This window comes from Haematobia irritans, chromosome 1 (assembly GCF_050003625.1).
Source record: "Haematobia irritans isolate KBUSLIRL chromosome 1, ASM5000362v1, whole genome shotgun sequence".
Lineage (NCBI taxonomy): Eukaryota > Metazoa > Arthropoda > Insecta > Diptera > Muscidae > Haematobia > Haematobia irritans.
The window spans coordinates 274,884,598-274,948,493 of NC_134397.1; the positions used below are offsets into that span (position 1 = coordinate 274,884,598).

At 32.0% G+C, this 63,896-nt stretch overlaps 6 protein-coding genes across 6 annotated transcripts in view; 5 read left to right on the top strand and 1 right to left on the bottom strand.

Moving 5' to 3' along the window:
• Window positions 1–21, top strand: part of LOC142225176 (protein roadkill-like) — a 1,510-nt gene extending 1,489 nt beyond the window's left edge. Inside the window, exon 2 of the mRNA XM_075294958.1 lies at window positions 1–21. This exon is cut by the window's left edge and continues 1,095 nt beyond it. The gene's annotated coding sequence lies outside the window, so the exon portion shown is untranslated.
• Window positions 22–6,781: 6,760 nt separating this feature from the next.
• On the top strand, window positions 6,782–8,235 carry LOC142219783 (lipase 3-like). Its single transcript, XM_075288605.1, has 3 exons — window positions 6,782–6,908; window positions 6,986–7,708; window positions 7,768–8,235. Exons 1-3 carry the CDS (start codon window positions 6,789–6,791, stop codon window positions 8,167–8,169), a joined length of 1,245 nt encoding a protein of 414 aa, XP_075144720.1. The 5' UTR covers window positions 6,782–6,788; the 3' UTR covers window positions 8,170–8,235.
• Window positions 8,236–10,759: 2,524 nt separating this feature from the next.
• On the top strand, window positions 10,760–13,791 carry LOC142225185 (lipase 3-like). Its single transcript, XM_075294965.1, has 4 exons — window positions 10,760–10,923; window positions 11,063–11,653; window positions 13,085–13,216; window positions 13,315–13,791. Exons 1-4 carry the CDS (start codon window positions 10,813–10,815, stop codon window positions 13,708–13,710), a joined length of 1,230 nt encoding a protein of 409 aa, XP_075151080.1. The 5' UTR covers window positions 10,760–10,812; the 3' UTR covers window positions 13,711–13,791.
• A 6,558-nt stretch (window positions 13,792–20,349) lies between these two features.
• LOC142219784 (lipase 3-like) lies at window positions 20,350–21,760 on the top strand. The gene is made up of 2 exons (XM_075288606.1): window positions 20,350–20,461; window positions 20,526–21,760. Exons 1-2 carry the CDS (start codon window positions 20,351–20,353, stop codon window positions 21,639–21,641), a joined length of 1,227 nt encoding a protein of 408 aa, XP_075144721.1. The 5' UTR covers window position 20,350; the 3' UTR covers window positions 21,642–21,760.
• Window positions 21,761–26,751: 4,991 nt separating this feature from the next.
• On the top strand, window positions 26,752–28,089 carry LOC142236624 (lipase 3-like). Its single transcript, XM_075307862.1, has 2 exons — window positions 26,752–26,889; window positions 26,956–28,089. Exons 1-2 carry the CDS (start codon window positions 26,752–26,754, stop codon window positions 28,087–28,089), a joined length of 1,272 nt encoding a protein of 423 aa, XP_075163977.1.
• A 1,225-nt stretch (window positions 28,090–29,314) lies between these two features.
• Window positions 29,315–38,713, bottom strand: LOC142219785 (lipase 3). Its single transcript, XM_075288608.1, has 3 exons — window positions 37,684–38,713; window positions 30,524–31,252; window positions 29,315–29,902 (listed from the first exon to the last, which is right to left on the bottom strand). Exons 1-3 carry the CDS (start codon window positions 37,867–37,869, stop codon window positions 29,516–29,518), a joined length of 1,302 nt encoding a protein of 433 aa, XP_075144723.1. The 5' UTR covers window positions 37,870–38,713; the 3' UTR covers window positions 29,315–29,515.
• Between the last annotated feature and the right edge of the window lie 25,183 nt (window positions 38,714–63,896).

The window sequence follows — 63,896 nt, forward strand, 5'->3', positions numbered from 1 at the left end:
TAAAATTTTGTTTTTTTTTAAGTATGTCTCAAACATTTTATGAACTAAACGTGGACCGATACACACCATATTCGGCACACTTATTTGTGAACCCAAGATACCGCTTGATTTTGAATTTCAGGCAGATCGGAGAGAAAGTGCTATATGGAGGCTAAACTAAACCTTTTACCAATACACACCATATTCCGCACACCATTTTATGTACCCAAAATACCTCTAGATTTTTAATCGGGTAAAATTGCTGTGCCCAAGAAGTAAAATCTGGAGATCGGGCTATATGGGGCTATAACAAAACATGGACCTAAGCACACCATTTTCGACACACCTATTTGTGGTCCTAAAATACCTCTAGATTTCCAATTTAAGGCAAATCGAATAGAAAATACGGTTTCTAGAAGCCCAAAAGTAAACTGGGAGTTCGGTCTATATAGGGACTATACCAAAACATAGACCGATACACACCATTTTTGACACACCTATTTGTGGTGCTAAAATACCTCATGATTTCCAATTTCAGATAAATCGGATAAAAACTACGGTTTCTACAAGGCCAAGAAGTAAACACGGGAGATCGGTCTATAGGGGTCTATAACAAAACATGTACCGGTACACACCATTTTCGACACACATATTTGTGGTCCTAAAATACCTCTAGATTTCCAGAGATGTTGTCTTTGCACATCTACGTACAATATTTGAATGATTTCTCCTAGACTAGTCATCCTTCGTCAAAATGACGACGCTTAATTTTATTTTCGATCTATGTTCGATTAGGAATTGACAAATTTAAGTTATTCTAATTCAAAGATTTTATTCATTTTTGTTTAATATTAATTAAAAATGAACTGAATAAAAATATTAAACTTACTTTAGGTTCTCATTTTTGCTCATGATGTAATTTAAAGCGCCTTGACACAGACCGTAGTCAAAATGACGAAGGATGACGTTAGCGTACAAAACATAAGGATGACTTTCCAGGGTTAAATATTCACATAAAATTAATTCCGTACAACTTTACTTATCACGCCATTTTTTTTATTAATTTTTTTCAGTCGAACATTTCAAAACTTCCTAGCTCCGCCAAGGTCTGGATAGTCCTGTTTTAACTTTTGACTTTTGTCAAGTTCAAATTTATCTATTCAGAAGTAAACAATTATCTAAATAATATTTTTAATGTATTATTTAGCTAATTTTTTACTTCTGAATAGATTTGAAGTTGAAAATTTGAATTTGAAAAACAATGTTTTGGAATTTCTAGACCATTTCGTGAATTAAGGTAGGGATAACTCGGCGAATGAAGGATTGTGTTATTGTCTCCCCAATAAACAAAAGTAAAACGCAATTAAAACAAGTAAGGAAAGTCTAAAGTCGGGCGGGGCCGACTATATTATACCCTGCACCACTTTGTAGATCAAAATTTTCGATACCATATCACATCCGTCAAATGTGTTGAGGGCTATATATAAAGGTTTGTCCCAAATACATACATTTAAATATCACTCGATTTGGACAGAATTTATAGACTTTTACAAAATCTATAGACTCAAAATTTAAGTTGGCTAATGCACTAGGGTGGAACACAATTTTAGTACAAAAATATGAGAAACATTTAAATCTGAAGCAATTTTAAGGAAACATCGCAAAAGTTTATTTATGATTTATCGCTCGATATATATGTATTAGAAGTTTAGGAAAATTAGAGTAATTTTTACAATTTTTCGACTAAGCAGTGGCGATATAACAGGAAAATAATGGTATTTTGTCCATTTTTGTCGAAATCATAAAAACATATATATGGGAGCTATATCTAAATCTGAACCGATTTCAATCAAATTTGGCACACATGACTATATTACTAATTGTAATCCTAGTGCAAAATTTCAAACAAATTGGGCCAAAACTCTGGCTTCTGGGGTCATATAAGTCCATATCGGGCGAAAAATATATATGGAAGCTATATCTAAATCTGAACCGATTTCAATCAAATTTGGCACACATAGCTACAATGCTAAATCTACTCCCTGTGCCAAATTTCAACCAAATTGGGAGCTATATCTAAATCTGAACCGATTTCAATCAAATTTTACAAACTTGACTATACTACTAATTGTACTCCTAGTGCAAAATTTCAACCAAATTCGGCCAAAAATCTGGCTTCTGGGGCCATATAAGTCCATATCGGGCGAAAGATATATATGGGAGCTATATGTAAATCTGAACCGATTTCAATCAAATTTTGCACACCTGACTATACGACTACGTGTTATGTTTGTACAACATTTCAAGCCAATCGGTATAAAACTCTGGCTGCTGGGTCCATATTAGTGCATATCGGGCGAAAGATATATATGGGAGCTATATCTAAATCTGAACCGATTTCTTCCAAAATCAATAGGGTTCTATTCTGACCCATATTAGGAACATGTGCCAAATTTGAAGGCGATTGGACTTAAATTGCGACCTAGACTTTGATCACAAAAATGTGTTCACAGACAGACGGACGGACAGACGGATATGGTTATATCGACTCAGGGAGCCACCCTGAGCATTCTTGCCAAAGACACCATGTGTCTATCTAGTCTCCTTCTGGGTGTTACAAACATATGCACTAACTTATAATACCCTGTTCCACAGTGTGGCGCAGGGTATAAAAATTAGCAACAATTTCTCAAATTGAAATTCATTCTAACCTTTCTACTATCGAATTAAATCTAGTGTTAACAAGTAAGGAAAGTCTAAAGTCGGCCGGGGCCGACTATATTATACCCTGCACCACTTGGTAGATCTAAATTTTCGATACCATATCACATCCGTCAAATGTGTTGGGTGCTATATATAAAGGTTTGTCCCAAATACATACATTTAAATATCACTCGATTTGGACAGAATTTGATAGACTTTTACAAAATCTATAGACTCAAAATTTAAGTTGGCCAATGCACTAGGGTGGAACACAATTTTAGTAAAAAAATATGGGAAACATTTAAATCTGAAGCAATTTTAAGGAAACTTCGCAAAAGTTTATTTATGATTTATTGCTCGATATATACACCCTCAAAAAAAATCGCTTCTTTAACATATGTTCCAAACATATTTTGCAGGAAGCACATATATTATTGGATACTGCCGAAACATTAATATGTTTGTTTTATGTGAACATATTATATGTTTGGAAGCATTTTGAGCCCAAAAATATTATATGCTTGGAAGAATTTTTCCCAAAGACGATTGTGCTCATACCCTAACATACTCGTAATTTTCACTTCCACGAAATATTTTAGTTCTTGGCACCTTTTTCTGTAATACAAATAATGTTGAAGAAATTATTCACTTATATAATTTTTTTAAATTTTACCTTTCGCCTGCTCGGAGAATCGAACCGAGTACCATACACACACACTATCCACTGGGCTACGTAGCTGTTATAGTGACCAGTAGATAATTATCGTTATAAGTTACATTTATATAGCATAGTTTGCAGCGCCCACGAGCCCATGCAAACATAACATTATTTAACAGAAACATACATTTGTTTGCCACGTGGAGCAGTGGTTAGCATGTCTGCCTTGCATGCAAAGGGTCGTGGATTCAATCCCTGCTCCGACCGAACACTTTTTTTTTTTTAATTTACACATTTATATTTATACTATATTAAATTTTTATAATGAAACTTTGAAATGTGGGTTATTAAAGATTTATAGTCAGTAACAGTGCTTGATATAAACGTAATTGACTGATTTTTGGATAAAATATTATTTTTTATTGCAAAAATAACAATTTTGTAACAAAAAACTGTTTTTGGTACAAAACTTTAAAATTTGGAAAGAATTCAAAAACTAACAAAAGAAGAACGTGGAGTCGAGTATAAACATACATAAATAATTTTATAATATAAACATAAATTTATTTAGGCGTGAACAGTTTTTTACTAGCATTGAACACCATCGCTCTAAAATGTCTCTTATTTTTCGTTAATAATTTATTTTAAAGAAAATAAACTTTTTCAATTGTTTTAGCTGCAAAACTCGAACTTAATGCCCGCTTTTATATTTGTAGGTGTCCGTCAACTCCTCGTGGACTACTTATTAATAAAGAGGGACTAAACTTTGTTTTTATACATTTTACTGTGTAATTTTTCACTATTTCCTCCTTATTTCATTTTACTGTCCCAACTCTAAAAAGAGTATAGTACCCTTTCGTTATTTTTATGAAGACCCCTGATTTCTTTTAACGAACCAAGAAAAAAAATTGTGCCCATAATGCCAAAATGATAAACAAAACACATGTCCACACATACATAAAATGCTGCTCTCAGGCGAAAACATATGCTGGTTGGTTTTCAAATGTCTTGGTTCCGAATGTCTATTCTCTTTATTCAAATTAAATAATATTTAGACTTAAGCATATCAAATTTTTGGCCTTATCAAAAAACAGTTTTCCGAAACAACATACAAGCGGTTTCACAGAAATTTTTCTCTTTTGATTCTTTCGCTTTGTAATGTTGATATCTTTCGTCAACTCTCTCGGTTTCCATCTCTATTTCTTTCTCTATACTCTCTCTATCGCTTTGAATAAAATATCACAACATATGTATGTTTAGTCGAAATTTGTAAATTTATATATGTTTGCATTCACACATATGATTTTTATGAACATTCATGCCCCAAACATAATTTATTCTAACATATTAACATAGATGTCCCAAACATTTAGTGTTAGTTTAGGAACATCACATGTTTGCACTTAAATATATTGTGTTTTAAAATTTTGCCCGAAACACATTTTGCTTATATCGGAACATATGAAAAACATACTTTTCTAACAGTGTATATATTAGAAGTTTAGGAAAATTAGAGTCATTTTTACAACTTTTCGACTAAGCAGTGGAGAGTTAACAAGGAAAATGTTGGTATTTTGACCATTTTTGTCGAAATCAGAAAAACATATATATGGGAGCTTTATCTAATAGATGAATAGATTTCAATCAAATTTGTCACACATGACTATATTTCTAATTGTACTCCTAGTGCACAATTTCAACCAAATTGGGCAAAAACTCTGACTTCTGGGGCCATATAAGTCCATATCGGGCAAAAAATATATATGGAAGCTATATCTAAATCTGAACCGATTTCAATCAAATTTGGCACACATGACTATACTACCAATTGTACTCCTTGTGCAAAATTTCAAGCTAATCGGGATAAAACTCTGGCTTCTAGGTCCATATAGGTGCATATCGAGCGAAAGATATATATGGGAGCTATACCTAAATCTGAATCGATTTCAACCAAATTTGGCACGCATAGCTACAATGCTAAATCTACTCCCTGTGCAAAATTTCAACCAAATTGGGCCAAAACTCTGGCTTTTAGGACCATATTAGTCCATATCGGGCGAAAGATATATATGGAAGCTATATCTAAGTCTGAACCGATTTCAATCAAATTTGGCACACATGACTATATTACTAATTGTACTCCTAGTGCAAAATTTTAAGCAAATCGGTATAAAACTCTGGCTGCTGGGTCCATATTAGTGCATATCGGGCGAAAGATATATATGGGAGCTATATCTAAATCTGAACCGATTTCTTCCAAAATCAATAGGATTCTATTCTGACCCAAATTAGGGACATGTGCCAAATTTGAAGGCGATTGGACTTAAATTGCGGCCTAGACTTTGATCACAAAAATGTGTTCACAGACAGACGGACGGACGGACGGCCAGACGGACATGGTTATATCGACTCAGGGACCCACCCTGAGCATTATTGCCAAAGACACCATGTGTCTATCTCGTCTCCTTCTGGGTGTTACAAACATATGCACTAACTTATAATACCCTGTTCCACAGTGTGGCGCAGGGTATAAAAATGCAATTTTTCTTCTTTTTTATTAATTATACTAAAAGTATATAGAAAAAATTGTGATTTTGAGGACCTACCTCAATTAGTTAAAAAGCTATATGAGTTTGTTCTGAAAACTTGATTCTTGCTGGAACGTGAGAAAAAAATACAAAAAAGAATTTGAAATAATATCAGCTAAGCTTTTGTATGTATGCCGATTTACTAGAGACGTACAGCGGAAAAATGTCGTATTTTTCGTTGATTGTTAAAGAAGTTTATAAAAATGAATTTTAGTGCCGATCAATACAGAAAATATTTAAAGAGTATTTAGATTACAGCATCTACTTTAAAATAATATCGAGGAATCTATCGAAACAAGGTGGGAAGTTAGAGTTTGGTGTCGTTTTGGTATGTCCTTTGTAGTGGACATCGGTAGTCAAAGGGTTAACATTTCAAGAATATTTATTACAAAATGTATTCACGGCTAGCAACTTGATTTTGAGGATATAGTGTAGCATATGAAATATTGGAATAATTCGTATTTTGAAAAACCTTAGTCGATGTTCGTTAATTAGCGTAGTTTTTTTATCTAAATGCAAATATATTAAAAATTTCAAATGGTTAAGTTTGTTTTGGTATACATTTCTGCATGCGAATTATTTGCATGATTAGAATAAAAGATTATCATTATTAAAGTGTTAATGATATATGGAACACTTGATTTCCTTCTGATACTGTATGTTCACACTAATGTAAAAGGCAATGGAACGATAGTAGTGGTAAGAGGTGAAATTCATGATAAGATTATCTTTGCATAGAGGCTATTAAAAATAGTAAAGTATCCCCAAAATTCTATGTGAGTTCAATAGATTCAATAGAAGTGGTATTACTAGCTGCAATAGTATATAATTCCTCGTCGGCTTTTAGTATTCTTGCAGAGATGGAGTTGAAAACATTGATATTAGCGGCTTTCCTAGTGGGCACAGTAGCCATAACGGAGGGTTATACAGATGCGTATGAACCTTATTTGAATGTTCCATTGAAGCCAGTTAAAACTTCGGTATGTTTAAGAAACTAATACGCCTCCAAGGTAAAACAATAGCCAGCTTGAGAGTTTTTTTTTGTGAATTTACTTAGGCCGATCGTATCCGTGAACATGGTTACCCTGCCGAATCTCATTTGGTCGAGACTGAGGATGGCTACATTTTGAATTTGTTCCGCATTCCATATTCGCCAAAACTTCAAAATGAAAATGTTAAGAAGCCTGTTATATTCATCCAACATGGATTGTTCTCCTGCTCCGATTGCTTCCTTTTGAACGGTCCAGATAATGCACTAGCCTATAATTTGGCCGATGGTGGCTTCGACGTTTGGCTGGGTAATGCCCGTGGCAATATCTATTCACGTAACAATTCCAGAATATCGGTGAATCATCCATATTTCTGGCGATTCAGTTGGCATGAAATTGGAAACATTGATGTACCCACTATGATTGATTATATCATTGAAAAGACTGGAGAAAGTAAAATACATTATGCTGGCCATTCCCAAGGTACCACAGCATTCTTTGTGATGACTTCCACTCGACCAGAATACAATGATAAAATTAAGACAGCCCATATGCTGGCCCCGGCCATCTTTATGGGTAATTGTACGAATGCCCTGTTGGTGAATATGGCTCCTGTTGTTGGCAAACCTGGCACAGGGACCCTAATGTTGGAAGATCAAGAATTCATCTTTCACAATCGTTATGTGCAAAGATTATTGGACACTGCCTGTGGTGGTGATTCTCGTTATCCTCATTACTGTAAGACCTTGTTCCTCATTTGGGCTGGAACCGAGAATACAAATTTGAATCAAGTAAGTCACTACTTCCTTTTATGGGTTCTCCTTATGGGTTATCCTTTCGTTTTTCGTAGACTCTTCTTTCGCAAATAGCTGAAACCCATCCTGCTGGAACTTCATCCAATCAAGGTATCCACTATATTCAAGAATCCATAAGCAATGAATTCCGTCAATACGATTGGGGTACCGAGAGGAATATGCAGAAATATGGACAACCTGAACCTCCTAATTATGATTTGGAAAAAATTACTGCCGGCATTTACATTTACTATAGTTTGGCTGATGCATCGGCCGATTATAGAGATGTGGAACGTCTTCGTCCACATGTGAAAAATTTAAAACACTTTTTCTTGGTTGAAGATCCTACTTGGGATCACATCGATTTCATTTTTGCATTGAAAGTTAAAGAAACTATTAACGATCAGGTGGTACAATTTTGCCAGGACTACGAGAAGGAGCAGGCCAATCAAATGTGAATGTATTAAAAAATCAAAGGATAATTATGCAATAAAATATAAATCCTTAAAGTATTATCTTATCTACATATTTGTTATGAATACTCTTCTAAGGAAATGAGAGATCTCTACCATACAATCAAAGTAAACTGTTACCAATATCTATATTTTTTGGTTTTTCAGCAGGTCTGATAGAATCGAAAATGTCAGTAAGTAAAAAAAACATGGGGAATATATAAAGCTTAATCCAATTTTGTAATGCAATTTTGTAAATGAGTTATTTGTGTTTTATCGGTTGATATTGAATCTCGAGGCCAGCCATATTTCCACCATAGAGCAAACGTACAGTGTGCGACAAAATATATGCGCGAACTCATACAAAGAAGACTGGATTATGTTTTTTATTTATTTATTTATAATATTTATAACCATAATAAATTATGAATATAAATAATGGCAGAATGTGTTTTTTCTTTATTCATAAAAGTAATTATCTAAATTGAATCAAACAAAACAAATGTATATAATTTATTAATGTATTAAACATAGATTTATTAGATTCGCATCTTAATGACATGGAATCGATACAATATCCGCGAATATGGCATTCCATGTTATTTCCACTTGTCGGAAAAGTTCCTCCTTATTTCTGCAGTTATCGTGATTAACCTTACGATCTACAATATTCCATAGATTTTCTATGGGATTGAAATCTGGTGATTGGGATGGCTCCTACAAGACATTAACATCGTTATGCCTGAACCAGTCTTTTATACCAAAGACAATAAACTCTAGGAAGATAGGAAATTCGCTTGCGTCATACCAAATGTTGCATTTGCCATGTTAGTTCCATACATGTTTGTAATTTTGTTATTTGTTTTTCGTTTTTATTTTTTAAATGAAAAACTTAATTTTCTTAATGAACAATGTTAAATTTTAGGCAACAACAAAAAAATTACATTTCCCCCTTTATGGAAAATTATTTCGTGCACTTAACTTCTTTTTATTTGCATTTTAATGCTATGTCAATACTTGTCGTATACGCGTTTGGTTCGATAAACGAAAAGTATGAAACTAACACGGTAAATGGTCTCCTCAGTAGCCAATTTCCTATCTTCCTATCTTCCTATCTTCATTGGAGTTGCATTTCTTTCTCTGCGTGTGGCAAGATTATATTTTGCAAAATGCCTTTCGTACACGAAACGATTCAAAATACCACCAATTTTATTTTATGTAAATTTATTTATTTTATGTAAAGGTGAACGCCTTCAGGATAAAGGCGTTAACCTTTAGGTTTACTTACTAGCCTGAATCCATCTGAACTCTCAGATTGGACTTCGATTCATCAAAGAAGAAGGTCGTACACTATTAGGTTTTATTCAAGTAAAAATGCTCCTTCGCAAATTCGATCCAGACTTGCCTAAATCTGTTAAATTTAGCACACTTGACGATTGTACTCCTTGTGCAAAATTTGAAGCAAATTAGGCTAAAATCTGGCTTGTGTGGCCATATAAGTGCATATCGGGCGAAAGATATAGATATATGGTAATAGGTAAAATCAAATCCAGTATATCCACATATCAAAATCCGAAACAAAATCAATAGGATTCTATTCTGACCCAAATACTTGTGCCAAATTTTAAGTAGATTGGACTTAAACAGTGCCCTAGACTTTCATTACAAATAAGTGACCGGCCCTGAGCAATATTGCCAAAGACCTATATGTCCAGCAAAAAAAGCGTCGCCAAAAAAGTAATGAAAATGTTCTTTTTGGATCCGGAAGTGGTGCAAAATTGACGCAGAAGCGATGAAATTAACATGGGCTTGTCATAGGACGGAAGTCCTCCATTTCAACAGCCGGTGCTCTGAACTTGGATCACTTCTTTAGGTGTGATCCGAATTCAATGTTTTGGATGTAAATTAAAAAATTCTGTGATATTTTGTCAAATAAATAATTTTTATAATTTTTAATGGATTCTAACGCTTGTCTGAAACGTTTGACCTCAAATATTTTCAAAAATGCACAATTTTTTCAGATTGGATTTAGCATTTTTTCGACAAAATTTAAATGATTTGTTCCATTTTATGAATTCTTACTCTGTTTTTAACCAATTTGAAAAAAAAAGTTAAAATTACCCATTAAAAGTATGAAAAACCAAGTTATAAAAAATTGAATTAAAAGAACTTCCTGGGTAGTTAAAATAAAGAACATCATTGGGAGTACATCTTCTGGAAGTGCTTTTAAAGTTGTGCCTTTGGAAGAACTTCTACATTTTTTTGCTGGGTGGTGCCTATATGTGTGTTGCAAACGTATGCACTAACTTATTATAGACCGTGCCACAGTGTGGTACAGGGTATAAATAGCGATAGCGAATTATTGGAAATCAATTGCGATTAATAGAGCCATAATGAAAACATATTGTCCCGGTCAATGTCAACATTTGCGATCCTATAATAAGTGATCGAAATTGGGGAAAATTTAAGAGGTACAAAACAAATATTATCTTAAGATAAGATAATCCATGTTAAGTACCATTGTAGAACATTGATATAACATAAACTATTGATAACTTCGTGAACACTGCGAACCGTAGTTTAACTCACCACGAAAAACCAGTAGTTCGAGGTAGTGGGCAGTATCTATTGGACGGCATTGCGAAGAGGATGAAAACGTTTTTGGTTTTAGCATTGCTGGTAGCTATATCAGCCATTGAAGGGTATGAAGTGGAATATGGTCCCTATATAGATATACCGTTTAGGCAGATTAAAACATCAGTGAGTAATTGGAATAGTGGTATATATTAATTATTTTATTTGGTGTTGTTCTTATTATAACATTTTCTTAATTTTATAGTTTTACTTAGAATTCCTTTTTTTTAGAAAACTTGAACATTTATTGTCTTTCTATTTTTAGGCTGATCGTATTCGTGAACATGGTTACCCAGCAGAATCACATTATATCGAAACTTCAGATGGTTATGTCCTCAATGTATTCCGTATCCCATATTCTCCCAAATTGAATAATGCCAATGATAAGAAACCAGTGGTATTCATACAACATGGTCTTTTCTCCTGTTCTGATTGTTATCTCCTTAATGGTCCCGATAATGCTTTGGCCTATAACTTTGCCGATAATGGTTTCGATGTTTGGCTAGGTAATGCCAGAGGCAATATTTACTCTCGCAATAATACAAAAATTTCTCTGAATCATCCCTATTTTTGGGCCTTCAGTTGGCATGAAATTGGCAATATAGATATTCCTGAAACGATCGATTACATTTTGGAGAAAACGGGTGAATCGAAATTGCATTATGTTGGCCATTCGCAAGGGACCACGGTATTTTTTGTGATGACCAGCACCAGACCCGAATATAATGACAAAATTAAGACTGCTCATATGTTGGCTCCTCCGATTTTCATGGGTAATGTAACTGATGGTTTAGTTGTGGGTTTGGCTCCTTATGTTGGTACTCCTGGAACTGGGGCAAATATTTTAGGATATCAGGTGAGTGCGAAACCACCCAAAGGCCGGTTTCATAGATTTTGTCTTTAAACTATTAATTTTGTGCTAAATAAGTGAGGGAGGAACCATTTAAGATGCAATTCTCTAGATATGGCATATTTGATACTGGAAAAAATGTTGATTTAATAATTTTTTTTGCTATAAAAAGTCCTTTAAAGCCGTCTTAACCACACTTTATATTTCGAAATTCTGACTGACTTCAAGTATAAATTGTGCAACGTTTCAAGTAAAAAGCATCTTTAAAATAAAATCTTCAAAGACATCACCTATGCTGAAGAAACAAATGACTTAGAATAAAAGATTATGCGACCTAAATTTTAGGAAACGTAAAAGAAAGTTCACAATCATTGTTTTAAGAATTGTTTACTTTAAATTCAGGGCACGAATCCTTGAAATTTACGTCCCTCCGTTCAAGTCATATGTCTTTGAAGTAAAGCTAATTTCAATTGAAGAAAACATGTTGGCAAAAACAAAAAATTATATCAGAGACATGTGCCTGCTATGTTAAGCAAAACTTGCATTCGTATTTTAAATACAACAAATACGAATACAATATTTATTTCAGTGTATGCTTTATTCTTTCCTACACTGAAAAAATATTGTCGTGAGGCCAAAGATTTCATGCCCTTAAAATACGAATGCAAATTTAGTTTAGCATAGAAGAGGCATTTCTCTAATATAAAGTTTTTTTCCTTGTCCAAAAGTCGATAAACTTTTCAATGAAGTTGTGTTGTCCTTATAATTAAATGATTTGACTTAAAAATGGGTTTCATAACACTAAAGATAATTTTCTTGGGGTAAGGTCAACTTGACTTAAATAATTCGGAAAAAATCTTTAAAATTAATGAAATTGTCCTTAAGTTTTGGTGTCTTTTTGCATCTTGACTACAAAGCAAAAAATCGTTCAAAATGGGACATATTTTTCAACACTTTATTTTAAAGACGTTTTTTACTTGAAGGGAGCCACCGTGGTGCAATGGTTAGCATGCCCGTCTTGCATACACAAGGTCGTGGGTTCGATTCCTGCTTCGACCGAACACCAAAAAGTTTTTCAGCGGTGGATTATCCCACCTCAGTAATGCTGGTGACATTTCTGAGGGTTTCAAAGCTTCTCTAAGTGGTCTCACTGCAATGTGGAACGCCGTTCGGACTCGGCTATAAAAGGACTTCCATAGCATATGAAGAAAAAAGCTGAAAAAACGAAAAATTAAAATTTGCTTCCTACACAAAACCCAATTTTAAAAGAGAATTGTGTCTTAAAAGTATCCTTACTTGTATTCTCCGCTTCTTTGACTCGGAATCAGTACCAAAATTGTTAAAGTAAAGACAAAATCTTTTGAAATCTTTGGGCATGCTTTTTTTTCAGTGTATGAATTACGACAATCTTTGAACTTTTTTATTTTTTATTTGCAGGAATTTGTCCCCCATAATGTTTTTGTTCAACGCATTCTTGATACTGCTTGCGGTGGTAATCCCACATTTCCCAAATATTGTCAAACATTGTTCCTTATGTGGGCCGGCACTGACAATCCCAACTTGAATTATGTAAATATAATATATCACAAACCTTATGTAGTCCTATTAATTTTCTTCATTATATCACAAGACTTACGTGCGGTCCTATTAATTTTCTTCCTTTTCAGACTCTTCTACCTCAACTGGTTGAGACCCATCCTGCTGGCATTTCTACAAATCAAGGCATTCATTTCATTCAGGAATATATCAGCAATGAGTTCCGCCAATATGATCATGGACCCAAAAAGAATTTGAAAGTTTATCAACAGGAAGTACCACCATCATATCCCCTGGATAAGATTACTGCTGAAATGTACATCTATTATGGATTAGCTGATGGATCTGCAAATTACAAGGACATTCAACGTTTACCAGAACATTTGTCCAATTTGAAGCATTTCGAATTAATTGACGATCCAAAGTGGGGTCACTTGGATTTCATTTTTGCAATGAAAGTCAAAGAAACCATCAATGATCCAGTCATTGCATTCTGTAAAGACTATGAAGATAGAGAAAGTTCTTGAAAGTTGTTATAAACTATTGTATTATAAAATAAAATAAAACCAAATATAGATATATGGATATCAAGCAGAGAAAAAAAACAATGTTGCCTATATGTTTTATTTATATCAAAGATTCAATCTCGTTTAATTTATCAAAAATATAAAACGGATTTTTTCTTACCTTAAATAAAATTAGCCTTATCTCAAAAACACAAGTCTTTAATGGAGGGACGCAAATTGCAAAGATTAGCATCCTGAATTTAAAGAATTAAAGTTATAAGTAATGTTATAATTTGTTATTTGTTCTTCTTAATACTGTGTAAATATGTATATGTTTATAAAATTTAGTATGCATAATCTTTTGCAAAAGGTACTTTTTTTCATTCTTTTTAAATTTAAAGAATGAGCCATAAAAAAAGTTAACTTGGATCCAAAGATTGTAATTATGATTAAGGATTTTGGTATGGATTTTGAGCGAAATATGCCGCATCTTCAAAATAAATATACATTTTATAGGGAATCATTTATCTTTCACTGTAGGCTCTATAAAATTAAAATAAGGATACAGATATCTTTGTTATCAAATTTTCATGTTCGTTCAAACAGAAAAAACGGAAAAGTATCTCCAATTAAAAGGTTGTTTGAAGTTGAAAATTCATTCAATTAATAAATTAATTGATACAATTAACATTTTAATCAAGATTAACTTTTTAATCAAACTCGAAAGACAAAGTCAGTTAAAAAAAGGGAGAGATTTTTTTTTTAATTTTTAATTAAAATAAAATTTATTTCAACAATTAATTTTTTAATTAAACTAAAAAAACTAAGTCAGTTAAGAAAGTAATTGAAAATAGTTATGTTTTTAATGAAAAATTAATTGAGGTTTGCAATCTACATCAATTAAATTTTGTAATTGAATCAACTAAAAAATTAATTGAAATTTCCTAATGAAATCAATTAATTTTTAAATCAAGAATTGTTATGCCCTATTAGAACGATGATTGATACTATCATTTTAGTGATTGAAGACATTTCAATTAAAAAAATAATTGGATCAATTAATTTCGTGATTGAATCAGAATTTTTGTTGTGTGTATGATAAAAAAAAGTTTTCAAATTGAGAATAATGAGTTGTTCTTCATATATTTTATCATTTTTCATTTTCCCTGGAAGTGTAAACCCTTTATTATTATTATTTTAGTTTAAATGTGACTTTTTCCTAAAAAGGGTGTATTGACCAATATCAAAAGTCAATTTAAGTCGATTTCCAGAAACATAAAGAGGGTTATAGTCGCAATCTCAAAAAAAATCGCTTCTCTAAGATATGTTCCAAACATATTTTGCAGGAAGCACATATATTATTGAATGCTGCCGAAACATTAATATGTTTGTTTTATGTGAATATATTATATGTTTGGAAGCATTTTGAGCCCAAAAATATTATATGCTTGGAAGAATTTTTCCCAAAGAAGATTGTTGCTCATTCCCTCACATAATTTTCACTTCCACGAATTTTTTTAGGTCTTGGCACCTTTTTCTGTAATACAAATAATGTTGGAGAAATTATTCAATTTTTTAGATTTTTTAAATTTTGCCTTTCGCATGGACGGAGAATCGAACCGAGGACCATACAGTTTGTAAGCCTACACACTATCCACTGGGCTACGTAGCTGTTATAGTCACCAGTAGACAATTATCGTTACAAGTTACATTTATATAGCATAGTTTGCAGCGCCCACGAGCACATGCAAACATAACATTGTTTAACAGAAACATACATTTGTTGGCCACGTGGAGCAGTGGTTAGTATGTCTGCCTTGCATGCAAAGGGTCGTGGGTTCAATCCCTGCTCCGACCGAACAAATTTTTGTTTGTTTTAATTTACACATTTATATTTATACTATATTAAATTTTTATAATGAAGCTTCGAAATGTGGTTTATTAAAGATTTACAGCCAGAAACAGTGCTTGATATAAACGAAACTGACTGAGCTTTTGGATAAAATGTTATTTTTTTATGCAAAAATAACAATTTTGTAACAAAAAACTGTTTTTGGTATAAAAGTTTGAAATTTTGGAAGGAATTCAAAAACTCTAACAAAAGAAGAACGTGGAGTCGAGTATAAACACACATAAATAATTTTATTATATACACATAAATTTATTTAGGCGTGAACAGTTTTGTTACTAGCAATATTTCTATTACTATTTCCTCCTTTTTTCATTTTAATGTCCCAACTCTAAAAAGAGTATAGTGCCCTTTCATTATTTTTATGAAGATCCCTTTGTAATTTTTGTATATATTCCACCGTTTTCCTCTTACGTTCTGATTTCTTTTATTGAACCAAGAAAAAAATTGTGCCCATAATGCCAAAATGATAAACAAAACTCATGTCCACACATACATAAAATGCTGCTCTCAAGGCGAAAACAATGTCTATTCTATTTACTCCGAATACTCATTCTAATATTCAAATTATATAATATTTAGACTTAAGCATACCACATTTTTGGTCTTATAATAAAACAGTTTTCCGAAACAACATACAAGCGCACGTACGAAAAAGACTGTTTTTCATATGTTTGGGTATAAACATTATATGTTTGGAACTCAAATTTTTAAACACAATATTTTTGAGTGCAAACATATAATGTTCATAAACTAGCATAATATGTTTGGGACATATATGTTAATATGTTAGAACATATTATGTTTGGGACATAAAATGTTTGTAAATATAATATGCTTGGATGCAAACATATATTAATTTAGAAATAGCCCATGAACATATATGTGTTTACAAAGAGAGACAAAGTGTATGCTGGAAGAAAAATAATGAAAGTAACCAATTGGCGCATTACAAATATATATACACAAAGAAAATGTCATTAAATATAGGAAAAATACCATGTAAGAATATAAACAAGCACAAATTTACATATTATGAGTAAAAATATATATGTTGTGATATAAGACTTCGCCAAAAATTTTATATGCTTAAGTAAAATATTAAAATGAGTATTCGGAGAGAAAATTCATTCGGAACCAAGATAAAATTAAATTAAAATTAAATTTAAATTAAAATTAAAATTATTTCGTCAAAACAAATCGGAACGTAGGACGAGTAAGTCAAAATATTCAAACAAAGGTAATTAAAGGGATCTTCATAAAAACTAACGAAAGTGCACTATACACTGAACAAAAAGCATGTCCGGTTCCAAAGATTGTGTCTCCACTTTAACAATTTTGATATTGATTCCGAACCAAAGAAGCGGAGAATACAAGTAAGGATGCTTTTAAGACACAATTTTGTGTACTTGACTCTACGAAGCACATTTCAATTTTTCGCTTTTTCAGCTTTTTTTCATATGCTATAAAATGTCCGTTAAAAACAAGACTTCCAGTAGAAATTATGCTATGTTTCAAGTAAAAAATGTCTTTAAAATAAAGTATTGAAAAACATATCCTATTTTTGAATGATTTTTGCCTTGTAGTCAAGATGCAAAAATGCAACAAATTTAAAGACAGTTTCATTAATTTTAAAGAATTTTTTTGAATTATTAAAGTCAAGTTGACCTTAGTCCAAAATTTGTTCTTTCATGTTATGGTACCCATTTTTAAGTCAAATCACTTAATTATAACGACAACACGACTTCATTGAAAGTATCGACCTTTGAAGACCTATAAAAACAAAGATTAGTTCCTCTTTATTAATGAGTAGTAGGAGTTGACGGATTTTTTCGAAAATAAAGGTGGGCATTGAGTTCGAGTTTTGCCGCTAAAATTATTTCTCATTTTAGCGGCAAAACCAGAATAACATTACAACTTTTTCCGGTAAATTGTTTTATAACATGGTGAGGAAAGATCCAAAGCAACAATTGAATATGTTTATTTTCTTTAAAAGAAATTATTAAAGAAAAGTAAAAGGGTAAACATGGCCATTTTAACGTGATAATGCCTATTTATACCGGCCTTAAGAATTAAATTAAGTACAAAATTATTCGTTAATAAAAATTCATATTTATTTGTATTTCTAAATTAACAATTGTTCACACCAAAATAAATTTATGTGCTGTTTTAAAATTACTGTTTAGAATTTAAATATAATGTGCTTTTGAATGGTTATCGTTAACTTTAGGATTCGATGGAAAAATATTTATATATACTCGACTTCACGTTCTTCTTTTGTAAGAGTTTTTGAATTTCTTCGAAAATTTTAAACTTGTATACAAAAACCTTTATTTGTTACACAATTTTTATTGTTGCAATAAAAAAATAATATTTGATTTGAACTCAGTCCATTTCGTTTATTCTATTTCTTTTATAAAACACACTATACAATTTCGTAGTAAAAATTTAATATAATAGTATGTAATGCTGAACACCTTTTCAGGAACTTCCGAACATATCTGGAATATATGTTCAAAAATATATTTAAAAAAAAGAATGGTGTTGGTCGAAGTAGGGATCGAACCCAGGTCCCCTGTCATCCAAGGCGGACGACCAACCACTGCTCCACGCTGCCAATGTTATGTTGTTAAACAATGTTATGTTTGCATCGGCTCGTGGGCGCCGCAAGCTATGCTATATAAATATAACTTATAACGATAATTATCTCTTGATGACCATAACAGCTACGTAGGCCAGTGGTTAGTGTGCTGGCTTACAAACTGTGTGGGCCGCTGTTCGAATCCTCGTCCGGCAAAAGGTAAAATTAAAAAAAAAATATAAAATATAATAATTTTTTCTAAAATGTTTGTATTACAGAAAAAGGTGCTAAAAACTCGTGGACGTGAGAAAAATGTGAGGGGATATACAATTAGGCAGAAAAAAAAATTGAGCACAATCTTCTTTGGGAGAAAATTCTTCTAAGCATATAATATTTTTGGGTTCAAAATGTTTGCAAACATATTATATGTTCACATAAGAACATATAGTTTTTTGGAAGACAACATTATTGAGTTTGGATGGAAAAATACAAAATGTTTGGAACTTAGACTACCCAAACATATTATATTGTTTAGACCAATATGCTTTCAAACATATTATATATTGGAAGAAATCAAACATATACATGTTTGGACAATACCCAAAAATGTATATGCTTGAAGCAAAATATGTTTGGGAGTATATGTTACAGAAGCGATTTTTGTTGAGGGTGCGGTTTCACAGAAATTACTCTCTTTTCATTCTCTCACTGTATTATGTTGATATCTTTCGTCAACCCTCTCGGTTCTCTCTTGCATAACATACATAGGGTCATGGTTTCAAACCCTGTTTCGACTAGAGGTGTGCATGTGAGTAATATTTTGCTCACGCTCACGCACACTCACGATGGAGAAATCTTATTCACGCACACTCACGCACGATATTTTTGGGTAGGACTCACGCACGCTCACAAAAAGAAAATTTGTACTCACGCACACTCACGCACGAAAATCTTTTAAATGTCGTGACTCACGAAAAATATCGTGACCTACGAAAAATATCGTGACTCACGAAAAATGTCGCGACACAAAAAAATTTGACTCACGAATAATTTAATAATTAAAATCGAGAGCGTTATAAAACTGTTTACACCTAGGGTGTCAATAAAATTATAAATGAATTCAACTCGTAAGCATTTTATATACAATTTCGTGGCACACCTCTAGTATCGAAATAGCCAACAGTTTTTCAGCGGTGGATTATCCCATCTCAGTAATGCTGGTGACATTTTTGAGTGTTTCAAAGCTCTAAGTGGTTTCACTGTAATGTGGAATGCCCTTCGGACACGGCTATAAAAAGGAATCTCATCAGCGGTGGATTTTTTACCAAGTATTTTTTTAAAATACTCTTCTTTTTATTTTATACATCGTTGTGTTTTTGTTATTTTCGGCATATATATATATATATATATATATATATATATATATATATATATATATATATATATATATATATATATATATATATATATATATATATATATATATATATATATATATATATATATATATATATATATATATATATATATATATATATATATATATATATATATATATATATATATCATTAAAAAAAATAAAAAAACTTGAAATCTTCTTAATTTGCAAAACCTTCCCAAAATGACTTTCCATGGAAGTGAAAAAGTCAAACGGTACAGGTTTAAAGCCCAACATGGATGGAATTTTTGACTTTTATTATATTTTTACCTTTTTATTGATTTTATATTCTTTTTTGCGAAATTTAGTTGTCCAAAACTTAAAATTTCACTTAAGACGGTCTAATTCCGTAATTTTTAAGACTTTCCCAAACGGACTGTATCGGAAATGGAAAAAAATCGATTGGAGATCCCGGGATGCGCTTTAAATGTTTAAGTGTTTGTGGAACAACTTCCAATTTTTGTTTTCTGGGATATTACACATCGGGAAACGCTCAATTTTCGAATACCGTGACTATTTGCGAATGATAATGATAATCGAATATACCCCTAAATTTTTTCACAAAAATTGTGAATGTCCCCACTGTTCTACGTAATCTCTCTCTGCATACAAAACAAATACATTTTAAATCGTCGATTATCTTAGAAAATTCACAGAGAGATTTGATAACCAAAATATTTTATGGTAGCAGCAAATGTCCGAACACCACTTACTGGCATTTGTAATCAGAAACATGAAGTGGCTACATGGAATTCTGGGAACATTTTTGGCACTTTCTTGGTTCCAATTAATACCGGCTCATACGGTGGAATATACTCCAGAAGAGAGATTACTCAAGACAACAGTAAGTAAGCGCAGACAATTGATGTTAAGAACTGCTCATCTGCCTACATGTCTACATAATATAGGCCGATCGTATAAAGGAACATGGTTATCCAGCGGAAGTTCACATGGTCGAAACGGAAGACAACTATGTGATTGGCATGTTCCGCATACCCTATTCGCATAAATTACAAAATCAAGATGTCAAGAAACCTGCCATTCTCCTACAGCATGGTTTGACCTCTTGCTCCGATGCTTGGATTTTGAGTGGTCCTAATGATGCGTTGGCTTTCCTATTGGCCGATGCTGGTTATGATGTTTGGATGGGCAATGCTCGTGGCAATACCTACTCTCGTAATAACACCAGACTCTCTACCAACCATCCCTACTTTTGGAGATTTAGTTGGCATGAGGTTGGAGTACTCGATATAGCTACAATGATAGATCACATTTTGGTTACAACAGGAGAATCAGCCATACATTACGTGGGCCATTCCCAAGGCACCACTGTGTTTTTTGTTCTAATGTCAGAGAGACCTGAATATAATGAGAAAATTAAGACGGGCCATTTATTGGCCCCAGTGGCATTCATGGGTCATATGAAAACACCATGGGCTAAATATACTCGTCGTTTTATCAGTCGTCCTAATCGATTAACCCGTATACTTGACACCACAGAAGTAATGCATTTGACATTCTATTCCGAGCTTCACAGTGTCTTCTGTACACACCATCCTGTGCTTGAATTTTTATGCCAGAATTTAATGTATCTTGTAAATGATGAACGAGATACTGGCCACATGAATAAGACCGTATCGGCCCATCTCTCAGAAACACATCCAGCTGGAGCCTCAACCACACAGGTTCTACACTATATGCAAGAGTATGAAACTGGTCGATTTAGCCAATATGATCATGGTTTGGAACAAAATCGCAAGAAATACAATCGTGATACCCCTCCGGACTACGATGTGACCAGAATAACGTCCACACTATTCTTCTATTACAGTGATGCCGACACTTTGGCTGATGTCCAAGATGTGGAATATTTGGCTTCTTTGTTACCAAATCACCCAACGATGACCCACTTCCCGGGAGATTTAATGGAGCATGGTGAATTCAATTGGCATATTCAAGTCAAGGAGCTGATCAACACTCCAATCATAAATGCTTGCAATGCTTATGAGGAATCATCACTGTGAACTTTCGGTGAATATGGAGTATAGTATTTGGCGTAGTTTCCTGTGGATAATTGTGATTTGAATTCGTTTAAATCTATTTGTGATATGCAAGATAATAAACAAAATTTTAATCTAATCAAGATTGCTGAAACTAAACGAAATTTTTGACCAATGATTACAAATCATAATTTGGATTTTGAAAATAAATTCATTTTTAATGTTAAATAAATTTGGAACATATTCAAAAGTAACTCGTTTATCTTAAATTCCAAAAATGCTATAGGCATTTTTCACACAATAAAAATAGATTTATTTTTTTGGGAAATTAACTTTACCAGTAATAGTAAATGTTGTCGATCCAAAATGTTGGTTCAGAGGACAGATTTATTTCTTTGTGTGCATTTGTAATCAATATGGGATGTCTTTCAACGGGCTTAATGACTTTTTAATTAAAAGAAAGTTTATAATCCTTGTTTCAAATTTTTTTTCATTAAATTTAGGACACAAATCTTGAAATTTTGCGTCCCTCTGTTGAAGTTGTAGATCTTTGAAGTAGAATAAAGAAAAACATTTTTAATTTAAAGAAATCATCTTTAACTCAACTGACATATTGAATTGTTATATGGGAAGATGTTTATATATGCTGACGACATATGTCTACTATATCCATATAAACATGAAGAAGGTATTAGGCCTTATATGGAGAGAGATTCCGCTCTAATATTGGAGTATGTTCGTGTTAATAAACTTTTCATTAATGCTTCCAAGACGAAATGAATGCGTTTCAGGCCACGATTCCGATTTAGTGATACGTTTAGAATAAATGTTGATGGAAAAGAATTAAGGGAGGCAGGCTCATTGAAATATTTAGGATTAAGATTACAAAGCAATTTAGAATGGGATCAACATATAGCATATGTGAAATCCAAAATTGCCCCAGCTGTTGGTATTTTGCGAATGTTTAGGAACAAATTTGACCAAAGGACTAAGCTTTTAATTTATCAGGCTCTAGTTCAGAGCCATTGTAACTATTTGGCTATAGTTTATGCGTACAAGAAAAGTGCGGAGTTAAAGACTCTGCAAAGAATGCAAAATAAGGCTTTGAAAGCGATGGCAAATTTGCCAATAGGGTACCCTACGCTAAACCTGTATATGGATATTTTTCCTCATATTTTACCAATTCATGGAACTTATAACCTTCAAATATTTTATATGTATTCAAATGTTTGCATCAAATAGGACATCATACAATTTCTTTCTTGTTCAATAGTCATAACATTAACACACGTAATAATAATCTGCTAAATGTTGTTCTATGCAGAAGTGAGACAACTAAGCAAAGAATTGAATATTCTGGCAGTTTAAGATTTAATAATTTGCCCTGTGAAATCAAGTCTGTTTCAAGTATTTCTGTTTTTAAGACGAGAATAAAGGAATTTTTAAAAACCAAAATTGATGAGCTCCTAATATAATTGAGGTTTTTTTATTTTTATTATTAATACATTCGAAGTAAAAGTTAAAAAATAAAGTTTATATAATATGTTGGCAACGAGCCTCTAAAATGCCTTAATGGCGCTGAGGCCATACTAAGAAATTTGTAAATGTATAACGTTTTAATAAAATAAAAATAAAAAAAGATAAAACTGCTTCAAATATAGGCTAAGACTTATTTTAAGGATTTGCATTTATGGTTTAAAGTTTTTTTTTAGCATTAAGAAAACAGGTTTTACATAATTTGGATTTTGAAACTGGAATTTGTTTGTACATGAATACCTTTATTAATATATCGCAAACAGAGAATAAAAATTCGATGAATGAGATCTGTATCCAATTTTAATTTTATCGATCCTAGATTTAAAGCCAGGGAGGTCCCTAAAAAATGTATTTATTTTAAAGAAGCCGCATCTTTGGCTCGGAATCAATACCAAAATCCTTAAAGGAAGGTCAAAATCTCCGGATCCAAGTAAACTTTTTTTGAGTGTATCTTTGTATTATCTTACTCTCAAAATGCAGGAGTTTGAACAATTACTAGTACCATGGGTGCAGGTTTACACTAAAAAACACATTCAACGAGTTTCACTATCCCTTAAGGATTCCGATTCAAAGATGCTGCTTCTTTAAAATTAAATTAGGTCTAGGGAGCTTCCTCAAGATTCGTGTCCTAAATTTAAAGAAAACAATTCTTGAAGCAAATAATCTGAATTTTGATTTAATTAAAATTTGTTCGTTTTGTTTGTTATTGTTGGCTTCTCTTCAATCGTTATTGTTGTTTTTTTTTTTTTTTTTTTTGATCTCAGCTTAAAGCCATGCATTGACTAAACTACAAGTGTAGCTTAACCAACAGAGGAAAAGTATGCTTGTTTAGTTTTTGTCCTTAATATTGTAAATTGCATATCCTAAAATGTAGTCTGTACAAAAATAACATTTGGATACAGATCTCTTTAATCGATTTTCAAAAATTTCTTATCCTAAATATAATTTCTTTTATATAAATTTTTTTTAGTCTGTACAAATATATATGATATTAGTTTCCTTTATAATTTAAGAAAAAATTAAAAAAAACTCTCGTTATGCTGACAATTCAAATTATTTCTTTCGTCTCACGATAATATTTTTTCGGTGTGTGAAAAATCAGTTAACATTTTAAATTATGAAATATTGTTATTTTTTCGCGAAATATTTTTTGAGTGTACGAATAATATTGTCAATTTAATTAATATTTTAAATGAATAAATATTGTTATTAATTTCTGGTTATGGAAGGACCGATCACTTTAACATGGGTTTATCATTGCACTGAAAAAAAAGCATGCCAGGTTCTAAAGATTTTGTCTTTATCGTAATGATTCCATTGGTGCCAAAGACGCGTAGAATTGAAGTAAGGACATTTAAGTTTTGCGTACTTGATTCTAGGAAACAAAGTTTAAATTATTCATAATGTTAACGAAAGCCTTTCAAATAAGGTGTTGAAAAAAAATGTCCTATTAAAAATAGACGCGGAGAATTGAAGTAATGACAAATTTAAGACACAGTTCTCTTTTAAATTTATGTTTTGTGTACTTGATTCTAGGAAACAAAGTTTAATTTATTCGTTTTTTCAGCTTTTTTCTACATGTGCTATCAGAGTCCTTAAAAATCATGTTAACGACAATTTAAATTTCCAAATTCGGAGTCGTCTACAAGTAGAAAATACGCTATGTTCCAAGTAAAAATGTCTTTCAAATAAAGTGTTGAAAAAAACTCCTATTTTTAAACGCTTCTATTTTTAAACGCCTATTTTTAAACGTAGTGATGATACAAAAAAATCAAAAAAAGTGATGATACAAAAAAATCAAAAAATTTTCTTTCATTTTAGGATACCCAATTTTAACTTCATTGTAAAGTTTTTTTTTGCCTTTTGCACATGGAAAAAACTTAATATCAGAGAAATGCGTCCTCTAACAGGTTGGCTGATAAGTCCCCGGTCTAACAAAGAAAACCAATTTTTTTTGTCAAAATTCGTTTTTATTATTCAACATAGTACCCTTCAAGAGCGATACAACGATTATAACGACCTTCCAATTTTTTGATACCATTTTGGTAGTACTCCTTCGGTTTTGCCTCAAAATAGGCCTCAGTTTCGGCGATCACCTCTTAATTGCAGCCCTGCGAGCATCCTTTTGAGGTGTGAGAACAAGAAAACGTCGCTGGGGGCCAGATCTGGTGAATACGGTTGGTGGGGAAGCAATTTGAAGCCGAATTCATAATAGGCCTCAGTTTCGGCGATCACCTCTTCATTGCAGCCAATTTTTTTCCCTGCGAGCATCCTTTTGAGGTCTGAGAACAAGAATAAGTCGCTGGGGGCCAGATCTGGAGAATACGGTGGGTGGGGAAGCAATTCGAAGCTCCAATAACGCCATATAATAGTCACTGTTGATGGTTTTTCCCTTCTCAAGATAATCGATAAAAATTATTCCATGCGCATCCCAAAAACAAGAGGCCATTACTCTGCCAGCGGACTTTTGAGTCTTTCCACGCTTCGGAGACGGTTCACCGGTTGCTGTCCATTCAGCCGTGATGGAGCCAAGTTTCATCCATTGTCACATATCGACGGAAAAACTCGGGTGTATTACGAGTTAACAGCTGCAAACACCGCTCAGAATCATCAACACGTTGTTGTTTTTGGTCAAATGTGAGCTCGCGCGGCACCCATTTTGCACAGAGCTTCCGCATATCGAAATATTGATGAATGATATGACCAACACGTTCCTTTGATATCTTTGAGGCCTCTGCTATCTCGATCAACTTCATTTTACGGTCATTCAAAATCATTTTGTGGATTTTTTTGATGTTTTCGTCGGTAACCACCTCTTTCGGGCGTCCACTGCGTTCACCGTCCTCTGTGCTCATTTCACCACGCTTGAATTTTACATACCAATCAATTATTGTTGATTTCCCTGGGGCAGAGTCCGGAAACTCATAATCAAGCCAAGCTTTTGCTTCCACCGTATTTTTCCCTCAGAAAACAGTATTTTATCAAAACACGAAATTCCTTTTTTTCCATTTTTTTCACAATACCAAAAGTTGTTTCACAAAAGACGCTCTATCTCACAAACTAATTGACTTACAGACGTCAAATTTTGACACGAATCATTTGAAGGTTGGTACTATAAAAAAATAATATGCATTTAATACTAGCTACGCCATCTATGTGTCAGACCGGGGACTTATCAGCCAACCTTTTATACTAAGCAAAATTCGGAGTCGCATTTTAAAGTCATGAAATCTTTGGCCTCACGGCAATATTGTTTTCCGCGTGACAGGGCAAAATTAATACTTTTAAATATGACTTGGGCTCATTCCAAAGTATCAGTCGTAGAACATTTTTTGTAAGATAAGTCCTTAGGCACTATACCCGTTTTGGATAATCTCTTCAGAACCTGTTCCATCTCAAGCGTTGTATTTTTTTGTCTCAGTGCCATGTTGTGTCACTCTAATATACAATACCTATGAAGTATTAGTAGCAATTTAAATGGAGAGTTTAATCTATATAATAAAAACACACAAATATTCAATGTAGATTAACTACAAGAAAAAATAATTTCTATTGGAATTTGTTTTGGCAAAAAGTATTTATAGAGGTAGCATTAGATATGGGAACCATTTATCAAAAATTGGTAGCTATGAGAGGCATCCATTTCACGTTTCTTACGTTGCTTTCTTTAACACCATTAGCTTTCGCACAACCCATTGAATACGATGAACCAAATGAGAAAATTATAAAAACTACGGTTAGTAAGGATCTGCTTTATATTTCATTCATTAGTAAAATAATCCTATATTCATAATTCTAATAGGCCGATCGTATTAAGGAACATGGCTATCCAGCTGAATTCCATAGAGTGGAAACTGATGATAATTATGTGATTGGAATGTTTCGTATACCCTATTCGCACAAATTGCAAAATCAAAATGAGAAAAAACCTGCAATACTCCTTCAACATGGTTTGATTTCTTGTTCAGATGCTTGGATTTTGAGTGGACCCAATGATGCTCTCGCCTTTATGTTAGCCGATGCTGGTTATGATGTTTGGCTGGGCAATGCTCGTGGTAATACGTATTCTCGTAACAATACCCGCCTTTCTACCAATCATCCGTATTTCTGGAGATTTAGTTGGCATGAAATCGGTGTTCTTGATATTGCGGCTATGATCGATTATATGTTGGCCACAACTGGAGAAACTGCAATACATTATACCGGTCATTCTCAGGGTACAACGGTCTATTTTGTACTCATGTCCGAGAGACCTGAATATAATGAGAAAATTAAAACGGCCCATTTATTGGCTCCTGTAGCATTCATGGGTAATATGAAAACTCTATGGGCCAAATATACCCGCCGTTTCATAGGGCGTCCAAATCGAATCACCCGCATGCTTGACACCACAGAAGTTATGCACGCTAGATTCATAGAGGATTTGTATAAACTTCTGTGCACCAAACATCCGATTATGACATTCATGTGCAGTAATCTTGTCCATCTTCTAAATGGTGATACCGATGTGGGTAATATGAATCAAACCGCATTACCTATGTTGACTGAAACTCATCCCGCTGGAGCTTCATCGTCGCAAGTTCTTCATTATATGCAGGAATATGAATCTGGCCGTTTCTGCCAGTTTGATTATGGTGTAGCACAGAATCGTAAGAAATATGGTCGTGACACTCCGCCAGACTATAATGTGGGACAAATTACTTCGAATCTTTTCTTGTACTACAGTGATGCGGATACTTTGGCCGATGTTAAAGATGTGGAGTATATAGCAACCCTTTTGCCAAATACGCCTACCATGATTCATTTCCCTGGAACCACTATGGCTCATGGGGAGTTTGCATGGCACATCAATGTTAAGGAGATGATTAACATTCCAATAATCAATGCTTGTAATGACTATGAAAAATCTTTGGAGTCTAGTGACCCTAGATTGTAAATCTGTAGAGCAGAATATACGATGTACATTTTGAATATAAACACGCAATGTGTTTTTTTTTATAAAAATAAACAAAATTGTGTAATCTTATCAATGTTGTTGCGATAAATAATCGAAATCTAATTGCATTTCTATATGAAAGTTAGTGTTGTTCAATTTCAGGGAATCTTATTTCATATAAGTTCCTAAAACCAAACAGATAAGCTAATGAACTTCACTTTTATTCACTTGCAAATTCAGGTGACATTTTCAGATAATTAATATCCTCTTAATTGTGGGGCACAAAGGGTATAAGACGACGTCCTGTCTTCACACATTTTTTTCTGATTCAATAACGAAATTAATGTTTTTATTGAAATGTTTTCAATCACAAAAATCACAGTATCAATCACAGTTTAAATTGGGCATACAAAATATTTGATTAAAAATTAATGGATTGGGTTCGATTAAAAATGAAATTGATTAAAAATTTAATATAATTTTGATAGTATCAATTAGTTGTTTAATTGATTCTATCAAAAAATTAATTTATGGTGATTGGAAAACTCAATTAATTATTAAGTTAAACTTTTAATTAAATGAGTTAAACAATAAATAGTTTAAAAAACGCACACTTTTTCACTTATTTTCTTAACTAAATGTGAGGTTGTAGTTTTAAAAATTACTGTATCAATTAATTTTTTCATTAAACTATTGCAATAAATATTTACAATCACTTTCTTAATAAACTTTTTGTTTTAATTTTGATAAAAAAAAAATTATATCAATTAATTTTTTAATTAAACATTTTAAAAATACATTCATTGACTTAATTGAGTTAATTTTCGTAGTTTATTAAAAAGTTAATTGTATAAATTGTTTTTTATTGAAAAAGTTTTCAGTTTTAATTGAAAATATATTCTTTTCTGGGTTGTCTACATTTTTCGTCCTAGCGTATTAGTTGCAAATATATAGAATTTCAGGCGTGCAAGAAAATCCAATGAAACAATGACTTTTATATGATTTGAAATTGAAATTCTATAAAATTTTACCCCCATCCAACAAAAGTGAACCCACAATGAAAGAAAATGTAGGTTTATTTTACAAAAGTTTAACAAAATAGTTTTTTAATTGCAACATGTTACAAATAAGTTAATACTTTTTGTCAAATTGAAAAAAAAAGTTATTTAAAATGTAAAACTAATAATTTTTTCTGTCTGTACTGTACAAAATAATCTACATTAGCATACTTTATTATTTTTACGTAATTTGCCTATTTTAATTTATTTTATATATTAAAAATTGCAGTTACTTATACAATTTACTAATATAAATCTATCACAAGTTATACATATTAACATTAAATAAAAATATTTGGCATCATCTTGTTGAAAACTATTGTTAATACAATACAATTAATTAGGGCTAAATTAGCTAAATACAGTGGTTAACCATATTCGTAAGATAGCAAACTTCGAACAATATTATCGAAAATGATTTCTCGTACTCCCAGACCACAAATGAAATCAAAATGGTTCCATCGTTTATGGGGCAATTTGTAGACAGCATAAATACTACGGAGACGACGAATTAATTTCCAAATATCTTCAACTGATACAATATAATCATTTTCAGCATAATATATTGTCGTTGGCACATTGACATTCTCCAAACAGTATTCGGGTGGCTCCAGCTGATGATAACGCAGATAATTTTGTTCTGGACCATAATCGTATTGGCGAAATTTCTTGGACATGTAACCTTGGAAATAGTGCATCATTTGTTTGAAAGAACCACCAACGGGAAAGTTTGCCATAATATCTGGTAGTAGGGTCTGTGAAAAAATTGCAATTATTAGTATCGAATTAAATATGATTGGACAAAGATGTAAAAATGCATTATTTATATTGACCAATATTTGCCACTATATCGGACCGTAATGGCTTACTGGATTATACCGGTATCTAACAAGGTGACATACCTTCACAGAAAAAAATCACTTGTCAAACTGATGCTAAAATTAACTTATATTTATTGCAAAAAAAATATTTTTAGTTAATTTTTAAATTTTTATAAGTAACTTTCCCCAGTCCAACGAATTTTCCTTTTTTCCAAGTATGTCTCAAAAATTTTATGAACTATAAATGCCAGTAAAATTTCAATGGCATACCAATAAGTTCAATCCTAACACAAGCAGAAGTACACTTCTCAAAAATAGTAAGAATGAACTACAGTTACGCACCGACTTTCGATATTTTTGAATCATGGAATTTCCATGAGTCAGGAAAATGTTTGTGTGTTACGAATATTATTTTTGGACGGGCAAAATGTTTGTCGCAAAAATATTGTTTTCTCACCAAACATAAACATGATTGCCAGTCAGATACTTTGATTTCATCATAAAATACTCTAACCATTTAAAAAATCTTTGTGAATATCAAAGCTTCTTACTTACCTTATTCAATAGCTGAGTATCATATCCCGCTGCTGGCCACAAACGACTGACACACACCAATGGCCTCTCATTTTCCAAACAAGCCATAGACAGTAATTTCTTGACATATTTATTTGTGGAGACCATCTCAACTCCTTCCAAGACTTTCGAAACATAATTTCTAGTCCCCAATAGGGGACCTACTACCTTTGCCAATCGACTTTTGGTATTGCTTACATATGCCACTGGCGCTAGTAAGGTAGCTGTCTTAAAGGCCTGATTATATTGTGGCAGCATTGAATTTAACACCAAGAACACAGTACCAGCTTGTGAAATTCCAATAAAGTGCATTCTTCTTTCGCCGGTATAGGCTCGTATAAAATCCACCATGGCGGTCATATCATAGATGCTCATCTCATGCCACGAAAAGTTCCAAAACTCTGGTTCGCTGGCGTTGTGAAAGATATTATGTCGCGAGTAAATATTACCACGATTATTTCCCAGCCAAACATCATACCCATGTCGGGAGAGTAAATAGGGTAATGAATTCTCAGGGCCATTGAGTAGCCAAGCATCGGAGGAGGCATAGATACCGGCTAACATAAAAACCACCGGCCTTCTTATCACATGACGACTGCCATTGGGAAACTCTTGTAGGATGGGTATACGATGTAGGGTCAGAATATAACCATCTTTGGTCTGTACTTTATGATGTTCCACGGGAAAACCATCGTGACGGATACGACGCACCTGCAAAGAGATGGACATTTGTTTATATTCGGAATAAATAAACTTGACCCAAATTTAGGAAAACAAATGTGTGCTGATACACAACGATGTCGGTAACGGCGTTCAGCTGTAAACCTCTGAGGCATACGTGAGTCAGTCCGTCATACAGTCAATCCAGTCAGCCAGCCAGCCAACAAGACGTCATGAGTTTTATCACCGGTGACCGTGAATTAGTCCCAAATGCTATTTATTTGCATAAAGCAACTCATGTCGAGATTTCAACGTGAGTCACGTACGCGGCCACATTTAAATTTTACGAGAACGACATTTTGAGGTGATTCCTTTGCACTCTCAATGACAACATAAACCTACATTCAAGTCGCACATGCGCAAACCGCAAAGCATGATCGTAGCATTAATGTGACCGGCCCATCTGACGAAAGGCAAATAGCAAACAAATCCAAGAAGAGGGTTTTATTTAATCGCTGTAATCTTTAAATGCTAACTGAAGATGTTTGTTTGGCTTTTTTCTAATCTCTAAATAGGAAATTGGAATTACATCAAGATATAATTGAATAAATGGATGGCATAGTCGTCTACCTATAACCACAATAGATATAAGGGTGATTGCAAACAAAGTTTCGTAAAGTGTAGGTTTCATAAGTCTTTGGAACAATGTTTGCCACTTTGTGTGTGTGTGACAAACCACAAATATTGTATTACAAAGAAGATGGCAATCCTATTTCCTATTAAATTCCAAGTGTTATCAGTTTTAGTAATATTTTAAAATTTCGTAAAGTAGGGATCACTAAAAAAATGTATATACAGTGAAACCTCTCAAACATGGACACTCTGAAAATCGGACACCTCCCAAATGTGGACAATTGTCGGGAGACGTTAACTGGACACCTCCCAAATGTGGATAAAATTTAGGCGACCGTGGGTGTTCATCTTTCAGAGGTTTCAATGCCTGTAAAATATACTCACTAAAAGTAATACATTTATTTTATTTATAGTGTTCACAAAAACTTTCCAAACTCGGAATTCATAAATTGTATTGAAAGAGTTCATAATTTAAAACAAGTATATACGGCCGTAAGTTCGGCCAGGCCGAAGCTTATGTACCCTCCACCATGGATTGCGTAGAAACTTCTACACCCTCAAAAAAAATCGCTTCTTTAACATATGTTCCAAACATATTTTGCAGGAAGCACATATATTATTGCATACTGCCGAAACATTAATATGTTTGTTTTATGTGAACATATTATATGTTTGGAAGCATTTTGAGCCAAAAATATTATATGCTTGGAAGAATTTTTCCCAAACACGATTGTGCTCATTCCCTAACATACTCGTAATTTTCACTTCCACGAAATTTTATAGTTATTGGCACCTTTTTCTGTAATACAAATAATGTTGAAGAAATTATTCACTTTTATAAATTTTTAAAATTTTACCTTTCGCCTGCACGGAGAATCGAACCGAGGACCATACAGTTTATAAGCCAACACACTATCCACTGGGCTACGTAGCTGTTATAGTCACCAGTAGATAATTATCGTTTTAAGTTACATTTATATAGCATAGTTTGCAGCGCCCACGAGCCCATGCAAACATAACATTATTTAACAGAAACATACATTTGTTTGCCACGTGGATCAGTGGTTAGCATGTCTGCCTTGCATGCAAAGGGTCGTGGGTTCAACCCCTGCTCCGACCGAACATTTTTTTTTTTTTTTTTTTTTTTTTAATTTACACATTTATATTTATACTATATTAATTTTTTTTAAATGAAACTTCGAAATGTGCGTTATTAAAGATTTATAGTCAGTAACAGTGCTTGATATAAACGAAATTGACTGATTTTTGGATAAAATATTATTTTTTATTGCAAAAATAACAATCTTGTAATAAAAAACTGTTTTTGTACAAAACTTTAAAATTTGGAAGGACTTCAAAAACTAACAAAAGAAGAACGTGGAGTCGAGTATAAACATACATACATAATTTTATAATATAAACATAAATTTATTTAGGAGTGAACAGTTTTTTACTAGCATTTAACACCATCGCTCTAAAATGCCTTTTATTTTTCTTTAATAATTCATTTTAAAGAAAATAAACGTTTTAAATTGTTTTAGCTGTAAAACTCGAACTTAATGCCCGCTTTTATATTTGATGGTGTCCGTCAACTCCTCGTGGACTACTTTTTAATAAAGAGGAACTAAAGTTTGTTTTTTTACATTTTACTGTGTAATTTTTCACTATTTCCTCCTTATTTCATTTTACTGTCCCAACTCTAAAAAGAGTATAGTGCCCTTTCGTTATTTTTATGAAGACCCCTGATTTCTTTTAACGAACCAAGAAAAAAATTGTGCCCATAATGCCAAAATGATAAACCCAACGCACGTCCACACATACATAAAATGCTGCTCTCAAGGCGAAAACATATGCTGTTTGTTTTTCAAATGTCTATTCTCTTGGTTCCTAATGTCTATTCTCTTTATTCAAATTAAATAATATTTAGACTTAAACATATCAAATTTTTGGCCTTATCATAAAACAGTTTTCCGAAACAACATACAATCGGTTTCACAGAAATTGTTCTCTTTTGACTCTTTTGCTGTGTTATATTGATATCTTTCGTCAACTCTCCCGGTTTCCATCTCTATTTCTCTCTATACTCTCTCTGTCGCTTTGAATAAAATATCACAACATATGTATGTTTAGTCGAAATTTGTAAATTTATATATGTTTGTATTCACACATATGATTTTTATGAAACATTCATGCCACAAACATAATATATTCTAACATATTAACATAGATGTCCCAAACATTTAGTGTTAGTTTAGGAACATTACATGTTTGCACTTAAATATATTGTGTTTAAAAATTGTGCCCGAAACACATTTTGTTTATATCGGAACATATGAAAAACATATTTTTCTAACAGTGTACTGAAGCCGATGGCAAGGTATCTTAAAACTTCCTAACACCGTAATATATACCACATAGTCCATACGTGGTATATATTAAACTAAAAAAGACCGATTAAATACGTATATAATTAACTTTAAAGTTTCTGTAGAAATAAAATTTTGACAAAATAAAATTTTGACAACATTTTCTATAGAAGTAAAATTTTGACAAAATTTTCTATAGAAATAAAATTTGAAAAAATTTTCTATAGAAATAAAATTTTATCAAAATTTTCTATAGAAATAAAATTTTGACAAAATTTTCTATAGAAATAAAATTTTGACAAAATTTTCTATAGAAATAACATTTTGACAATGTTTTCTATAAAAATAAAATTTTGGTAGATTATTTTTGGCTCGAGTGGCAACCATGATTATGAACCGATATGGACCAATTTTTGTGTGATTGGGGATCGGCTTTATATAACTATATACCGATATAGACCAATTTTGGCATGGTTATTAGCGGCCTTATACTAACACCACGTTGCAAATTTCAAACGGATCGGATGAATTTTGCTCCTCCAAGATGATCCGGAGATCAAATCTGGGGAACGGTTTATATGGGGGCTATATATAATTATGGACCGATATGGACCAATTCTTGAGTGTTTATTAGAGACCACATTCTAACACCATGTTCCAAATTTCAACCGGATCGGGTGAATTTTGCTCTTCCAAGAGGCTCCGGAGGACAAATCTGGGGATCGATTTATATGGGGGCTATATATAATTATGGACCGATATAGACCAATTCTTGCATGGTTGTTAGAGACCATATACTAACACCACGTACCAAATTTCAACCGGATCGGATGAATTTTGCTCCTCTAAGAGGCTCCGGAGGTCAAATCTGGGGATCGGCTTATATGGGGGCTATATATAATTATGGATCGATGTGGAACAATTTTTGCATGGTCATTAGAGAACATATATCAACACCATGTACCAAATTTCAGCCGGATCGGATGGAATTTGCTTCTCTTAGAGCAATCGCAAGCCAAATTTGGGGGGTCCGTTTATATGGGGGCTATACGTAAAAGTGGACCGATATGGACCAATTTTTGCATGGTTGTTAGAGACCATATACTAACACCATGTACCAAATTTCAGCCGGGTCGGATGAAATTTGCTTCTCTTAGAGCAATCGCAAGCCAAATTTGGGGGTCCATTTATATGGGGCTATACGTAAAAGTGGACCGATATGGCCCATTTGCAGTACCATCCGACCTACATCAATAACAACTACTTGTGCCAAGTTTCAAGTCGATCGATTGTTTCGTTCGGAAGTTAGCGTGATTTCAACAGACGGACGGACGGACGGACATGCACAGATCGACTCAGAATTTCACCACGACCCAGAATATATATACTTTATGGGGTCTTAGAGCAATATTCCGATGTGTTACAAACGGAATGACAAAGTCAATATACCCCCATCCTATGGTGGATGGTATAAAAAAATACTGGTATGGAATGACTATGAATGAACATTATATTATTGAAAATTTTTATATTATAAATGAATTATACATATTTTTCGATGCTGAAAAAATATGTACTTATATATTATATACTTATGAGAGTAACAATATGTTGTGGTTCTCTTACGTTAAGAGCCACTATTTTTGGCTATAATATGTAAAGTTTCATGAATTGTATGAAAGATTTACACAAAAATATATTACCTAAACGTACATATATTTTATGGAAGAGTCCATAAATTTTTCAAAAATTTTCCAATTTATATACAAATTCATATTTTATTTTTTTATGTGTACCCCAATAAAAATATGATACATATTCAGAAAACGTAATCCGAAGAAAATTGAGCCCGCAAAGTGATCACCACAGTTTGCTTAAATAGATGTCACGGCTCTAATATTCATGCACTGCTACAAAGACCAGTCGTAGTCAAATATATATTGGAAATTTAATTGGATCAACTAATTATTTAATTGACTGTGCCGATTGATTTCATAATTTCTGTGCTTGAGCCAATTTCAATTAAAAATTAATTTTGTTATTAATAGCAAAAAAATATTTTTTCAGTGTAATCATTTTATTATGTTTGCCTAGTAATATTTATATTGTTTTCGAATTGGCTTTTACAAATATAACTGTTTGCTAAAAAAATTGGCTACTGTCCCCGGCCTATTGATTTATTAGTTTTTTTTTTTTTTTTTAACTCATTGACAATTTCAATAAAGCCATTTAGATTTTTTTCAGTGGATTATTATAAAACAAAAACTACTGCCTTATGGGAGTGCCATCATCAATTCCTTTTAGTTGTTTACTACCAATTGTATCCACCCCACATGACAAATGTCTCACTGTAAAAACCTGATCATGTCATGTCCAGTCATGTTCGGTCTGACACCAGAAGAGGGAACACGAAAACCTTGAAATAAAAACGACTGGCGTCTGCCAATTTTTTTTGTTTTTGCCAGACTTTTGTCAGACCTGGTGGAATGACAGCCATTAGGCCCAAGAAAAATCAAATTAAAAACATATTCTCCTTTGTTATTACTTGTCTTTCTGTCTGTTTGCTTCGTGTCCGTCTGTCCTTATGTATGTACATATATGCAAATGCTAGTACGTGTCATAATGTTCCACCGTGTTGAATACTAGTGTAAATTGTGTATGCTTCACACTTGTTTTTAAAATTTTCATAACAATAAATCAGATTAAGGACTGCCCCATTAGAACGATATGTTTTAGGTTATAGAAATAAGCAGGTTTTTGGCGTGGAAACCGAACATAGTATCCACCTTTATGAATAAGAGGGATACCAAACCGATATTTATTAAAAATTAAAGTATTACCCAATAATGAATGCCATTATTTCACTATTGCTATTTGGGCATTTAATTAGATTGTTTAACAAAAATTTGTAACTATATACAAAATGTTTATGATATTTCAGAAAAATAACATAATTTTTTTTTTTTTCTTTACGAAAGGAAGAAGAAAATACCATTAACATTTTTACGAACGATAGTAAAAAAATCGGCTTCGAACTGGCCCTAATACCTATTTCAACGCACAATAGCTTTTAAAAGAATATAAAGAATTATGTATTTCAAAATTGTCGCTGTGTATTGATGCAACCTATAATTATATACTGCAAGTATTACTTGCATGGGTAGTGCTTTAAGATTTTTATGCGTCTTTTAAGTATTAAACCGAATTCAGATATGGGTTAAGATTTACGCATGCGCACATTAAAACTTTGAGGTAATCATACATCTGGGCTTGTCTGTTTGGGACATTGCAAAGATACATTTTATGAATTGCATTCGGATAGAAATCAACCAAACCGAATTGTTTCACAACTGACACAGAGACAACGGGCAGCTGAATGAACTCATGGCTCATGGCTCAAACATCGACATATGGAATTCAAAAATGCTAACGGTTAGAAGTTCAATAGAGGCTGACAATAATGAGGATAATTTAGAAACATACCGCATCTGTTATGATGATCTCACGATTTTGCCGTATTGGGACAAATGCCGAACTCAAACTGCAGCTGCCCACAACAAGAAGGAACACTAGCATCAGTAAATAGAAAATAGAATGTGCCAATAGATCCATCCGGCAGAGTAATGACATTTTTCTCAGGAACTGTGGGACTACCCTCCTTGTAGTCATCCACTTTTAGTTTTGGTGATTGTGGGGGAGGTTTTTAATTGAAATGTGGAACTATTTCAGCATTTGATCTGTTCTTTTGAAGATTAAATTTTATAAAATTTTCATTTCACTTTCATATTCGAAATTATTTTTCACAAACTGTTCTTTTTGAAATTAAAATTTTTACATTGAGTTTTAATATTTTAATTTTGCAATTTTTTTCTAATTCGCGCACATTTGAATGACATACGAATTTAAAATTTGTATTGTTTGCATCCCGATTCAATTCGAATTTCAATTCAATATAATAACGATTATGAAACAATACGTGGCCAATGGTGACTGGGTTAATCACTGGTGTAGTTTCACCATTGTTGGTTGCATCGTTGACCAAAGAAGGAAATCGAGAAAAATAAACACCGTATCGAAAAGGTAACCGGTTGCCTTAAATAAACGTAACTTCTTCCATGATAATGAGGATGGAACCATCGACAGACGTTGGTGGTTATGGATAACCACCTTTTGAACTTTTTCTTTTATTTTTTTGCAGAAGACAAAAACGAAAAAAAAGTAACTACGCTCATATGTTAGTGGATCGATGTATTCCTTAGGGGAATACTGGGTTTATTACAAGTGCACCTTCACTTAAACTTTTTTCTTGTGTTTTTTTAGGTTTTGGGTGACCGTTTCGAATGCATTACATTGCCCGATAACCTATAGGCTGTTCCCTCAATAGGTTGTCACGTAACTTATAGCGGTGTTCTGCGCGCGGTACATTGACAAAGGAATGAATCTTTTTATGGCTAATTCCCGTTGCTGTTGTTAAGACAAAATTATGGAGGAGGAGACCATAGTGTGTGATGATCGAGAGTCTTTAAACGACTGGGCCTGGGCTTAGTATGAAAAGTGAAATAAACGCCACTACAGCCTTATTTTGCAGTTTAAGTTTTCTGCTGTTGCCGCTACTTAGTTTCTTCTTCTTAGTTAAATTTTGCTCATTGTGATAGCTTTTTATCATTGCTACCCACCGCCACTGCTACAAGGGCTTACTTGCCATAGTGGAGTATTTTACAAGTTTACGTACATTGGGGCCTTAACAGTTATATAAACCAAATGTCTTTGGATAAGTCTTACTTGACAAGTTTAAGTTCCAAAGCAAATCAATATATTATTGAAAACTAATAAGGGTTCCAATGATTGTAATGTGTACCTAAGTAGAATTTCAGCATTGCTTTATAAAAAAAAAAATTGGAAATGTTGAAATTGCTTTCAAATGATGAGAGAAAATTAATGGCAAGAATTTCTTAAATTATTCATGCGGATCTTTGCATATTTTCTCATATCGAGACAAATATTGATAACAATGAAAAAAATTTTACATTTATCTGACAACCCGGGGATGATGAATAGCATTCTTGAAATTGTAGTGAATTACTCGTAACTTCTCAGTTCAGTAAAGACCATACATTTATTGTAGTACTTCTACACTAATTATGAAGTAATTCATAAATTTCTCATCTCAGTCACACTCAGAAAATTGAACGGTGTAACTACAAGTAAATTCCATAATATTCAGTAGTTCAAAATTTTACTCACAGTTAGTTAAATTTAACTATTGATGAATAAAATTAACTCGGTGGAAGTAAATTGCGGCCATTACCAGCGAAATGGTTAAGAACTGCCAATGAGTTCGTAAATTGACTGAAGCAAATATAATAATAAGGAATACGTATTTTCTCGAACGTATGAAGAAGTTTCTTAGCGTTACTGAACTTTTACTGTGTAATATTACGAAGTCTAGTTGGACACGAAATTTCCATTTTTAGTATAAATAAACTAACGATGAATGTCAATTCTAACTACCGTTAAGAAAAAAGGTTTTGGACTAGCGTTAATATTTTAATTTATGACCTTGTAAAAGGTACCAAATGTATCGCGGGGGTACTGCGCTGCTTTCTATACTCAAATGTAAAAAAGGTAAAAATTGTCTTCTTAATCAATCCTGACCTGTACATTCTACCAAATTTTGTACTCTGAAAGGACTTTTGCAATTCCTCTCATTTACTACTTTAACTAAGAGTAAAGTAAAGGAACACAAATATTATATGTTCGATAATTTCAAATACAGTTGGTAACGGATATAAGGAAGCCAGAGAAACCGCAATTTTGTTTCTTATATGCGCTTTTTTTAGGAAATTGTTGTTTACAAAACAACAGTTTATTCTAAATTCTATTGTAGACAGATAATATTTATTTAAAAAGAAGTAAGTAAAGTAGAAAGTCGGGCGGGGCCGACTATATCATACCCTAAAACACCATTACAGAATTAGTAATCATAAGCATTTGTGGGGTAACATATAGTTCTGGGAGATAAACCGCAGTTGCATATTTAAGAAAATTAAGGGGTACATGTCTATGGGTGCTTTGTATCAATCTGACTATAGCTCATAGTCAATGTTGGCAGGGAAAATGTTCGGTTTACCCTACAAGGACAAAAAAAGTTCCCTACTTTCCCATACATTCCCAAACAATTTTCCCTACACCCAGAAAAAAGTGACCCCTTCTTTAAGTTAAAATGAACTCATTGTGAAGAAAGTTGAACTTCGTATAGCGCCAAAGACATTTTTATTTGTTTGAACGATGTGATTTTCGTAGAAATTAGGAATAATGCATTCCATATATTAGTTAACATTTTCCTATATTTATATACCACTATACTACAGAATGAAAAAATTTAACTAATTTGAATTTATATATGGAATGATTTTATTGAAATTTTTTCATTCATTTCGACAAATCTTACACATTTGTGGTAAAACTTTTACTTCATAATTGGAACTGCTTACCTTCGTTTTTAAATACAATTTTATTTATTTCTATAAGCAATTTTATCTTCAATAAAAGACATGTTTTATTAATATATTGAATATAGTTATTAGGAATCAACAGCATCGAATCTCTTTGAAATATTAATTTATTATTCCACTATTTCCAATTTCCGTGTGATATTATCAACTGTAAAACGCACTTTTTCTTCTTCTTGTACTTTTCACTTTTAATAAGTTGCTGCCTAACGATTTTGTCCTCCTTTTACAATTTCAATACCTACAAATATAAAAAATCATAAAACATTTTTGTTGCAAAAGGTTAGCGTCACTGAATATTACCTGATAATTGAAGATTCCAAAATGAAGACAAATGAAAGGGTTGTTATTCTGCTGGTGTTTTCTTTCTTTATACACTATCACGAACATTGATAGATTTATTTAAAAAAACGAAAATTTTTCTCACTAATTTAAAATAACAAATATTTTATATATTTTATTTGTTATTTATTATATTATTTTACCATATTATTTTTTAACAATCTCTCCGCATACCAAAACAACGCGATTCCAACTAAAAAAACAACCGACGCGCAAATATATCGATTACACCCACGCGCAAACACATCGATTACGATGACAGGTATCGATTACAGGTAGACAATAGAAATGTAGGAAAATTTCCTATATTCTAACAAGTGTGTTTCCTTAAGTTTTGAAAGGATTGCATACTTCTTAGTACGAATGAACTAAAATATTTTTCTATGCCAAGTGTTGTTCGTATGTATGAAAAACTTTCTATTATAAAGGAAGTCGCAATTATCATTTTATAAGAAATTTTACTAATTTTGAGGAAACTTGGTTTTAGTTCGGTTTTTGTTTATTTTTACGAATGCTTTGTTATCGGTAAATAAAATTTTCTTTTTCAGTAGTAAATTCTTATACCCAGCGAAGAAAATAATATGAGTAAAATTCCATGCCTTATTCTAGTTAATGAACTAATCCTAACTGCTTACAGTTTAGGATTTTTTTACTGAAACGAGTAAATTTTATTATTTTTCACAAAAATTTACCTTAATGGAAATAAAATGGATAAACTATATTGATGAAAATTTTTTCCTTTAGTTTCGAAGGCACTTTTTTCTGGGTGTACTATATTTTTCGTTAAATTTAAAAAATTTTACAAAACAAAAATGGTTCTAAGTACTTTATTATCTTAAAACATGAATATGCAACGTATATAACTTAGAATATAAATTTGTATTACCACCACGGTGGTAACCGTGGTAGAATTCTACCCAAATTAGTAATCTTTTTTGTTAAATCTCTATAAAAATAAACTTTTGGAAAAGTTTCTATAAACAAATTTTTGTTAGAAATTTTTCTATAGAAATAAAATTTTGACTATAAATTCTATAGAAATAAAATTTTGAGAAAAAATTCCACAGAAATAAAATTTTGAGAAAATTTTTTATAGAAATAATATTTTGAAAAAAATTTCTATAGAAATACAATTTTGACAAAATGTTCTATAGAAATAAAATGTTGACAAAATTTTCTACAGGAATAAACCACACATTGTTAAAGATCAAGCCTTGCCGGCTTCTAATTTCCTCCTCTAGAGCCACCAAAATGTAAAAATTATTACAAATTGTGTTGAGTGAAAATGTCCCTACATTGTGGTCCTAGGTGCCTACAAGACGCTAAATATTAGAAAAACCCTACATATAGGGAATTTCCCCTACTGGCTGTGTTGATATTGCGCCTACGGAGTTAGTATGCCACTAATATTGAGCCCATTATTAAAAAAGAGAAAATCGTTAAATTAGTGTGGGTAATAATGAAATTTGAGTAACATTGGTTAATAAATAAGAGTACTATGGCCAAATTTGGGAAAATCGAGCGATGCATATATATGGAAGCTATATCTAAATCTCAACCAATTTGCATAATATCTTGCTGGTTTGATTAATACCACAAAATGTTACCTTGTGCAAAATTTGAGTGAGATCAGTTACGAAATGAGGCCTGTATGGTCAAACATAAGGTTATTAGGGGCGAATTTTTCAAAATCGGGCGATACATATATGGGAGCTATATCTAAATTTGAACCGATTTCGATGAAATGTTGCACATATAGTTAGTACTATAGAGGACTGGATTTAGCCAACTTTTAGTAAGATCGGTTAATAAATAAGGGTTCTATGGCCAAATTTGAGAAAATCGGGATATACATATATATGGGAGCTATATATAAATCTGAACAGATTTCGATGATTTTTTGCACATATAGTTAGTGCTATAGAAGACTACATTTAGCCAAATTTGGGTAAGATCGGTTGATAAATAAGGTCAAATTATGGCCAAATTTAGAAAAATCGGGCGGTACATATATATGGGAGCTATAGCTAAATCTGAACCGATTTCGATGATTTTTTGCACATATAGTTAGTGCTATAGACGATTATATTTAGCCAACTTTGAATAAGATCGGTTGATAAATAAAGGTTTTGTGGCCAAATTTGGGAAAATCGGGCGATACATATATATGAGAGCTATATCTAAATCTGAACCGATTTGGATGAAATTCTGCAGACTTGAAGGGCGATGGAAAAGATTACCTTTTGCCAAATTTGGTGACGATCCGTTTGAAAAAACGCGCAACGTGACCCCATATATGGGAGATATATCTAAATTTGATCCGATTTCTTCCAAATTCAATAGCGTTCGTCCTTGTGCCCAAAAAACTCCCTGTACCAAATTTCATCAAAATCGGTTAATAATTGCGACCGGAATCCTGTGAACAACAAATACATGGACAGACGGGCACCAAGCGCTAGATCGACTCAGGAGGTGATTCTGAGTCGATCGGTATATATTTTATGGGGTCTAAAATCAATATTTCTGGTAGGCACATTTTTTGGCCGATCAAACTTGTTATACCCTGACCACTATGTGGTTTAGGGTATAAAAACGAGAATATAACAACTCCATTCTAGCATTATCAAATGAAGTCAACAAAAAGAGATATAAATTTTACAAACCTGCACGCGACCATGTAACATTTTAACCTGCAACCATGTTGGCTCAGTGAACATGGTTCTAAGAAAAATACAATTGTCCTCATCTAAAATGTTATTATATTGATAAAAAGAATTTTGTTTCCATTAAAAGACAATGGTCACGATCTAAAATGTTATGTTATTCGTCAAAAATGTTTTTCTTCTAGTTAAAAGAACATGGTCACAACCTAAAATGTTTTGATTTTTATGAAAAAACTTTTTTCGTCGTCGAAAAAAGGACGCCACTTGAGAAAAGAAAACACAAAATCAACTTTATTTATTTGTTTTTATTTATTTATAAACTAATTCATTGTTTATTTGTATTTATAATGTCGTGCAAGCAAACTTCACATATTTTTACACACTCTAGTTTGGTTCAATTTCAACAATAAGTAATCATTCCATATTTACTTCGTGCCCATCAAATGTACAAACGCAGACATCAGACTGCATAACTGCAAATAAAAATAAATTATACCATATATCAAAATGCAGAACAAAAACCAGGTATATTTTTTTCAATTACACTTTCCTTTTTTGTATTCACATAAAACCACGTGCCATTTCTGAATAAATAAATTAACACAAAACACAGTAAATCCGTATTCTCCGTCCATTCCAAGAAACAATCAACACACGACTGACACGCAAAATGAAAATCGTGTGTACCTGCTCAATGTTTTTATAAAATTCTTGTCGCTGCAAAAAAAATAAAAAATTAAATGGTCACGAAAACAATGTACATGGTCTTTATGGCCATGTAATGGTTGTAGACATGTCTATACGTAAACTATAAAAATACTTTTTTCTCTGCAAAAAAGTAAAAAAATTGAATGGTCAGATACATGATTTTCCTGACCATATAATGGTCTCAAATGCTATCATTTAAATAATAGAACATGTTTGCGGCATTTGAGAACCATTTAAATGCTTATTGCCAACATATATTTTTCTCCGCTCGGAAATTATTTTTACAAAGACAAAATACATGGTTTTCGCGACAATTACATACTCTAAATAAGCATTAAATGGATGCGGCAACCATGTCCAAACATGTTTTTTCTGTGCGTGTGCAGCTGCTTGCAATTTGTAATTTTATTCGTAAATGACCTCCGTGAGATCGCCTAAGGCCTTTTGTAATAGGAAGCCTACCTTGCATACATTCGCTTGCTTTTTTTTGGCGGCACTGTAATTGTGACTGTGTGTGAATAGTAATGAATGAACGTGTATGAATGAATAACTGTTTGTTTCTCAGATAAGAGCGTAATATGTACATCGTGTATGAGTTGCGCATGCGCTCATATTCAATATTCCAAGTACGGTGGCGGCGATGGTGGATAAAACCTGTTGCCAAAGCCATTTCGATATTCTGCTGCATGACACTCTCCTTCTACACGGCCGCATTAAAGTCATTCCAAAGTAAATAAAAATATTACCACACATGTCTATTTTTTAATACTAAACTTATTTTCTTAGCTGGATGCCGGCAATGTTTACAAACTATTAATATGAGCCTGTATCTTCATTCTTCAATGTAGAGTAAATCAAAGCATATCAATAGGTTAATTGTGTAGTATGCTAAGTAGACTTATGACCATTTTCATGTAGCTCCGTTAGGCTTTACATGCCAGTTAACAGATAGAAACATGGAAATATCTTCTCTCGGGTTAGATTTAAATGAAAAAAGTTTCAGCATTTAATGTGCAAATGGAATATATAGCTAAGATACCAGATATTTCATTAGTCCGATTTAAAAAGTTCGTTAGCTGAAGTAGCACAGGAGTTAGTATACTTTCGAAATAGTGTAATATTTCTTCGAATATAGAGCTTTGAAGTAAATTATACATGTACCTCTATATAAATATATTTACCTTCTCATAAGATTTTCGTTATTGATAACGAGCCAAAGATGCTGCTTCATTAAACATTTTTTGACGAGCTATCTAGCTTTAAATCAAGGCTATATACATTTACAATTAGACAGTTCTCATTTATTGAATTTTCGTTCTGTTTTATGTACAAATAATGACAGTTTAACAATCAAAATTATAACAACAAATATGGTTTTCGAATTTCGAAAACAACAACTTTAATCCAAAGATGCAAAAGCCTCAAATTAATGATTAGTCTATTTTTGGAGCTTTTTTTAAGTTTATTTCTTCAAATCACCTTACACCAAAAACATATGACTTTGACACATATTTCAAAGATTTGTGTCCTAAATTTAAAGAAAAGCTAAGATTGTAAACTTTATTTTCATTATTTTTGTTTATTTAAAGAAATTGAAATATTACACTGAAAAAAAGCATGCCCGGTTCCAAAGATTTTGTCTTTACTTTAAAAATGTTGGTATTGATTCCGAGCCAAAGAAGCGGAGAATACAAGTAAGGATACTTTTAAGACACAATTCGTTTTTAAATTTGGCTTTTGTGTACTTGCTTCTAGAAACCATATTTTAATTTTTCGCTTTTTCAGCTTTTTTTCTTCATATGTTATCAAAGTCCTTTAAACCCGAGTTAACGAAAACTTTATTTTCCAAATTCAGACTCGACTTCCAGTAAATTTATGCTATGTTTTAAGTAAAAAACGTCTTTAAAATAAAGTGTTGAAAAACATGTCCTATATTTGAACCATTTTTTGCTTTGTAGTCAAGTTGCAAAACGACAACAAATTTAAAGACAATTTCATTAATTTTAAAAATTTTTCTGAATTATTAAATTCAAGTTGACCTTAGCCCAAAAATTTTGTCTTTCATGTTATGATACCCATTTTTAAGTCAAATCTTTTAATTATAAGGATTATACGACTTCATTGAAAAGTTTATAGACTTTTGGACAAGGAAAACAACTTTATATTAGAGAAATGCGTCTTCTATGCTAAAGAAAATTTGCATTCGTATATTAAAGACATGAAATCTTTGACCTCACGACAATATTTTTTTCAGTGTATCAAAAAATTTCCAACTAAAACTTCAATTGCTTTTAAAAAGTTTTTAATTAAAAATTTAATTGATTCGACTATTGTTTTTAACAAAAATCAATTAGAAAACTTAGTTGTGTCAATTAATTTCTTAATTGAATGAATTGATTTTTGAGGTTGGTGACTAATACTACTATCTCTTTCAATTAAATGGAATTGGATCAATTAATTTCGCGATTAGTTTTTAATTGGTAATTATTATATTTTAGTTGAAATGTCCGGAATATTAAAAAAAAAGCTTCACTCTATTTAACATTTTTATTTCACTTTAGTTATATAAAATAAAAAAGAGAGCATACAATTTTACTAAATTATAGTTTCGCACAAAAGCCTAGTACTAAGATCACGTTTTCGCACGAAAAACTGTTATACTCCATACAAAAACCGTTTGTGCGAAATATCTGCGAAATCCTTGTTTTGAGCTTTTTTGAACATATATTGAAGCAACCCTGGAAATTTCGCACGAAAAAATAGGCATGCATATTAGGTTAGGTTAGGTTATGTGGCAGCCCGATGTATCAGGCTCACTTAGATTTCTGCATATTATTTCGCATAAATAAGTTCACAACCCTGTGTTTGGAGCCCTACTCTCGGTGATAAATGCTGATATTCATTTTTCGCAGAAACGAACTTAGTACTAAGCATAAGCTGTAAAATTTTAAAATTTTACCAAAAATGTGTCAATTTTTTTCTTTGAAATACGAAATTACATCAAATAAAAACAAACTTAATTAATAATTGTAATAAAATTATGTCTAACTGATTTTCTTGAATTAATTGGAAAATATTTATTTAATTTTGTTACAAATTTCTAAAGTAACATTTTCTTTCCCGATGAGTTCACCTTTTGTAGTGTGTGATTATTATAAATCGTTTCACCCTAATATTTTTATATCCGTTTTATGCATAAAATTGACAAATTATTAATGTGTTTGCTGATACGTCAAATAATGCCAACTATGAATGGCACAGGGGCAAACTTTTTGCAATTTTATGAAATTCATTTGAATTCAACGCCCGAAGGAGAAATGATAAATGACGCAAAGTTAGCATAAACAGATGCCAACACCTTTTTTGTATGAAAGTTTGTACTCTGCACTTTGCTATGTCTATCCAATCAATCATACCGTATGCGATACTTATCACAGGCGTGGGTGGTCTTGAATTATATTTTTAGCTATGGGAAAGGTTGTAGATTTCAAGTGCACCTATTTCAACAAATAGCAATGCCGATTACATCTCAAGCTGAGTTAGCCCACCAAAATTAATGGTTAAGTGTCGCTTAACCATTCATTTTTGAGGTGTAATGTTGAGTGGGACCAAGCTTATATTCAGTCGTATAGAGGTGTTATCTTCTAACACGAATGATATATGAATTGAATTTTCGCAATTTGTGTTTGATTAGTGTGAAGATAAGAAGTAAAACTTTGTCGGTTATCCTGTGAAATTCGACATAGGACGCATAATTTACCCAATTTGTGGAGAAATATATTTATTTTAAACATAGATTTGTGTCGGACATACTCTTTTCAATAACATAGTTATACCTGTATTGAGATCACATTAACATAAAAAAGTAAATACGGGCGAAACTTTGGTCAGGCCGAATCTTTTGTACCCTCCATCATAGACTGCGCATAAAGCTCCACTAAAAATTTATTGTTTAGTTGTGGTAAGATTTGCCGCCTTCATAAATTGTCTACTAAATTGTAACTTAATCGATATAGAGTTTTCAAATTCAACGCAATCGTATGAAATTTGTTCCCGTGTGTGTCACTTGAAGTAAAATCTTGGGGAGTCGGTTTATATTGGGGCTATATAAAATTATGAACCGATATGGAGCAATTTTTTGCATCGGATGAAATTCTAGAGGCTCCGAAGCAGCGTTGCCACAACGAAAATTTATTTTGGACCAAATTTTTTCCAAAATCGGACCAAAATTCCCTCCAGCGGACCAAAGAAAATACCTTAAAAAGTATTATATTATTGTACATAGTGCTTTTATTAAAAAAGTTAAGTAAACCAGAAAGGAATGATATGATTTAGCGGTTGTCATAGGAATCATGGTTGGGAGCCACCGTGGTGCAATGGTTAGCATGTCCGTCTTGCCCACACAATGTCGTGGGTTCGATTCCTGATTCGACCGAACACCAAAAAGTTTTTCAGCGGTGGATTATCCCACCTCAGTAATGCTGGTGACATTTCTGAGGGTTTCAAAACTTCTCTAAGTGGTTTCACTGCAATATGGAACGCCGTTTGGACTCGGCTATAAAAAGGAGGTCCCTTGTCATTGAGCTTAACATGGAATCGGGTAGCACTTAGTGATAAGAGTGAAATTCACCACTGTGCCACCATCGGGCTGCCACCTAACATAACCTAGGAATCAAAACGTCGACTTTTCAACTTTTTTAAAATTGGAAAAAATAGACAATTTGAAAAGGTCGAATTTTAAAGTCAATTTTAGTTGACATCAAACAACAGTCACGATTTTACTTCTAGAGAGATTATAATAGTTTCCCGAATTTTCATCCAATTTGCTGTAGTGTTGCTTTGCATCCATAATTTCATGCGGTCCATATTCTTATATAGCTCAATCCTACAATTCTACTTTTTGCGCACATTCGAGTATACGGCTAACATTGTCCAAAAAGATGTAAAACCTGGCCCAAGACACGAAATTTTCATTCGATTTTCTGTGATTGAAATGGTATCTAATCCCACACTAAAAAAAACATTGATGGTTCCAAAAATTTTGTCTGTACAATAATGATTTTAGTATTGATTCTGAGCCAAAGAAGCGGAGAATTGAAGTAAGGACACATTTACGTTAACATACAATACATTTGTAAATTTGAGTTTTGCGTACTTGATTCTAGGAAACAAATTTTATTAATTATTCCAGCTGTTTTCTTCATGTGCTATTAATGTCCATTAAAAATGTCTGAACCTCTACTTAAATTTCCAAATTAAGACTCGAATACAAGTGAAAATTGTTTTATGTTTCAAATAAGAAACGACTTAAAATAACGTGTTAAAAATATATCCGACTTTTGGACTAGGAAACAAACTTTATATCAGAGAAATGAGTCTTCAGCCTCACGCCAATATTTTTTTTAGTGCATAGATACTATTGACCACTGTGTTAAAAAAAAAAAAAATTTAAATACTTAAAAAAATATATAAATTTGACCAAATGAAAATGGACCAAAATGGGCTAAATTCCGTTTGGTCCGACCATCGGACCAAATTTAAAAATTAGAAATATTTTGGACCAATTTTGGTCCGTTATATACTAACATCCCGTATACAATTTTATTTTAACGAAACCACTTCTTTAGCTCCGAATCCATGTCACAATCCTTAAAAGGATTGTGTCAAGTTTCAATGCGATTTAATAACAACTCGAAACTCAAAATAATTAGATTGGATTTGGAAATTTAAATTCTGGCTATTCATTTTCATAAAAGGACTTTCATACCACATAATGGAAAAAATTCAAACTAGTTTCCCGGTATCGAATACACAAAGTTCAAATGTAAAAGGAATTACATCTCCAATGTATCCTTAGTGCAATTATTCGCTTCTTTGGCTCGGATTAAATAGTAAAATCATGAGGTAAAGATAAAATGTTTGGTACCAGACCAACTTTTTTCAGTGTATATGTTATCTCAAAGACTATTAGTTACTAAAAATATTAAAAAGTCATTGTGTCAGTAATAAAACGATGCATAGTAAATGGTAAATACGGTTATTCGTTATACCAAATCATAAAGCAATTTCCATTGTTTCGAAATAGAAGCTCTGTGTTTATACAAAACGCCTCGGTATGAACTTAATTATTTGTTTTCTTTTCTAGGGAGCTCTTACTGTACAAAGTGTTAATTTCTTCAATCGGTCATTTATTTTGAGCTTGTTTAAAATCAATTTGTGCTTTTATTTTGTCATCACGCTATACAAACATTCATAGCCCTATTGTCACGGTACCCTTTCTTTTTGGCGCCCCTCCCCCCACAGATTTCGAAGACCGCTTGACATTGAGTCCAAATTTATTTGATGAATGAATGAATTGTAGTGTTGGTTTGATTCCATATTAAAGCTTTCTGTTTTTGTCCAATTTTATTTACGCATGCGCACATTGTTTATTGTGTGGTGTCTTATTGTCGTCCGACTAATACTTTAATTGCCAACATTTGAGTAATTGGTTAAATATAAGGCAAAAAATATGTATTTGTGCGGCTATATGTGGAAAATAATGAAATGTGTGAATGTGTACACATATGGGGTTCTCATATTTATTTTTTTCATGTTATTGTTAAAAATCTTGCAATTCAAAATCTGCAACATTAAAAGTTTTTTTGTATATAAACAAATATATAAATCATTCATTCAAAGAAGAACAAACAAACATATTTTAAATTCTGCTAATCAATTAGCGAACCAATAGTATGTACAAGAAACGAAACTAAGTACCTTTTGAAAAATACAACTTTTTTTTAATTGATTGTATTTTTTTATGGCAGAGTAAAATTATTAAATTGTTGTTGTTATTGTTTTTTTTTTTAATAAAACTATTTGAAAATTATAAAACATTTTTTTTTAATTTTCTTTCCAATGCTTCTTTCATATCTCCGTATGTATGCTTAAAATAAACGTTTTCTTATAAACAATAATTCCATATACACACAAAGAAAATTTCATTAAAATTCAGCCAACGAAAAATTTTCATTGATATAACGAAACATTTTCATCAATATAATGAAAATATTCGTTAATACTACGAAACGTTACGTGGATTACCAGAAAATTCGTTATAATAACGAAAAATTTCGTTGTATTAACGAATTTGTTTCATTGGCTGACTTTTAAACGACACATTTCGTTAATATAACGAAATTTTTTCTATTAGTGTAGGTAAAACCGCATATAAGAAAAACAATTTTGATATTCATGGATGAAAAATACTGTTTTCCATAGGTATGGGTGTAAAAAATATATGTTTGGAACTCAAATTGTTTAAGACAATATTTATAAGTGCAAGCATACAATCCCAGCAAAAAAACTTGGAAGTTCTTCCAACGGCACAACTTTAAAAGCACTTCCAGAAGATGCACTCCCCATGATGTTCTTTATTTTAACTACCCAGGAAGTTATTTTAATTCAATTTGGTTTTTTCATACTTTTAATGGGTAATTTTAACTTTTTTGTTTCAAATAGGTTAAAATCAGAGTAAGAATTCATAAATTGGTACAAATCATTAAAATTTTGTCGAAAAAATGCTAAATCCAATCTTGAAAAAATGTGAATTTTTGAAAATATTTGAAGTCAAACGTTTCCGACAAGCGTTAGAATCCATTAAAAATTATAAAAAAATTATAAAAATTATTTATTTGATAAAATATCACAGAATTTTTTAATTTACATCCAAAACATTGACTTCGGATCACACCTAAAAAAGTAATGCAAATTCAGTGCAACGGCTGTTGAAATGGAGGACTTCCGTCCTATGACAAGCTCATGTTAAATTCATCGCTTCTGCGTCAATTTTGCACCACTTCCGGATCCAAAAAGAACATTTTCATTACATTTTTGGCGACGCTTTTTTTGCTGGGATGTTAATAAGCTAGCATAACATGTTTGCGACATACATGTTAATATGTTAGAAAATATTATGTTTGGGCCATAAAATTGTTGTAAATATAATATGCTTTGATTCAAACACATATTAATTTAGAAATAGCCTATAAATATTTATGTGTTTAGAAACAGAGACCTAGAGACTATGCTGCAAGTAAGAGAATGGAAGTAACCAATCGGCGCCTTAAAAATATATACACAAAAAAAATCATTAAAATTTTTTTCTTCCAGTGTATGCCTAAGGTGAAACATAATTTGTTTCAACAATACAAACAATATTTTGTTTGGATCAATCCTGAAAATATATATGCTTGAAGCCGAATGTGTTTGGGGTATATGTTACAGAAGCGATGTTTGCGAGGGTGTACCTACCTACTGTATTAACATAGCTATACGCAAAAAAAAAGTTTGGAAAACATACACCGAAAACTTTTTTCTTTTGTTAAAGTTTTTTGAATTGCTTCGAAAATTTTTTATCACCAAAAAAATTCGTTTGTTACAAAATTTTTATTTTTTCAATAATAAAGTTATTTTTGAAACAACAACACAGTCCATTTCGTTTATATCAAACACTGTTCTTTTCTGACTTTAGGTCTTTAATAAGACACATTTTACAGTTCAAAATTTAATGTAGTACAATGTAATGTTGAACATTTTTTCGGAATCTTCCGAACATATCTGGAATATATGTAAAAAAAAAACTTTGGTCGAAGCAGGGATCGAAACCACGACCCTTGGCATGCAAGTCGGACGTAGCAACCACTGCTCCACGGTGTCAAACTAAATGTTTGTTTCTGTTAAATAAACTTTTTTTATTCAGTTCGTGGGCGCCGCAAGCTATGCTATATAAATATAACTTATATGGATATTTATCTATTGATGACCATAACAGGTACATAGCTCAGTGGTTAGTGTGTTGGCTTACAAAGTGCATGGTCCGCGGTTCGATTCTCCGTCCAGGCGAAAGGTAAAAAATTTATAAAATCGTATAATTTCTTCTACATTGTTGGTATTACAGGAAAAGGCGTTAAGAACTAAAAAACCTCGTCGATGTGAGAAAGATGTGAGGGAAAATGCAATTAGCAAGAAAACAATGTTTTTTTTTTTTGAGTTTGTCTTTATGAAATTGTTTTTACATCCTGGAAAAGAATAAACGTTTATCACAAAAAGTATATACTTTTCTTCCAAATACACTTCCTTACAGCGAAAAGCAAATGAGAAACGAACTTCGTTTGTCTACAATTTCGTTTGGGAGAAAAGAATTATTTTTTTGCGTGTAGTTTTGAACAAATAAATGTAAGTTAAGAAATCTAAATATTTTTTTAAATATAAAACTCAAACAAAATTTAATTAAAATAACTTGAAACCAAAGATACGAAATTTTCAAATTAAATTTCATCCCAATTTTGAAGTTTTATTATGTTGAAACCAATGATGAAATGCTCCATTTAATTTATAGATTATTTTTTTAAATAAAAAATAAAAAAGTGTTTTCTACTTTAAGTAAAAACAACTTTCTTGAAAGACATGTAATTTTGACGGAGGGAGATAAATTTCAAACTTAAGTCTTAACAATATTTTATCAGTGATCCACACCCAGAAAAAAGTGACCCCTTCTTTCAGTTAAAATGAACTCATTGTGAAGAAAGTTGAACTTCGTATAGCGCCAAAGCCATTTTTATTTGTTTGAACGATGTGATTTTCGTAGAAATTAGGAATAATGTATTCCATATATTAGTTAACATTTTCCTATATTTATGTACCACTATACTACAGAATGAAAAAATTTAACTAATTTGAATTCAAATATGGAATGATTTTATTGAAATTTTTTCATTCATTTGGACAAATCTTACACATTTGTGGTAAAATTTTTCTTCATAATTAGAACTGCTTACCTTAGTTTTTAAATACAATTTTATTTATTTCTATAAGCAACTTTGTCTTCAATAAAAGACATGTTTTATTAATATATTGAATATATTTATTAGGAATCAACAGCATCGAATCTCTTTGAAATATTAGTTTATTATTCCACTATTTCCAATTTCCGTGTGATATTATCAACTGTAAAACGCACTTTTTCTTCTTCTTGTACTTTTCACTTTTAATAAGTTGCTGCCTAACGATTTTGTCCTCCTTTTACAATTTCAATACCTACAAATATAAAAAATCATAAAACATTTTTGTTCCAAAAGGTTAGCGTCACTGAATATTACCTGATAATTGAAGATTCCAAAATGAAGACAAATGAAAGGGTTGTTATTCTGCTGGTGTTTTCTTCCTTTATACACTATCACGAACATTGATAGATTTATTTTTAAAAACGAAAATTTTTCTCACTAATTTAAAATAACAAATATTTTATATATTTTATTTGTTATTTATTATATTATTTTACCATATTATTTTTTAACAATCTCTCCGTATACCAAAACAACGCGATTCCAACTAGAAAAAACAACCGACGCGCAAACATATCGATTACACCCACGCGCAAACACATCGATTTCGATGACAGGTATCGATTACAGGTAGACAATAGAAATTTAGGAAAATTTCCTATATTCTAACAAGTGTGTTTCCTTAAGTTTTGAAAGGATTGCATACTTCTTAGTACGAATGAACTAAAATATTTTTCTATGCCAAGTGTTGTTCGTATGTATGAAAAACTTTCTATTATAAAGGAAGTCGCAATTATCATTTTATAAGAAATTTTACTAATTTTGAGGAAACTTGGTTTTAGTTCGGTTTTTGTTTATTTTTACGAATGCTTTGTTATCGGTGAATAAAATTTTCTTTTTCAGTAGTAAATTCTTATACCCAGCGAAGAAAATAGTATGAGTAAAATTCCATGCCTTATTCTAGTTAATGAACTATTCCTAACTGCTTACAGTTTAGGATTTTTTTACTGAAACGAGTAAATTTTATTATTTTTCACAAAAATTTACCTTGATGGAAATAAAATGGATAAACTATATTGATGAAAATTTTTTCCTTTAGTTTCGAAGGCACTTTTTTCTGGGTGCATGGATTAAAATAATGTGAATGTCTTTGTCTCTGATAAATCACTGATGGCCCCATATGAAACTCTTAGCTGGCCAATTTATATTTGAATATATTTTATTAGCAATTAAATGACAATATGAATGGATATATCTACACCCAGAAAAAAGTGACCCCTTCTTTAAGTTAAAATGAACTCATTGTGAAGAAAGTTGAACTTCGTATAGCGCCAAAGACATTTTTATTTGTTTGAACGATGTGATTTTCGTAGAAATTAGGAATAATGCATTCCATATATTAGTTAACATTTTCCTATATTTATATACCACTATACTACAGAATGAAAAAATTTAACTAATTTGAATTCATATATGGAATGATTTTATTGAAATTTTTTCATTCATTTCGACAAATCTTACACATTTGTGGTAAAATTTTTACTTCATAATTAGAACTGCTTACCTTCGTTTTTAAATACAATTTTATTTATTTCTATAAGCAATTTTACCTTCAATAAAAGGCATGTTCTATTAATATATTGAATATATTTATTAAGAATCAACAGCATCTAATCTCTTTGAAATATTAGTTTATGATTCCACTATTTCCAATTTCCGTGTGATATTATCAACTGTAAAACGCACTTTTTCGTCTTCTTGTACTTTTCACTTTTAATAAGTTGCTGCCTAACGATTTTGTCCTCCTTTTACAATTTCAATACCTACAAATATAAAAAATCATAAAACATTTTTGTTGCAAAAGGTTAGCGTCACTGAATATTACCTGATAATTGAAGATTCCAAAATGAAGACAAATGAAAGGGTTGTTATTCTGCTGGTGTTCTCTTTCTTTATACACTATCACGAACATTGATAGGTTTATTTAAAAAAACGAAAACTTTTCTCACTAATTTAAAATAACAAAATTTTATTTGTTATTTATTATATTATTTTACCATATTATTTTTTAACAATCTCTCCGTATACCAAAACAACGCGATTCCAACTAAAAAAAACAACCGACGCGCAAATATATCGATTACACCCACGCGCAAACACATCGATTACGATGACAGGTATCGATTACAGGTAGACAATAGAAATTTAGGAAAATTTCCTATATTCTAACAAGTGTGTTTCCTTAAGTTTTGAAAGGATTGTATACTTCTTAGTACGAATGAACTAAAATATTTTTCTATGCCAAGTGTTGTTCGTATGTATGAAAAACTTTCTATTATAAAGGAAGTCGCAATTATCATTTTATAAGAAATTTTACTAATTTTGAGGAAACTTGGTTTTAGTTCGGTTTTTGTTTATTTTTACGAATGCTTTGTTATCGGTGAATAAAATTTTCTTTTTCAGTAGTAAATTCATATACCCAGCGAAGAAAATAGTATGAGTAAAATTCCATGCCTTATTCTAATCCTAACTGCTTACAGTTTAGGATTTTTTTACTGAAACGAGTAAATTTTATTATTTTTCACAAAAATTTACCTTAATGGAAATAAAATGGATAAACTATATTGATGAAAATTTTTTCCTTTAGTTTCGAAGGCACTTTTTTCTGGGTGTATAAGGTCTTTATGTCAAATTATTTGATTAGCCAACACGCAAACACAATTATTTCGTATTATTTAGGCCAGAAGATTAATACGAACGCTAATTATTTCAAATCATTATATTCAGTTACCGTTTTCGTTATCTTCTACCATTGATGGACACAGGTGATGTGGATATTTGATATTCCAGTTAGGGATCTGAGGTCAACATTTTCGGGTTATTGTGTCAATCAATTGCTGAGCTTAAGTATCATTTGATTGCTTATGGATTTAAATAAATTTGTGTGACATGTTGCCTGACAGAGTAAATTATTATTGCCATGAGAAAACGATTGGAGCACGAAAGGTTGTTTGAGCCCTTAATCATTGGTCACTGAAAAATAGATTGTTCGGTTTCAAAGATTTCTTTAAGAAGAAATGAACCCGAATTTATAAAATAGTTAACGGTCAAAACGAAACATTGTTTTATAATTAATTATTATTCGAGCTTCATTGTTTGTCTAAAATATCGTTCCTCAGGAAAGAAAAGTCTTCTTTCAGTGTAAAAAATTTAGCTCAAACTCAAAACACATACAAACAAACAATAAACCCACAAGAAAAGAAAATGCAGATTAGAAAATTCCAACTAAACTATATTAAAGAAAGTATTTATTTATTTTTATCATATCGGTATAAAAATAAATAAATACTTTTCGACAAGAAAAATTTTTGACATAATTCATTGTTCACTTGTAATAGAAAATTTCCTATTTAAAAAAATGATGTTAGAACCCAGCAAAAACTAGGTAACCACATCTCATTACAATTGACATTACCAGTAGTAAATCTGTCATTACACGTTGCATTACATTGCGGCGAGTTATAATGACTAACTTGTAATGACAAAAATAAATACTTCTCGGTAATTTTCGAATTGTTATTCTCCAATTTTTAGGCAGTTGTAGTTAATATAATTATTCACATAATCGAGCACTTACATAAAAAATCAAAAAGAATATGTAATGTAACGGTAATTCTGAAGATTTTTCCGTTAGGAATTTTTTATCACAAATATTTCATAATAATTGTGTTTAATGACATTATCATATTATGTTTTAAATAAATGCTTTCTTATACCTCATTCACATTACACTTCCAAAATGCGTTTAAACTAAATTTCAAATGCCATTTGCCTTATAAAAAAGAGACTTAAAATCCACTTTTAGTAGATTTCGAACCTTATGTGAATTGGCTATTGGATATACTGTATCGTAATTCACGAATCCAACTACCTTAAACAACCTACATTTATTTCTATTTTAAGTGTGAAATTAATTTGAGTGTAATCTTTTTTAGATTATTTATTAGAATTTTTGTTTATTTATACAATATTCGTTTCTATTCAAGTAGTTCTCCTATTACATCACCACTCGCCATATTTTGATCCATTGTAATCGGCGATAGAAATCAATATTTTCGAGATTTGGTTGCCTGAGACAATAAGTGGCTATTTTGCAAGCTCTGGTGTATCTACGAATAAGTCATTACATATTAGGTGATTATATGCTTTAAATGCACTACTTATTTTATGGCCGAAAGTATGCCTGGGAAGAAGTACTTCCCTCCTAGGACATGCGTATGTAAATGTAATCCGAAGCGATGCCAATTAATAAGTGGTTATTAATTTTTAAATAGGCTTACCTACAAGATTACCGGGTAATGAGAGGTTTTGCTGGGAAATATCAAAAATATCTTTAGCCTCACACAAAGTTCAAGATGGACGAATTTTTAGAAAAATTTACAAATTTTAATAAATTCTGGGCTATTTTGTGAACTATTTCATGAACTAAAATAAAAAAAAATTGGCTTTCATGTCCCATTTTATGGAATGTTTTATTTTAAACTGTTTTCTATAAAGGAAATTCAAAAACGAATTTTAAAACAAATTTTTTAAACATACTTTGATTTAGACTTTCACTACATTTAAATAAATAATACTTATTATTTGTAAATTTATCTATCATATTTCATAAATATATATATATTTTTTTTTCAATTTATAAAATGCACTAATTGGCTTTTTCAAATTTGGAAAAATCGTCAAATGTCTAAACAGAAAACCTATTTAATAGATCCGAATTTTTAAAACGACATAAACACGTAAATTTTACGATCTTTAAAAAAATTATTCTGATTAACTTTGATTCATTTCTGCATTAATTCCATATTTAAATAACAAAATGTTTCCGCTCTTACCAATTCGTTTTGTGGTGGGCGGTCTTCCAAAATGGTTACCCTATATCACAGTTGCATATAATTGAATAAAAGAAGAATTTGTCAAATGTCAAAAAAGAATCTTGTTTAGTAAAATCGAAAATTTTTTGAACATCTTTTTTTCCAAAAAAACATTTTTTCCAATTAAAGAAAATAACTTCTGTTCACAATCTCTAATTTTGAATCATTTCTACATTATTTCCATATTCAAATAAGAAACTGTTACACCGACAAAGAAAGTAAAATGTGTTTTGGGAAGAATAAATTAACTCGTGCGAAAATTTAACTAAATGGTACTCCACATTTTGAGATTTGTAGAAACCGTTGTTAAAACCAGGAAAAATAATAAAACTTAACTACAAACAATGTTTTTTTGAAATGAAAATAAATTAAATTTAGCGTAAGTGTAACTACGGAAATTTTATAAAAATAATAAAACTTAACTACAAACAAATAATGTTTTTTTGCAATAAAAATAAATTAAATTTAGCGTAAGTGTAACTACGGAATGTATCGTTCCACAAAGATTTGATTTCATTCGATAACATAGACTATTCGGTGATTTTATATACATTCAGAAAAAGTCAACACTACAGCACTCCACACAAATATGAGAACGATTTTTTCACTTTAAACATTTTCTGATTAATTTTGTTAAATATACTAGAATAGAGAAAAATCTACAAAAGCAAAACATACAATCAGCATTACTAAATTCGAATTTCGCATAGTGTAGTTCAGAATTATTAAAAATTGTTGAATTTTAAAATTTGTCCATCTCGAACATCAATTGGCTCTTAAGGCATTAAATTCTAATAAAATTTCTTGGAATTGTAGAAAAAAAATTAGTTATATATATTATAGTTTAGTTATCACTTTCTACAATTAACCCATATTTGCTTTTCCGGTGGGTTAACTTTTTATGAGTGTACATTCAAAATTGTTATCAAGATAAAGTTTTGAAAACTTGCAAGATATTTGAAACACATACTCTTTCCAGTATAAAAATGAAATGTAAAGGGTGATTCTTTTGAGGTTAGGATTTTCATGCATTAGTATTTGACAGATCACGTGGGATTTCAGACATGGTGTCAAAGAGAAAGATGCTCAGTATGCTTTGACATTTCATCATGAATAGACTTACTAACGAGCCACAACGTCGAATTTTCAGTGAATGGGCCCTAGAAAAGTTGGCAGAAAATCCGCTTTTTTATCGACAAATTTTGTTCAGCGATGAGGCTCATTTCTGGTTGAATGGCTACGTAAATAAGCAAAATTGCCGCATTTGGAGTGAAGAGCAACCAGAAGCCGTTCAAGAACTGCCCATGCATCCCGAAAAATGCACTGTTTGGTGTGGTTTGTACGCTGGTGGAATCATTGGACCGTATTTTTTCAAAGATGCTGTTGGACGCAACGTTACAGTGAATGGCGATGCTATCGTTCGATGCTAACAAACTTTTTGTTGCCAAAAATGGAAGAACTGAACTTGGTTGACATGTGGTTTCAACAAGATGGCGCTACATGCCACACAGCTCGCGATTCTATGGCCATTTTGAGGGAAAACTTCGGAGAACAATTCATCTCAAGAAATGGACCGGTAAGTTGGCCACCAAGATCATGCGATTTGACGCCTTTAGACTATTTTTTGTGGGGCTACGTCAAGTCTAAAGTCTACAGAAATAAGCCAGCAACTATTCCAGCTTTGGAAGACAACATTTCCGAAGAAATTCGGGCTATTCCGGCCGAAATGCTCGAAAAAGTTGCCCAAAATTGGACTTTCCGAATGGACCACCTAAGACGCAGCCGCGGTCAACATTTAAATGAAATTATCTTCAAAAAGAAAATGTCATGGACCAATCTAACGTTTCAAATAAAGAACCGATGAGATTTTGCAAATTTTATGCGTTTTTTTTAAAAAAAAAGTTATCAAGCTCTTAACAAATCACCCTTTATATGCAATTTACGTCTTGTTTTTCTAAAATCTTCGGGAAAAATTCCATTGATTGATAAAGCCGCTTACATGCTGACCTGCAAATAAACTAAGAGCACACCGTTAATGATTGCAACGGAAATGTATGAGTAGGCTAAAAAAATTTATTGTCAGATTTTGGGACAAGATACCTTCATTGTACTTTGTAAAGATCATCATAAGAATCTCTGGAGAAAAAAACAAGGAAATATCTGTCTCCAAAAGAAGATCTAAATATTTGAACTCTTCGACATTAGATATTTAAGAAGACATGACATAATATGACCCATAACAAGGGTCAAACATACCCTAAAACGTTTAGTAGCTATTGTAAACCAATACGAGAAGGCAGACAGACACATTAATTCAATTGGTATTCGGGTTTAAAATTGAAGGCAACCCATAAGCCATTGGGGAAACTATTTTTTTACATAACTATGGCCTCCACAAATCGCTGAAATACTAATGTCACACAACCACAATGGTTATGGATACGTGATACATGAATCACAGAATGAACTTTCGGTTAACAAAAAAAATTATTGACAGAATTACAACCTAAAATCGATGTCCAAAATAAATATGACTTGGGTGTAATAAAAAATAAAAATTTCACTACATTTTCAATATAGAGAAAATATTTTTATGTGTTTCCAACTATGGGTATGTAATTTTAAGTTCCACGAGTATTAATATATTTAAGATTTTATTTATAAAGCTTGTTACATCTTCTTCAGTGATCTACATGAAAACATACCTACAAGATATATTGGACCCAAGACTATATATCAATAGACTCATAATCAATCAATTTATCCGTATGCCTGATTACCTATGTTTTATTTGAAGAATAGAAAAACAAACATGTTATATATTCGCCGTCCAAAAATGACATTTTGCTCTTGAAGCATGTTTGAGGTGATCATATTCCTTCTCTGGATGTGCAACGGCATGTACAGGATGAGTGTCATTGTTTCAACCGTCCTCCTCTTACCCGTGAATATGTTCATGTTCACCGATGCTCGATTCATCGGATTGATCCCACGCACCACCAATCCAACGATGACCTCGACTGGTATCGAGGGATTTTGTAAATTAAAAAAAATGTAGCTCACGGTAATTTTTCACCTTCTTCCGTTGAACTTTTGGTAGGTATTTACTAGAATTCAATATAAGATTATGTTGATTGCTCTTGCTATGCGCTTTCATCAGGCGGTGAGGGTAAGTGCTTAATGCCAAAAATTTGTATTGAATAAATATCAGTGTTATTGTCGATTATCATAACTAATAAATTAAAGTTGAAAGGTATAACTGAAATAAATTCTACATAAAAAAACAAACGAACAATGTTTGTATTTAGTCACCACAATGACGAGCCCATGCAGCGACCACACTGTAATTCTGACTTTATTATGTGTAGCAAACAATGACATTTTTTGTTCAAAAAGAAATTTGTGATAATTTTTTGGTTTCCAATAAATGACATCGAGTAATTCATATGTCTGCGTGTGGTTGTGCTTCAAGTGAAGAAATCTTATGCGCTTAAGGAAGAAACCACAAAGTGAGTTTATCTTGAATTGAAATTACAAATAAATGCATTTCCGCTTGATTACATTTAAGAAAGGGGCAGACAGTGGAGCCCATTCAGTTTCTTATCACGGAGGTCACAAGATTCTGCACGTTTCTCTGGTTTCATATCTGGTAAAATTTTTCCTTTGAATGTCTGATTAAAGTATCCAGAGCGAAATTGATAGAAGATAATTGCAATGCACTGATAAAATTAGCAAATTTAGTCAAACAGAACCTCATACTTCAGTGAATTTATTTAATTTAGTTTTATTCGAAATGGCAATGTCAACAATTTGCACTTATTACACATCATGACTCTTCAACAGATTTGGTGTAAAAATAATGTCATTTAGGTAGCTGTGTGGCCGTTTAATTGGTAGCTTTTTACCTGATAATGAATTCCTCAGAATGGTACGTCATTATCAATTAAAGAGTGGTTGACAATAGAAGAGCCATTCGCTTATAGACCACTTAACTGTTAGTACCAAGTGCCTTTATTGCCACGTTAATGATTGACAAAGTGTCATTTTAAAACATTTTATGGTAAATGAGAAAAATGAAGACAACAAAAGACTGGTCAGTGTGGCTGAGCGTTTGTTATGGCAATAAGAATTTCTTGGTATTTCCTGAATGATTTATTAGTGAATATCGTAGACGGGCTAATTGATGTCAGGTATTGATCTAAGCAAAGACGGACATACGAAATAACACAACTATATGACATCCTGCCGTCCGACATCTGTGTATTTCGACATTTATTGTCATTTTCCATACTTGGTATGAAGAGACGCCACCTAGGAATGTTTTTAACAATAGGCCAGCCACCATCAATGGTGGAGAGAACAAAAGGCTATTTTCCCAAAGGAATTTCAATAAGGAAAAAAAAAAACAACAACAACACCCAAATCATGTGCGCATGCGCACGCACTACCATCATATAGAGTCAATAGCTTTGTATAGTGTACATCATGAGTAATTCTCTATAGATTGACTAAATGACGTTTTAAGTAACTGGCACCAATTTATTACACCTTCCAACTTCCTTATTTGGACTCTCTCTCAACTCATTATGACTTCAGTAAACGCACGTCTGTCCGTCTGTATGCCCATAGGCTAACTCTTGACGAGTATGGGCGAGTGGTTCCTTTTTGTGCCCTTTAAGTGACGTTTGGTTAATGACGCATTAAACAATT

Excerpts from the sequence above, each read along its gene's own strand:
- LOC142225185 (XM_075294965.1), top strand. The coding sequence starts at position 10,813 with ATGAAAACGTTTTTGGTTTTAGCATTGCTGGTAGCTATATCAGCCATT. Across the intron at positions 10,924-11,062 it reads TTAGGCAGATTAAAACATCA|GCTGATCGTATTCGTGAACA; the intron begins GTGAGTAATTGG and ends TTCTATTTTTAG. Across the intron at positions 11,654-13,084 it reads CAAATATTTTAGGATATCAG|GAATTTGTCCCCCATAATGT; the intron begins GTGAGTGCGAAA and ends TTTTATTTGCAG.
- LOC142219785 (XM_075288608.1), bottom strand. The coding sequence starts at position 37,869 with ATGACTACAAGGAGGGTAGTCCCACAGTTCCTGAGAAAAATGTCATTA. Across the intron at positions 31,253-37,683 it reads AGATCATCATAACAGATGCG|GTGCGTCGTATCCGTCACGA; the intron begins GTATGTTTCTAA and ends ATCTCTTTGCAG. Across the intron at positions 29,903-30,523 it reads ATACTCAGCTATTGAATAAG|ACCCTACTACCAGATATTAT; the intron begins GTAAGTAAGAAG and ends ATTTTTTCACAG.
- LOC142219783 (XM_075288605.1), top strand. The coding sequence starts at position 6,789 with ATGGAGTTGAAAACATTGATATTAGCGGCTTTCCTAGTGGGCACAGTA. Across the intron at positions 6,909-6,985 it reads TGAAGCCAGTTAAAACTTCG|GCCGATCGTATCCGTGAACA; the intron begins GTATGTTTAAGA and ends GAATTTACTTAG. Across the intron at positions 7,709-7,767 it reads AGAATACAAATTTGAATCAA|ACTCTTCTTTCGCAAATAGC; the intron begins GTAAGTCACTAC and ends CGTTTTTCGTAG.
- LOC142236624 (XM_075307862.1), top strand. The coding sequence starts at position 26,752 with ATGGGAACCATTTATCAAAAATTGGTAGCTATGAGAGGCATCCATTTC. Across the intron at positions 26,890-26,955 it reads AGAAAATTATAAAAACTACG|GCCGATCGTATTAAGGAACA; the intron begins GTTAGTAAGGAT and ends TAATTCTAATAG.
- LOC142219784 (XM_075288606.1), top strand. The coding sequence starts at position 20,351 with ATGAAGTGGCTACATGGAATTCTGGGAACATTTTTGGCACTTTCTTGG. Across the intron at positions 20,462-20,525 it reads AGAGATTACTCAAGACAACA|GCCGATCGTATAAAGGAACA; the intron begins GTAAGTAAGCGC and ends TACATAATATAG.